The sequence below is a fragment of the Myripristis murdjan genome, chromosome 21, assembly GCF_902150065.1.
Source record: "Myripristis murdjan chromosome 21, fMyrMur1.1, whole genome shotgun sequence".
NCBI lineage: Eukaryota > Metazoa > Chordata > Actinopteri > Holocentriformes > Holocentridae > Myripristis > Myripristis murdjan.
Window position 1 is genome coordinate 29856573 of NC_044000.1, and position 60948 is coordinate 29917520.

The following is a 60948-nucleotide window of genomic DNA, read 5'->3' on the forward strand; positions in this document are numbered from 1 at the left end:
AATTGTGTTATTGTCTCTGAAAAAAGCTGATATATTGAGTTTTTTCTCATGCCAGATGCCTAGATTTTTATTGGTTTGACTTTCACAAAAGAATACCAATCCAACCGCACCGATGGACGGACGAGAAACCTCACCTCAACTATCTGGTTGCTTCAAGGGTCATTCTTCATAAGATTCGTTTTTTGTTCCCCTTTTCACAGACGCGGGCAGTCCTTGCTGACTCTTGCCCAAACTTTATGACTGTCATCCATCTTTTTTAGAAGTCACCAAGTGAACTTCATCTGCTGATAACCCAGATAAAGATTCCTCTCTTACACGCCAGCTGTCATGTCCAAGCAGGCGGTCCCATCCCCCGAGGATGGGTTCAAGGCATCTGAAGTGCAGCACAAGTCCACTTCATAGTTGTGTTCTTGACATCTTGGCCTCCGACTCATTGATCAGCTTGTTGGACAGCGTCCTCTCGTAAATAATGGAACATGACTCATTTCTCGCATTAGTTATGTGACTACTGTCCTGTATAAAATGTGTTTTTTTTTTTTTTGTTTGTTTGTTTTTTTGAAATATCTACATACTTTTATAGCTGTGTTTTTTGCAATAAATGAACCGTGCCCGTATACTTTTGACCCTAATAGTTTGCACTCAAACTGTTTTGCCTAAACCTGAAGAAATAAAGAAACTGGAGGAAACTGGAACATGTCACAAATGCCTTGAGTGGCTCGAAGATATCATGTAAAAACTGGCTTATGTACAGTTAATCTAAGACAGGTAATCAGAGATGATAAGCAGAGAAGGAACGGTACTTGTTATCCACTGAGTTCAGGCTTTTTATTTTGTGGCTTCCTGTGGCCAAACCAAAATTATAATCTTTTTTTTTTCCCTCGGACCGTCCTCTGGCTTTGAACTGCTTGAGAGGAGGTGATTAGCTTTAGTTCCACTTCCATTACCTGTCACTTCTCATTGAGGTCCTGTGACTTTGAGGTGGGAGCTTTTTCCCTCGCCGTTTCCTTCTCTTTTTGTGGGTGGGAGGGTTAAGAACAGGGCAAGATCCTTACAAAGGAATAGAGATCAGATAATAGTAGGTTCCTCTGGACCAGCTTACCTTTAATGGCAACACATTAGGGACACAGGAGCCGTCAGGTGAGCCATTCAAAGGTAATGGCTTTGAGGGCAGGCTGCCATTTTAATCAAATGTCTCCAGCCTGAAAGAGAGGAAACCAACACATCAATGGAGGAGTCTAAAGTGGCATCTTTGAAACAAATCCAATATTTAAAATGAAAATCTGTCTGATCTTCTTGTTTTTAAATTTTGTCTCCATCTTTGGTGCTGAAAGTGTTTTTTTTTTTTTTTTTTTTTTTGGCACCTCACTTCCCAGAGATCACAACAACGTCGACATCTTCCTCCTTGGATTTTTGCCTGATAAAGTTTGAGTTACTGTAAGTGTTGTGCTTTTATTTTGTCTGCTGAGCCATCACTGCCCATGCTGACTACTCACCTCTACTGTTCATTCCAAACAAATAAGAAACCTGACAACATGTCTATGAAAATGTCATGAATTCTTTCTTTGAGTGAAAATTCCTCCCTTAAACATTTACACCATTTAAAAACGGGGCTTGGTGATGTGCTTTGCATCTCTGCTGTTGTTTTTGTTGCACACAGAGAGCAGCTGCAGCTACAGTGGAGTTTAATGGGGAAAAAGACAGGTGCTCTCCTTCTTCTATGCAGGATTTTTCCCTGTATGTTTACTTATCACTGCTGCAAAATGGTGCATCTAAAAAGAAGCCCTTGCTCTTTTATTTGTAGGGGTTGACATTGCAATCTGACAGCTAACATTACTGTTTGAGACTTTTTCAATTTGTTTTGCTGTTAAATTAAACACCATTTCAGCCGTGCAACAATCTGTTGGCTGCAAAATAACCAAAATGTGGCATCAAACAATGACACAGCACCAGGAACACAGTGTAAATCATCAATCTCTAAACAGTAGCAATGTGTTTAATGCAGGTGGGCACTGTCCCGTCTACAGTCAAACTCTATGTGAGTGTTTGATAATGACGAAAGAAACCGATAAAGCTTTCTAGAAGGTTATTATTTCATTTTAAAATGGGCTCCTTGTCTTTGCAGAGGAAGACAAGGTCAGAGAAAGTGGTACGATTCCCTCAGAGAGACAGTCAGCTCCCATTTGAGGCTGAGGTGATGGACGGAGTGTGTGTGTGTGTGTGTGTGTGTGTGTGTGTGTGTGTGTGTGTGTGCATGCGCCTCTCTTTCTGGAGACTCCCCCCTGGCATGAATAAAACACACTGATCCTCAGCCAAGCCGTCAGACTGTCACAGCGACTCCGCTCCCTCAGCTCGCTGCCCTCCTGCCCAGTGAAACATGAACACCAAGTTTACTCTGTCCACGGGTCGCAACACGCTCGGCCTCCTAGTTTTTACTGGAAGAGAGTTGTGGTGAGGACAGATGGGGTGGAGGGGATGATGACTAACATTAAATGGTGGGAGGTGTGGGGGAGAGCATAACTATATTTCTTCATCAATAATTTTACCTTTGACTGCTTGTCAGCTCACAGTCTTGAGCAACAATACCTTTGCATCATGTGAGGGATGATGACACTTGACCCAGTTCATCAATTTGTGCAAAATTACACTTCATTTAGTCACTGATATGAATCAAATCATACCCAGATCAAGCTCCTCTTCTTCTGCTTTAAAATATGAACTTATTTACTGACTTTGTGTGATCAAATGAGGATGAGACAAACACCAGACAACAATGAACAGAGAGTGTTCTGTAACTCGTTAGATGGTGGGGGGAAAAAAAACCTCAAAGAAATGCAAAATTATTCTAAAGTCTACATACTGCACTTTGTGCTCTGGCTTACATCAGTCTGGGACATGCAATTACTTTTACATCTCAGCAACCTGAGACTTAAAGTGCCATGTTAGGAATAAAATAGCAGGCAATTGCTTTAATCCTGCCTCTTTTGACATTTTAATCATATATCACAGATATAGAACCCTGCAACTTGAGGAGTTGCAGACAACTTCCTCCTCCTCCGTGCCAGCTATGGTTACCAAGGCAGAAAGACCACACTTTTTTTGTTGTCTCAAGTGTGTACTTGATGCACTCGTTCAGCTTAGATATCACTGTTGGGTTAAGCAGCTGAATATGAGAGTGTGACTGCAGGAATGTCTGACATGCGGCTGTGTCATTTTATGATGACTGATAAAGAGAAGCGGTGTTGGCTCCCCAGGCCAAGGGTAAATCATGTTTTGACATACATCAGACCAACTGGGTTTCAGTGTTATGGTGTAATTAAAGTAAACTGAGTTTTAGACATGACCCTTGGGAGGACAGTTTCAAAAGGGGGCAAACATACCACCAAAGTAGTTGGGACTTTTTTTTTGTCTCTGGCAAAAAAAAAGAGTAGGGTTCCTCGATCCTGTTTGCCAATAATTTTGTCCTTTACATATATTAAAACATGACATTGGAAGGATCTCAGGGAGGATCCATTACATGTGTTACTGATGTCATATATTTTTAAACATATATTTTCTGTCAAATTAGAACTAGAAGCACATCACATGTCAACTAGTATAATGCTAAAGTAGCTACTGATGGCAATTTTTTTTCATGGCAACTTACAACTTGTTCCACATCATGTCAAAAAAAAGTGTCTATTCCTGATACCCCAATTCAGTTTGGGCAAATTGCATGAGTTCACCAAGACTTCACCAAATGATATTTTTCCTCTCACCCTTTGTCCATCCGTATAGTTTCTGTGTTATTTGTCGTGACTTTTACAGTCTGCTTCAGTCCTCCTCCCTGTGTACTGGCACTGCAAAATAATGGGGTCTGATGGGTATTTGAATGTGGAGCTCCAGCCGCCAAAAGTTTGGTTGTGAAAGAGTCGACAGTGACAGATCTTTTGTGTACCTGACATGAGCCCTCCATGACCTGTGGGAGTGAAGAATTTTGTTGGGAGCAGTTTTCTGTTAGAGAGCACAGGCAAACTGTATATATTCACCCCAAATTTGTACTTTTTGCGGATTGATGGATATAATTTGCCATTGTTCTTCAGCAGGAGGTAAAATAGTTGCCAGTTTATCTGTAGCTGTGTTATTGTTTATGGAAAAAGCTGATATGTTGATTTTTTTCTTGTTTAGGGTCTAGATTTTTATTGGTTTAATCTTCACCAAAGAATTATCTAAACTACCTGGTTTCTTTAAAGTTCATTCTTCACAAAGTTTGTTTTTGTACCCTTTTCACAGAAGCAGGCAGTCCTCGCCAAGACTTTGCATGAATCTGTGGAATCTCAGACGGCTGAAAAGTGCCCAGTGCAACTGTAAACTAAAGGTGCATTCACCAAAACTGAAATGTGGAGCCCATGGAACCAGCCGACACACAGCTTCACAAAGTGTGGAGGTAATGTCAAGGTTAAGTCTGCCAGACAGGCAATCACATTACAGATATTTCTACACATGCATTTCAGTGCTGGTGAACTTTCTGGAGATGCCAAGCTTCCGTCTAACAGCAGCCCTACAAAATATCACATTTTGTACTGTATACTTGTTTGGTCATCTGCACCACGACTCCCAGCCATCCCAACAGGACTCTCCCAGCAGATGTGTGTGAGAGCCGGACAGAAACAGCTCTGCTCTGCCTGCTGTGTCTTCTGCCCATTAAACAGAGCCGGAGGCGAAGAAGCTTCTTGCAATTACAGCGGCAGCAGGAGTCACACAGGCAGACGCAGGAATGTGCCGCAGCAGCTCCAGACATGTTGGCTCAAACAGCCACACAGGCTCGGGAGAGGTGTGAGCATGTGTGTGTGTGTGTGTGTGTGTGTGTGTGTGTGTGTGTGTGTGTGTGTGTGTGTGTGTGTATGAACCTCAGTGGGGGTTTTTTCTATGTTTGTGGTTATGACTAGTACAGTACATCAGAAATGACTAAATGCTGTAGCCCATACACACACAAGTGAAAAGTTGTCTATTTCAGGCTATTATTGACATTTGAAGATTTTTTCCTCCAACATACTATGTATCACAGGTGGTTTAATCCTGTATAACAGTGGGTCTCAAACTTTTTTTTTCAATAATGTATCCCCTTTGAAATATTTTTTTTAGTCAAGTAGCCCCTGACCAGTTAAAAAAATAATAACAACAGGTCCAACCCAACTTGTCTGAAACAACAACCTGATGCAGCCGATATTTTGTTGGCTCTGTTTTTGCTTCTTTTTCACATCTTTCTTTGATACAGTTCAATCAAAAACCCATTTTCATAATGTTTTTTTTTTTTGTTTGTTTGTTTGTTTGTTTGTTTGTTTGTTTTTTGTCTGGCTTCCCAGTCATAGTGAACAAACATCTTTGCTCAACAACCACGGCAGCAGATTTAAACCACAAACAGACATTTAACACCTTTGGGAAATCCAGAGGGAAGACTGAATATAACATCTCAGTTTATCAAACATACATTTGCATTTTTTTTTATTGAACTTATTAAAGCATAAACATTAAAAAAAAAAAAAAAAAAAAAAAAAAAGTACCACCTGCAGTACTCCAATGCTCCCCTAGGGGTACCTCCATATAACTGTTATGACACTGACACAAGAACATTTAATTAAAAAAAAAAAAAAAAAAAAAAAAAAAAGGAAAAGAAAGAAAGAAGCACACCAAACAAAATCAGTGATGATTCAAATTAAAAAAAAAAAAAAAAAAAAAATGCAAACTTTAATTCAGTCAAAATGTGGATACCAAACCAAAACCCTGGGTGCACTTTCTTCGGCACGGTATTTAAGTTCCCTCATAGACTGTAAATTATCAGTTAGAAAAGCTGGAGATGCTGCCTTCAGCTGGCTTGTTCAGACCTGAGGTAAGTGCAGTGTACGCTGGGGTGTGTTATTGTGGAGCATCACACACACACACACACACACACACACACACACTGAGAGTCACTGTGTTGGAGATGTGCTGCTTGAAAAAAGCCCCACGTAAACAAACACATGGCTGTCATGTCAGCATCATGTGACAGGTCCGTGCAGAGGGAAAGAGCGACCTCTAGTGGCGGAGAGGTTGGTGCTGAGGTTGGTTTTTAAGCCGCTGCTGCCATCCTGGGATTGTAAAAATACCTGCAGCCGCCGCTTACACAGTCTGTAATTTCCCTTTATGATTCAAACTTAATTGCATTTCTGAACAATGACTTTGCATGCATGCAGAAACAGGATGTTAGTAAGTCATACAGCATCTGCTCTTCATTACCTCTTGCTGCAAGTTGCCTGTCTCTCAGGACACTGTAATTATATGCTATCAAGACACCATATTTTCAGATTGGGGCATGTTTGTTCTTTGTAGCTACTTGGTAAGGCAGTTAGTTCACAATTTGGGAAAGAACACAACCAATGTATCTGATTCTAAATTTAATTCCTGAAGACTTCATTAAGAAGATTTACTAATCAGCTGAAGAAATTTAGCATATCCCTGTTCTCCAGCCAGTTACACTTAAGTTCTTGGGCTTAAAATCCCCCCAGGTCAACTTTCTGGACAGATCCATAATTTTTGTATGGTTAAACAACAAATAAAAAAAGAATATTGACCAAAGTCTTTCTTAGACTGATAACCATGTGCTGCTCCATAGATCTATCTTCAATCCTAGACACAAACTCAGTTTTACAGAGTTTGCTCTTATGAACAGAACTTACAATCATGGATAGTACTTAAACTCTGTGTTCTTGTAACCAAAACATAGACTAACTCCCAGAAATAAATCAAAGTACAGGTGAAAAAGTGTGTGCAGGAACCTCAGGGTACAAGAGACGATGCAAGTGGTGTGCGTGTTGCCTTCTACAGTCAGCCATAACAACAACACACTAAAGTTTTCCTCAGAAACACTGAAATTACGAGGCTAGCTACCCAGCCAAGGAGTGCTCCTGCTCAGCAGATGAGGTCACTCCCATTACTGAGCACTTTAGAAATTTCCAGGAAATGTCAGTTATATTATCATGTTTTTGCTGGGACACAGCCATTTCTACCTTGCAGAAAAACAAAAATCTGCTGGTGCTCGGCCAGTTCTCAAGATGTCAAGTTATGGCGTCTGACACGCAGCGGGAACACATCATGTACCAACCCACATGGTAAAAACCACTTGTCCTGTTGCAATTTGCTTGACACTGGACACTGCCAACATTGCCTGGTATATTGCAAGCAGGTTTTTTCGGATGCTTAATATAGCCAAGGTAAAACAGGCAGTAGTCTCCGTAGAGGCTCATTTGGAGCTGTGGGAACCTGAAAAGGGCAGAGGGATTGCGGATCAGGCGGTCACACTGGTTCCTATCCCGGCTGTATTGATGGAGTCGGGGGTCGACTCCCATCCGATGACTCAAATCGTGTCGAGGCAAAGTTGAGCCCATGATTGTTTCAGTTTGCAGACACCACACGCTGCAGCTTGTATCTCTAGCACAGCCCGAAGAGGAACAGGCATGATTTCACCCATTAGAAAGTTTGCAAAAGAACCTCAGTCTGATTTTTTAATTTGCTGCATTAAATCAGACTCATAAGTCCCGTTGTTGTTGGCTTAAAAGCTTAACAATAACTGAGCTTGAATGAGCTTGAATATATTAACATGTTCCATAAATGATTCTGGCTGAAAAACCTTGGATGAGTCGTAACAGGCTGCCTGCAAACATATAGCCTACATTAAAAGTAACCAATTAACACTTTAAACACTTTGTGTATTATTAAAAAACAATATTAAGGTTGTTTTCATGCAGAGAAGCAGCTCGGGGTGCTTTACAGAAAAGTCTTAGAACAGTAATAAAACAAAGTTTGAAAAAATGCTAATAAAAAAAAAAATCAAAAAGGCTGTCCATACTCCTCCATTTTCTATTTTGAGCAGTTCTATTTATTCATACACCCGCTCTATTTAAGGTGACGCAAAGTCACTGGGTTCTGGCATCAGGCCTGGCCCATTCAAGCATTAAATATAGATGCTACGCTGTCAACCAGCAACTCTCAACTGTGGAGATCAAGTTAGGATTCAACTCCAAAAATCCTGGAGTTTAATGCTACTATCTGACTGACAGTGTTAGACAGCAAGGAGCCGGCACTGCTCTGGACAGACCCCACTCATCTGGTGGTATTTACTCAAGTTCAAAACATTTTTATCACCCCACAGTAAATGAATATATAAAAATAAATATATAATAAACAGTATTTACCTCTGGCATGTCAAAAAATCCCAAATTTCAGTTTTCTGCAACTATAAATTAGTCTGAAGTTACTTAAACAAACCAAATTACCGACTCCAGTCATCCTGATCAGAAAGATTCTTATTCTGAATAAATGAGTATAAACTGTTTTTTTTAGGCGTTTATGGGAGGCCTGTTATGATTGGAGCTGTCATGATTACCCTGTCAGACTGTGACAGGGAGGGGAGACAGACACATAAGTTCAAGCAAAGTTGTAATATTTATTGTAACATAAAAGGAAATACATGGACACGAGAACTGGACCACAGCTCTTAATCAGTGAATTCAGGTGTTTCATTTAGTCCCGTTGCCACAGGTGTATAAAACCCAGCAGCAGCCATGCAGCCTGCCTTTACCAACATCAGTGACAGAGCGTCTGGTTCTAAAGAGCTCACTGAGTTCCAGGTGCTGCTGGAATAGTGATGGAACAGGAAGCCACCTGTTACGGAAACTAAAACTGAAAACACTATAGTCTACTCATCAATGAGACTGACCTGTGAGCAAATAATTAAGCATAAGTAAATAAGTGTAAGTAAATAAATAACCTACCTGTCAATGTAAGTATGTAAATAAGTAAGGCCATCTAAGTAAATAAATCAGTTTATAGATGTAAGTAGGCAAGTAAGTCTAAGTTAGTGAGAATGGGCTTTTAACTATAAGTAAATAATATAGGTAAGTAAATAACTCTCAAGTATAAATTGGTAAGTCCAGGTAACTTGTTAAGAGTAAATAAGATACAATGCTGAGAATTTGCATATTTTGTTAAGATTACATAGAAATGTCTGTGATTTATTTATATATTTATTTTTCAATAAAACTGAATGCTGCCTGTGCTAAAGACTAACATTTAAAATTGCTCTATTTTCTTTTGACTACAATGCTTTCCATAAGGGCATCACTCAAATCATAAAAACAACAACAACAAAAAAACAGTTTTTTAGATAGAACTAAGAAATTTTACTACTTCAATGTATGAAGCAAGTTATTCATTCATTCATTCATTCATTCATTCATTAGCATTGGGCAGAGTCAATTTTCAGTGTCTGGGTACAGTACCATTTACAGTCAGACATTCTGCAGACATTGATTAAATTGATTTGTGAAGGTACAAGGGTCCCATGTAGTGATTTTCATGTGATTTGTATAATAGTATAAGGGACTAATTAGACTTAATTACAAAATAACTTAATAGCAAAACAACAAAACAAAACAAAACAACTTTGTTTTGTTTTTGCACTAAAACAGCACTAAAACAGTGATGGCAGTACTGAGGGCCTCGGCTCTCAGTATTTGCAGCTGCCATACACCACCATGACATCAAGAGACATGGTGACCATCTGCAGGTCTCGGGCCAGTGCACTGGAACCAGTTTGTGGATACGCTTCCCCTCGTGGACCGGTGTGAGCAGTGTGTGTGCCTCTCAACCACATGGTGAGTCCAGTCAAAATGGCACAGTGATGGAAATCTTCAATGCAGGTGAGTCTTCCTTTGTAGGACAAACTAACTGCATTCATAGAAATCTTTTTTAATTCTGGCAGAAAACAAGCCTGTGGGTCTGTTTAACTTAAGATTTCATTTGCGCCACCAGACCTAGTGATGTTGCATACATTCTGGCAAGGATATCTGTTGAGACTGCTCTATTGTGCACTCTGATCCTGTGCTTTTTGTTGATGTTGCCACCTCCTTTCCCTGCTTCATGGAACAGCTAACCCCTCTCTCCCTTTACTGTTCCAGTTCCCAGCAAATCAATCAAATTTTGAACTGTGAGCTGCCTTACTGTTCACAACAAAGTGGCCCTAGTCTGTAGCCGAAACTCACCTGGAAAAGCAAAGTACTGACGTCACGGTTGGTCATCATATTTGACTTGATTATTTCTCTTACAGCTCCATAATTCAGCAGAAGGCCTCTACAGGTGCATGGAGCTGAATCCAACCTTGCCACATTCATCTGTAGAAAACGTGATGGCGTGGCTTCCTTGGCTTGGTTGCAAAATGTGGACCAATGGCCAACAAAGACAAGTCACTTTCCCTCTGATCTCCAAATACCTGCCAAATGACTATCCACAGATCTACCATCATCCGTAGAAAAGCGGTTGACGAGCAAGCCCAGTAACGTCAAAGTCAACCAAAGTATCTCCAGTAATATTACCATCGCGAGATAATAGGCTGTTTTATCACAGGAGCTTTAAACGTTTCAGAATCAGACTGACAAGTTTTGGGCCTTTTGCAGAGGGCATGGTAAGAGAGCTCACTTTCTGAAGATGAAACCTCCTCCAGAAACCACACCTGGCAAGTGGATTATATACTCACCATCATCGGGTTCATTTTTTTTTTTTTTTTTAAGGAGAGGACGAGCTGTTGAGACCCACACATAGTTGAAATGATCTTGTGTGTCCAGAAGCATGGCCAAAAGGGTCAAAACCACACACTCTAATGGGCACGAGAGCAAAGGAAGTCCCTGGGTCGAAACTGCAGCGTCAAAATAGACTTTAACTTTGACGTGTCACACACAGATCAACTTAGCTTTTTTTTTTCTTAGTCAGGAGGGCAAAGTAGATGAACAAATATACATAGCCACACAGGGTCAAGCCAGGCTGAGTATGGTCAAAAACACAGGACTGGATCGATCCCTGCTCGTGTGGACAGACATATGACAGTGCCTCATATGTCAGGGAAATGGTTTGCAAACTTGTAAGGCAGCCCCTGTGCAGCACATTCATTGAATTTGGTAGGTAGAAATACTGTAGAGAGACTTTTTTTTAACTCTTTGCAAGGACTGTGTGCATTGGAGTAAAGTATTCAAGAACAACAAAACTGAAGTCACTCTTAGTCTCCAGCACCAGATGGGCCTGACGTGCAGACTCGAGAGCCCTTAGAGAGAACTACAGTGACACAGGGAGGCTCCCCCTTGACAATTATTAGGCTGAACCACCACTAATTTCTTTCTTTTTTTTTTTTTTTTTTGCCTTTCCTGCTTTATTTGATAGTGACAGTAGGGAGAGAAAAGAGAGGCAAGGGAGCAAAAGGGTATGACATGCAGCAAAGAGCCTGGGTCCGGATTCAAACCCAGGCTGCTGTGGCAGAGACCCAGCCTTGGTACCTGCTCTGCCAGGTGAGCTACTGAAGCACCTCCTGTTCTTTGTAATTACTGACAACTTATTTTCAGGCCTAGGTCATAGGTTGGCTGTTTGACTGTTAGGACACGGTGGATATCCAAAGATGCACAGAGACATCCTCGTCTGCAGGATTTAGAACAGGACGTTTCAAAAAGGAGTATTTACACAAATCTATTACAATGTTTCTCAATATTTTTACGGCTCTGATTTTTTTTTTTTCTCACGTTGCCTGTTACTAATTATGAGGCAGAGAGGTAAATATAGGAAATGAAATGGATTAAGAATGAACTGAGGCCCAGTGTCTCTCTGAACGTCTTTGACAGCCATGATTTCAGAGCTCGTGAGGGAACTTGATTTTTGAAGACTAAATCCTGTAACTCGGTTTTCCATGACAAAATCAAGGAGAAGCAACTCCCAAAGGTAAGGAAAAGTGATTTCCATTGTCACTGTTTATTTTATTTAAATAATTTATACTATGTTGGATTTATGACATAAGACGATTTTCCCTAACTGTTTTTCTGGAGTGATAGTGTGTCGCTGATGGCATTATTTGGCTGTTTTCTTGCTGCTTGATGGCTGTTGAATCACTTGATTTTTCACCGAGAGCTGCCTGGAGAGGGTGGTGGTCAGTTTGTCCACTTTGTATCTGGCAGTGTGATTTTTCTTGTGTGATAGTGCTGCATTTCAGAGAAAGGCTGCCTTTGTGTATACTTGACAGTTAAGCACAGTGTGTATGTTTGTGTGTGTGGGGTTGTTTGTGTGTGTACTACAAACCCCAACATGCACTGCAGCATTCTGCACCATCAGCACCCCAACCTCCACCCCCCTCCACCCTCTCTCTTTGTCTGATGAAACCTGAAGGCCAAGACACATCCACTTTACCAGACACACAGTCAGATTCAGGCCAGTGTTGGAGGCAGGAGAGTGCCTCCAGCTGTGCTGTGCTATATTTTGACTGACAGGTCATATTGTATGAAACAAAGGGGAAGGCTTAAAATTCATATTTTACAACTGATCATAACTAAACCTTTTTAAATATTGGATAAATGTAATGACAGACCAGCCCCTCTCACTTCCCCTCACACCAGCGGACAACTACCCCTGTTTTTACTGTTTAATTATTATTTTTTTTCCACCAGACACAATGACAGGTTAAAATAGGTTGTAAACACACACAGCGTTCTTAAACTGCCACAACCGTTTTTACATAGAATCCTATGAAAAGCATCAGCGATTAACAGTCAGGGATGTCTGTGTTAACAACGGGAAACTCACAGCACAGTCAGACACATCCTAAGTGCAACAGACCTGAAAGTTTCAGCACACAGCATGATTTAGCAAAGTATGACATGATCCTGGATCACCATCCCAGCATCACGTTCCCGGACCAACACTGCAATCAACCAATCACAGAGCTCTGACGTCATCAATGGTCTGCTGCTGTGCCTCTTTCAAAATCCCTTTGTGCTTCTTCAGAGGATAACTAAGTTTTCCTAATTAGTACAATTGTACAAAATCCTCACTAAACCTGAACACAGTCCTTAACTGGATTTCTTTAAGTCATTCATTTTTAATCTTTGTAGTCCGTAGAGCTGTAGATATATAAGCCATTGCAGAGTGGGAGAGTTAGTTTGCAAACTAGGTAGGCCATGCCAACTAGAGTGTCAAACCGGGATAAGATCAAAATTTAGAAATTATCTTCGGGGTCGGGTACGGTCACGTCGGCATTATTTTAGTGAAAAATGATGGACCTAAAGTCTGTCCTGGGCAACTTCATGTATAGTGCTGGGGTTTACATGACGACACTGAAGGCAACATATAGGCTATTTTAGATGGTAAATGTAACCCAGTGATGGAGGAGAAGCAGAATCTCAGGCTCAGGTTGGGGTTAGACACTACAGAAGAATGCCTGTCAGGTTCGGGTCGGATTCAGACAAATATCTGCAGCCCGATCCGCACACTTATGCCAACAAGTAAGCTCGCCAATTAGCTAGAATATTGCTCACTAGCTTTAGGGTAAGGATGATAAAATAGCCCTAATTTTGCTTTGGTCACATAATTCATCATTAAAATGAGCAGCAGCCTTGCAGTTTCCCCCCGGAGGTTTAACTTATGATGTAAATTAATTTCGGTGGTGGCTAGCTGAACCATACATTTGCCCTTTTCATAGGCCATGCTGACAATAACAAATACACATAAAAAATAATATAAAAATACACCATACTTATCCTTTAATACTGAATTGTTTACCATTGTGAGTCACACAAAGACCTAGAATAATCACATTTTCCCATTTTTTTAATAACCTCTTTTTTTTCCTCAAGATTGCAGTGCTTGTGTTGATCCTGGATAATTTATTTATGTTGATCCAGGACCATCACTGCCATGTTGATCGTGGATAATAAGTTTACCCAAGGTGGCTACACAAAATTACCCTGTAGGCCTGTGTTTCATGTACTATCATACATACTATCTTTAAAAAAAAAGACTCCTTGATATGAAGAGTCTCACATCAACTTGGGGGTTTCTGATCGATGATTTGTCTCTTCCAAATTCAGGGGGCAACACTTGAAATGCCCTTATTTGCTTAAAGATATTATTTAACATCTGCATGTGTTGTTGAACCTTAATGAACACCTTAATGAGCCATCAAAGCATGAAGTTACTGCTACAAGGTAATAAAGTTAGAGGATTTCTGCTTGGATGAACCTTGACTCTGCTTGGTGAAAACAAGTCACAGTTTTGAATTCTTAACAGACTCTCAGAAGTCCAAAGTTATGAAGAAAAAAACTATCAAATTAATTCACCAGGCACTCTGTGTACTGTAACTGTTGGTCACGGTTGCATCATGTGGTCGCGGCGAGCAGGATGCCTCGTGTGTTTCATCATGTGTTTGATTTAAATTTGTGTGTTTTTCTTAACACCTCTGATTGGAGTAATGCCTCTGAGGTTGGAGTTGCCACAATCAGCTGAGGTGTGAACAGACTCTGCTGTAGACAGATACACAGTCATTAAGCCTACCTGGGTGTTTGTCTTGCTCAGTGTTTAGGAGAAAATCCTCTTGAGTCTGGGTGTGTGTGTGTGTGTGTGTGTAAAGCCATCAGATCTGTAAGGGGCAAATGTTTTTGTCCTGGAGCACAGACTTAAACCCAGTGAAAAAAAAAAAAACATTAAAATCTTAAAATATTGTTATTGCTGTCATCATTTGTCAACCCTAAAAAAGGTCAGCCTGAGCTCCACGCTGCATCCTGGCTTTGGTACAATATGAAAATCAAATATACCGGGTTCAGTAGAAACAGACAAAAACATAAGCAGGAATATACTGCAGTGCACATACACACACAGCCACACACACACACACACACATACACACACACACACACTGACAATTAATGCCTTTTCTCATAAAATGTGTTTTTATTACATCTGAATGTTTTTATGACATAAAATCGAATCTGTGTGTGTGTTTAGCAGGACTTCATGCAGCCAAGCAGCCAAAAGGGCATATCAACCTCAAACCATCTCTTTTACAAAGTCCTCTTGAGCAGCTCACTACCCCCACCCCTACATGCTTTTTTTTTAAATGATTCTCATGATTGGGCCACATTTTGGGGTCAGGAAAAGCAGGAATTGCTGATTAATCAGGAAGGAAAATATTTCTAGCCCTTGCACCTTATCCTGAATGCGGGTGCAAGCAGTGAGTTGCAACCTCTCACACTGTACAGTACAGCATATAGGAAATATATAACCATCCAGCTTTTTGAATAAGATTGCCACCAGTGTAGGCCGCAACGCCATCACCACACAAAGACTACATGATAAGCAATACATAAACAATTCTAAATGACCAAATGGGGAACATGAGCCAAACAACAATGAACTGGGCTAAGTAAATGTCCGTTGCCCAAAGGCATGCTGGGAAGCTCTGCCCACCTACCCCAGGGCAGGGCCTGGCCCATTGGCTCATCTGTTTGGGGCAAAGGCCTGGGCTGCACTCTGGACTGTAGACCCGTACCTGTGCCCTCGGGGCAAAGTTCTCCCCCCTGCAGAGTCCCAGGACGACGGCCAGCGGTTCGCGGCAGGTGACACTGTAGTTCCTCTCTGGTCAGCTGAGGGAGCAGCTGTAACAGGCGACAACCTGCTCACCATGCTCCCCCTCCTGGGACAGCCCTCCACTGAGGCCCAAAATTGCATGCATGCATGGTCGCTGGAGACTCAATAAGTGCTGACCAGAGCCATGCAAAGGTAGCAGGGCAGTTCTCACCCCGCTGAAATGCCTGGCCTCTCTGGGTAAGCCGGTTTACAGGACTGGCGATGGCGGAGTACAGTCCTAGACAAAAGGGCTGACAATAGGAGGCCAGGCCCAGGAAGCTCCATAGCTCTCCAGTGTTGTAGGGGGCAGGCCAGTGCTTCACTGCAGCCACCTTCACTGGCTCAGTGGACACCCCTGCTGAGCTGACAGTGTGACCCAAGAAGGACGTCTCCCACCGGAGCAGGTGGCACTTCTTGGGGTGAAGGTGTAGACCAGCCTGGCATACGGCATGGACCATGTCCTTTAGGTTGGCCAGGGCACCTTCAAAGTCTGCAGCATGGGCGAGGAGGTCATCCAAGTAGACAACACGGCGGCTCCAAGTCGATTTTGCTTGGGGCCCCCAAATTCCTTGAGACGGCCCTGTACCTGTTGTCAAAGGCAAAACTAAAAATTATAGACCCATTGCTTTGGCAAGTGTACTTTCAAAAGTGTTGGAGTAAATTCTTTTGGATAGACTCCAACAATACATAATCACCACTGACAACCAGTTCGGTTTTAAAAGTAAGCATGGCACAGATTTTTGTTTATATTTATGCACTGAAAGATGTCTATGGATATTCTCATTCATCCAGGTCATCGTTCTCTTTGGGCAAATTGAATCATAGGCAACTGGACTTGTATTTGTCTTAGGAAGACGTTTCGCCTCTTATCCAAGGGGCTTCATCAGTTGATGCGCATCGGTCTTTCTAGTCCGCACTAGTCTGACAAAAACAGTGGAGTAAGGTCCAGGTATTTAACCTCTGTGGGAGTGTTTACCAAAATGCCTGTGGGTGTGTTCAAGAAGGCACTGGTTTCACTTGACCATTGTTTTGGTCTGGTGAATGACAGTCGTCAGAGTCAAGTGTAACTCTGGTGAACGACGATTGTTGAGTCGTCTGAGGTTAATTTGTTGATCCTCCTGGGTATCGATGAAAGGGCAACATTATAATGCACTGAAAGAGATGGTTAGTTTGTGTAGAAGAAAAAAATAGTACAATGTTTTTATGTTTCTTGGATGCATCCAGAGCGTTTGACAGAGTCAGTCATGGAAAGCTATTTGTCAAACTTCAGGAGCGAGGGGTTCCACCTTATATGATAATAATTTTACAGTACTGGTATACACATCAAACAATGCATGTTTGATGGGGTACAAGTACCTGTACTTTTCAGAGTCTGTATATGGATGATCTGTCTAGACAGCTAAACCAGTGTAGAATTGGATGTATGGTGGGAGAGAGGCTTATCAATCACCTGGTATATGCTGACAATCTGGTCATTATGTCTCCCTCTAGTGTTGGTATGCAGCAATTGCTTAGAATCTGTTCCTGCTACGGTGTGCAGTATGATATTATGTTTAATTCGAGAAAGAGTGTTATTTTAATTGTGAAAACCAAGGAGGACAAGAAGTCAAACTTTCCCTCCTTTGTTCTAGCAGATCAAGTGCTTGGAGTTGTGAACAAATTTAGATATTAATCAGAGATGATTTGTGTGATGATGACGACATCCAGCATCAGTGCTGCAAACTCACAAGCCAACATGCTTGCACGAACATTTAGTAAGTGTATTGATGGTGTCAAGATAGCTTTGTTTAGGTCATATTGTACTTCATTGTATACTGCACACCTGTGGTGCAGGTACAGTGCTGCAAAAATGAAAAAAATCCAGGTGGCATATAATGATGCATTTAGGATTTTACTTAGGCATCCAAGATGGACAAGTGCAAGCCATATGTTTGTAAGCAGTGATGTGCCCACTTTTCATGCTGTCCTTAGAAAGTTTATTTACAGTTTTTTGTGTCGACTTAGCCAGTCAAAGAATGGAGTCATTATGGCCCAGCGGTGCCTGCACAAAGTGACACAAAATACCTGTCATACTTTTGGAAGCACTGGATAGATGCCTGTATGTGTTTTAAACCCACTTGTTGTGTTGTTTTTATCATATTGTCTGTGTTTTTGCATATATTTTATATGGAACTGAGTCAGGAATAAAGTGTATATATATGTAAGCTTGTTGCAAACCACAGCTCTCATTGAGACTTTATATAGGTCATCCTGTAGTGGAGAAATGAGAAACACCCATGCTTAGAATTCAAATTCTGCTAAAAAGAAATATTAGAAAGTGTGTGTAGAGCAAGAAAAACAAAACTGTTGGACCTAACACACTGTAAACACTACCTGCAAGGCACTGTGGGATGTTGCCTTGAAAGTGCTAGTCGAAAAAGTTAGGGTTAGGGTTAGGGTTAGTGCACATTTTCTATGAAAATATCTGGTGAGTAGAACTCTGATCAGATCAGAGCACAGCGGAGCTCAGAATCTGTGATGACAGACAGATGGACAGTGAGACAGGCAGGGCAGCGTTGTCTCTGTGCATCTTACATCACTACCAAAGTGAGAGGCGCCATGCAAGCTCCTATCTGTTCTTCCATAGCAATTCAATCTTACAGTCTAAATATTAATCATTACAGCCAATTAAACAACTAAATTAGGCTTTACAAATTTACAAATCAGGTTTAATGCACAATGTGAGATTAATGCACATTTTTACATACTGCACATACTTTTTTTTTCTTTCTTTTTCTCTCTTTCTTTAGAATTGCACCTGCAACTGACCAAATTTCCCCTTTATTTAATTCTGGATGTAAAACTCACACTGAACAGCAGAGGGTGATGCAAACTGTTTGATAGAGACTGATCTCCATAGCTTCAAGGCCGATATACACTGTATGTATGATATGTTTTCACAATATGACCCTGCCAGCTGCCTGCATCAGTTTCTTCCATGAGAATAAATTGATGACTGACTTTTTATACTTTTTATACGTTTATACTTTTTATATGTTACATGTTCTTTAATTTGTTTTGTTTTTTATTAGGTTTTGCTTGTAAATCTTTTAATTGTAATGTATTTTTTATTTGACCCCAGGAAGAATAGTCACTACTGAGGCAGTGACTAATGGGGATCAACAATAAACAATAAACAATAAACAATTGAGTGCTTTTTAGCTATTATAAATATGTTTTATATTTCTGTTTATACATGCATATGAAAAGACCAATATAAAACTTGCCTTGCCTGCATGTTAGCCTCACAGGAGTCAGGCTGCAGCATCTAAAGTGTAACAAGTTTAATAGATTTTCTAAACCAGGGGGAGAAAAGGACACAGATAATCAGATTTTAATAGGAATTACAATAAACCAGCCAGAGCACAAAGGTTAAATATTAGTATGACTTGAGGTATTCTGCCCTGCAAAATGCAGGAATACAACTGTGACAACACCAAGAGTCCTGGCTGCTTTCATCTCAGATATCTTTGCAGTTACAGTCCCTGAAGGCTGGTGTGTGACAGCCACAGTCTGAGATCACAAGCCTGAAACACAGCCACCACAAATACTTTCATATATGGAACTATGATGATAGTAATGGGAACAATAAAGGCCAAAACACAGTCAGCTGCTCCTTTGTTGTAGGTCAGGACAGAACTGTACCCGCCTGGTCGTCTCAGCTGATCCTTTAGAAGTAAAATGGTGTAGGAAGCAGAGCACGCCCAACACAGACAAATACAGATTTTGACTATTTTGAGTAATTTTGCAGTGGAAACATAGAGGACAGAGGCCAAGGTCAGAAGTGTGCTTGGTATCAGACTATCATCTGTTGCCTGTCATGTCGGCAACCTAAGAGCCCATAGGTGGAAACCATCTGTCAGACCGCCCAGCTCAAGTTGAGGAATCTCCCAACAAGGAGATTCACGGTTAGGGATTATACAGAGACCCCCTGTGGTCAGATGAGGGGGGAAAAAAAATTGTAAATCCATACTCTCAGTTTATAAATCTGTACACACTTTTTACAAACCATGCCCATGGATTTCTAAACCATGCTTGAAAATACAAATCGGTGCCCACAGATTTGTAAACTGTGTCCTTGTATTTTGAGGGCAGATGTGTGGGCATGGATTTGTAATCTAAGGACACAGTTTAAAAATCCGTGGACACAGATTCATAATCTGCGGGCATGGATTATAAATCTGAAAGCATGGTTTGTAAACTGCACAAACTGCTAAACTGAAAGTACAGATTTATGTTTTTTTCTCAGTTGACCCAGGGGGTCTGTGTGATCCCGATCACAAGTCTAATAAAGTTTCTGAGGATTTGTTCCACTTTTAATGTTATTCTTCTCCTTTTTGAATTTGGAGGAGGCCAAAAAGAGGAAGAGGTCTGTTGGAGACAGCGGTAAAATGTTACTGCAGGGGTTTTCCTGTGTAATTCCTTTTTTTTTTTTTTTTTTTTTTTTTTAACACATACAGTAAACTGGGCAGCCTAAGAGGACGAAAGCCATTTGCAACAGTGCAGAGGCTGCAGAGAAAGCCTCAGGATGGCTCTGGCTGGGGAGAGGAGAGGTTCCCTGGAGCTGCTGCTGCTGCTGACAGCTGTTTCCACTGGAGGCACGAACAAGTGCCTGCAGTGACTTGTTCAGGCAACAGTATGTGTTCTTGCAGGGTGTATTGTCCTGCTTTGAGAGAAAAAAGGAAGACCCAGTCAAGGCGTAATTTTAGCAGTACACTAACATTACCCAGCTGGGTAGCTGCTGCCTTTTGTCCATACTAGGCAAAAGTTTGTTGCTTTCCTTCATGTACTAGTTCCATCCATGGAGAAAACTGTTCAACTGAAAACTTCCTCCTGCTCTCTCAGTATTCTGCCTGCAAGCCTCTTCCCATGGCACACACAGCAGTGCCGCTGTGGGCAAATTTTGGTCATGTACTCATGTTTGGTGGCACGTAGTACATGTACATGCAGTAGGTCTGTGCAGTTTCATGCCTGTTAGGCAACTATACTGTTACAAATGCAACCTCAGGCCATTTGTTGCATGTCATCCCCTCTGTCTCCCCTGCCTTTCCTGTCTCTGTTTACTGTGACGGTCAGATAAAGCAGTTATGCCAAAAAAAAAAAAAAAAAAAAAAAATCTTAAAAAAAGTGAAGCAACACTTAATAGCCCTATTCTTGTGTGGGTATAGGAATATTAACATGTATATTAAAGTGTTGCAAGTTTTCACACTGTATTTATATTCAGTGCTTATGAGTTTGGTGTATATCAGTATATGTAAGTGTACATTAATAAGAATGTGAATAGTAATATGTTTCCAGGGCAGAACGTTGTTAGTTCTACTTTTTTGATTTTACTGATGGTCTGCATCAGCTAATGGGAATCCAAATAAAATCCTAAAAGCCCCCAAAACATGGACACAGGCCTTCCCAACCACAAGCACATCCTTGCAGCCATGCCCGCCTAGAGCTACAAGCCATCTAAGCTCCCTGCTAAAGGAAATTTCCTATTAACCTGCCTTATAGATATGCTCAAGTTCCCTGCTGTTGTAAAACTTTCGTTGGACTTGCTCAGGGTTTATTTTATTGTTTAAGGCCTGTTTAGCATATTTAATCTTGTCGTTTTATATTTATTGGGATTTTACGTAGAAATAAAACCTTGTTTTTCCCTATGAGGTCATGGTTCTGAGCCCTGGGACTCATACATTAAAGGGGAGATGTGTAGTATGTCGGTCAAGTGTGTGACACATCAAGTGACATTTTCTAGTGGACATTTTCTCTTTTTGCAGTGTAGGACTAATAAATGTAAGAAAGAGGGAAAAGGGATCAGAAACTCTTCTACTTCTCAGTAAGCCGTTGTTATGGCCCCGTAAAATGAACTGTTTTCTTAATTAGTTTAAACTGATCGGTGTTGTAATAACTGTTGGAGCTCTGTTCTTCAGAGAAAATGCACTTGTCTCTACTAAAGTGTCAGTCGGTGCTTTAACACTCATAGGACAGAACCAATCTTGTTCATCAGAAGATTTAAACATGCGCTTTGTTTTTATATTTTAGAAACCAATCCTATTACAATAATCTTGTTTGCCTAGTAATTATTGCAGTTTAAAGCATGTTGCAAATTACTCTTTTGCAATAACTAAAAAAATCAGATTAACACAATTGGTTAAAGAAGATCATCTGTTGATATATATAAATAATTGTTTTCCCTTAAAACATACAATAACAATGTAGGCGTATTAATCATATAAATATGGAACATAATTAGATATAATTTGTTTACTTTTAAGGAAATGTGTGTAATTGAACCTGCTGGAATTGTAAAACCCATCAATGAAACAACAGTAGGATGTCTTATAATCATTTATTCAGTCTTAGGATCTGTTGATTTCATTCACTCAGTATCAACAAGAACAAATACAATTTCCTTTTCACAGAAAAGGTCTCTTCTCAGTCATTCCACAGTCTCTCCCTACAGTATGTTGGCCTCCCGGGAGCCAGGCTGCAGTATCTGAAGTGTAACAATGAGTTTAATAGCTTTTCTGAACCACGGATAGAAAAAGGCATAGATAACAGGATTTAAACAGGAGTTAAGATAAGACAGAAAAGTGAAAAAGATTACAGATGAAGCACTGTCCAAGCTGTCCCCTCCTGCAAGACTGACACAGTAATATGGACAGACACATATTAAAAAAACACTTATGACAACCCCAAGAGTCCTGGCTGCTTTCATCTCAGATTTCTTAGCAGTTACAGTCCCTGGACGCTGGTGTGTGACAGCCACAGTCTGAGATCGCATGGCACGAGCCTGAGACACAGCCACCACAAATACTCTCATATACAAAACAACAATGACAGTAATGGGGACAATAAAGTTAAAAACAAGGTCAACAGTTCCTGCAATGTAGTTAAGGACAACCACACACTCTCCAACGCAGGAGTGAAACATGCCTGGTTGCTTCAGGTGGTCTTTTAGAATCAGACTACTGTAGAAAAGAGCACAGATCCAACACAGACAGACATAGATTCGAACTCTTGTCTGGGTCATTTTTATGGGATAATGCATAGGGTCACAGATAGCCACATAACGGTCGATTGATATGAGCACCATGTTTCCTACGGAGACAGAGACGACAGAAAACACAAGAAAGAATGACAATGTGCACACAAGATCGCCTGATAACCAACAGGCCTCTGCAAAGAGGAATTCAACCGGCAGCAGGAGGCCGGCAAGGAGGTCTGAGACAGCCAGGGAGAGGAGGAGGAGGTTGGTGGGGGTATGAAGCTGCCTGGAGAAACATCGTCATTATTAATATTAGTATATGTAATATAATCACTTGCTGTAGCAGAAATCATTATAAAAGCACAAAAGCATTATTTAATAAACTTGATTTTGTGTCCAGGATGTATCAACATGTAACAACATGTTACATGCTGGACATTATGTAACAATATGTTTTTCTATATCTACTGTTTTTAAAGATTTGCATATGATGATATCTTATGCTACCTGAAGTGAGAAATGGAGATGATGACCAGCACGTTGAGAGCTACAGTGATCAGAGAGATGGAAAACAGCAGAATGGAAATGATTATGGCCTCGGAGTGAGGACGCACCTTCTTCCTGCAGGAGGTGTTGAGGAGTTCTGGGAAGCAGAGCTCAGCTCCTTCCAGGGTCTCCATCACCAGAGAGAGGAGGAGAGGAGAAGCTGCTGAGGTCTGGCAACTTTCTGACCAAAGCTCTCCATCATACGGCTGATTTATTTTTGTCTACACTCAGTCCTATGTCCCTCCTCCCTCCTTTCATTTGCATCATTTGCATTTGTTCTTCATCTTCATCACTCTCTGCTGCCCCTGTTTCTCCTCTTCCTCATTTCCTCTTTCCCCATGTCTCTCTCTCTCTCCCCCCCCCCACCCCACCCCTCCAAGTGCATTCTTTGCTTTTGTTATTTTGCCCACTCCAAAAAAATATATGAACAATGTTGAAATACAATACAATAAAATATATATATATATATATATATATATATATATATATATATATATATAAATAAACACAAAACAAGGGTGGCACAGTGGTGCAGTGGTTAGCTCTGGTGCCACACAGCATGCAACATGCAAGACAGGTGAATTGGAAATATTAAATTGCCCCCATGTGTCAATGTGTGCGTGAATGTGCTCGTTTGTCTGTCTGCCCTGTGATGGACCGGTGACCTCTCCATGGTGTTTTGCCGTCTTCCGCCCAATGAGTGCTGGAATAGGCCCCCTTAACCCTTACAGATAAGCATGACTACGAAATAAGAATTTCTTTTTCCATAATTACTCTGGTGGTTGGGCGACTGGGCAGCTAGAAGCAGGTAAACCAGACAGCCAGAGGTAGCAGCCAGACAGGAACCACAAACAGACCAGGAACTCTGGGCTGACTGCTGACTGCTGGATGTTTATGGTTCATGTCACTTGTCCTGGTTTGTGATTGGCTGTGGGGCGGGAGCTGGCGGGAGCGAGTGGTCAAGCAAGAAGGAGTGAGGGGGCGGCGGGTGCCGGCGGCAGAGATGCCGGGAGCAAATGAGCGAAAAAAGGACTGAGAAATGTAGTAACAAGTAAGGTGCAAAGTGTGTTTGTGAGTTGTAGTGCCGTAGAACACTGTATAGCCTAACACGGCACACCAGTAAAGTCCAGTGTGAGAGTCGACGCGTGTGCTGTGATAAGTTTGGTAGCAACGCTGTAGCTGATATTGTGTATTAGCCTGCTAGTTAGCTAGCCTAGTTAACTGCCCACGATACGAGCCCAGATAGCGCTCCAGGTGACCAGGAGAAAGCCCGGTCGCTCAACGTGGGAGAAAGAACATTTCCCCGTGTCAGTCCGTCACACTGTTCTTCACCACACCATCGCCGTCTCCAGGCCGCATCACTCTTCGCTACGCCATCACCGTCTTCAGGCCAGGCTATGGTTAGCCTGCAGCCGTTAGCCTGTCGGATACCACTGTTTGGAGGTGGACTGGGACTCAGGACTTGAACTCTGCTGCTGTGAGTATGCTTACTTTTATTTTGCTTGCTCAGAGTGAAGCAGTTTCTACTGTTTATTGCCTCAGCGTGCCCCAACATCAACCAGACCTGCAATGGGGTTTCGTTAATTTTTTTATTTTCTGGTTGCTGGCTTGTATTAGTGTGTGTGGGCCCACTATAGGTTTTAAATTCACTTAAAGTTACCATATGACTTATACATGTTATGACTAACCCTAACCCTAACCCATAACCCTAACCCTAACCCTAACCAATAAATGTATCTTACCTTAATTTACTGTGACTTCACTGTGTATATTTTTACCTCTATAAATCACAAAACAACTACCTTCTCAGAATTGAGACAAATTTACTAACAATAAATTAATAAGATAGTAAAATATCAAATATCAGGTTCAACCCAAAATAAATTACAGTACACCCAAAAATCAGATGTCTGACCTTTTCCCACAAATCACCAAATTTACATCACCCAAATAAATTGTATTTAGGCTCCTTTAAGCTTTTTGTGTTACTCTATTTACCTGTACCTTTAATATACTTATTTATTTTACCTTTTTGTTTAACCAAGAAACAATATCAATAAAAACAATCCAATATATATATATATATATGTATATATATACAGTACAGGCCAAAAGTTTGGACACACCTTCTCATTCAATGCGTTTTCTTTATTTTCATGACTATTTACATTGTAGATTCTCACTGAAGGAATCAAAACTATGAATGAACACATGTGGAGTTATGTACTTAACAAAAAAAGGTGAAATAACTGAAAACATGTTTTATATTCTAGTTTCTTCAAAATTGCTACCCTTTGCTCTGATTACTGCTTTGCACACTCTTGGCATTCTCTCCATGAGCTTCAAGAGGTAGTCACCTGAAATGGTTTTCACTTCACAGGTGTGTCTTATCAGAGTTAATTAGTGGAATTTCTTGCTTTATCAATGGGGTTGGGACCATCAGTTGTGTTGTGCAGAAGTCAGGTTACTACACAGCCGACAGCCCTATTGGACAATGTTAAAATTCATATTATGGCAAGAACCAATCAGGTAACTAAAGAAAAACGAGTGGCCATCATTACTTTAAGAAATGAAGGTCAGTCAGTCCGGAAAATTGCAAAAACTTTAAATGTGTCCCCAAGTGGAGTCGCAAAAACCAACAAGTGCTACAACGAAATTGGCACACATGAGGACCGACCCAGGAAAGGAAGACCAAGAGTCACCTCTGCTTCTGAGGACAAGTTCATCCGAGTCACCAGCCTCAGAAATCGCAAGTTAACAGCAGCTCAGATCAGAGACCAGATAAATGCCACACAGAGTTCTAGCAGCAGACCCATCTCTAGAACAACTGTTAAGAGGAGACTGCGCCAATCAGGCCTTCATGGTCAAATAGCTGCTAGGAAACCACTGCTAAGGAGAGGCAACAAGCAGAAGAGATTTGTTTGGGCCAAGAAACACAAGGAATGGACATTAGACCAGTGGAAATCTGTGCTTTGGTCTGATGAGTCCAAATTTGAGATCTTTGGTTCCAACCGCCATGTCTTTGTGAGACGCAGAAAAGGTGAACGGATGGATTCCACATGCCTGGTTCCCACTGTGAAGCATGGAGGAGGAGGTGTGATGGTGTGGGGGTGTTTTGCTGGTGACACTGTTGGGGATTTATTCAAAATTGAAGGCACACTGAACCAGCATGGCTACCACAGCATCCTGCAGCGACATGTCATCCCATCCGGTTTGCGTTTAGTTGGACCATCATTTATTTTTCAACAGGACAATGACCCCACACACACCTCCAGGCTTTGTAAGGGCTATTTGACCAAGAAGGAGAGTGATGGGGTGCTGCAGCAGATGACCTGGCCTCCACAGTCACCGGACCTGAACCCAATCCAGATGGTTTGGGGTGAGCTGGACCGCAGAGTGAAGGCAAAGGGGCCAACAAGTGCTAAACACCTCTGGGAACTCCTTCAAGACTGTTGGAAAACCATTTCAGGTGACTACCTCTTGAAGCTCATGGAGAGAATGCCAAGAGTGTGCAAAGCAGTAATCAGAGCAAAGGGTAGCTATTTTGAAGAAACTAGAATATAAAACATGTTTTCAGTTATTTCACCTTTTTTTGTTAAGTACATAACTCAACATGTGTTCATTCATAGTTGTGATTCCTTCAGTGAGAATCTACAATGTAAATAGTCATGAAAATAAAGAAAACACATTGAATGAGAAGGTGTGTCCAAACTTTTGGCCTGTACTGTATATATATACATATATATATATATATATTGGCTTGTTTTTATTGATATTGTTTCTTGGTTAAACAAAAAGGTAAAATAAATAAGTATATTAAAGGTACAGGTAAATAGAGTAACACAAAAAGCTTAAAGGAGCCTAAGTACAATTTATTTGGGTGATGTAAATTTGGTGATTTGTGGGAAAAGGTCAGATATCTGATTTTTGGGTGTACTGTAATTTATTTTGGGTTGAACCTGATATTTGATATTTTACTATCTTATTAATTTATTGTTAGTAAATTTGTCTCAATTTTGAGAAGGAAGTTGTTTTGTGATTTATAGAGGTAAAAATATACACAGTGAAGTCACAGTAAATTAAGGTAAGATACATTTATTGGTCATTGATATAAACATACACTCTAAAAACAGTAAAAATTGTTAACTAAATCAAACTAGGGAATAAAGTAAATGAACTACCGATAGCTACCTATCAGTAAAGGTGACAGAAAACCCTACAATCTCTTGGAGAAAGAGCTTTCGTATGCTACCATGAAGGTGTATGCTGTAGGTATTTGTGTCACAAGGAGGTTTGGCAAACAAACCGATCTTTGCGCACCCCCTTGTGAAACAGTTTCTGCAAGATGCATCACCCAGCGACGTGTCTCCCCTCCACCCTCAGTAGAATCTGCCTGTTGTGCATTGAACAGCCACATGAGCCAAGGTCTCAGTCCTCGCTGAAAGCATTGTCCCTGAAGACAGTCTTTTCACTGGCCTTGTTGTTGGCGTACAGAGTAGAGGAATTGACAGCCCTGTCAGAACACCCCAGCTGTACGTTGCTTCATGGTGACCAGAATGGCATTATGTTTATGGCGAACCCTTTGCTCATTCTGAAAAAAAAAATGAGGAGTTCCTTCCTCTCGGAGACAATTTAACTGGATGCTTTCTATCCTCTCCCTCATGAGGAGAAAGTAAGTGCCCTTGAATTTTATGGTCAGTGTACTGCTCCCATCAGACGCACACAACAGCACTGTCTTAGAAGAGAGTGACACGATGGTTCTGTCAAGTTATTTCCCAAGCCTACATTTGAGCCAGTGAGGACCCTCAGGTGTCTATAGAGATAGATAGAGATAGATAGATAGATTTCATCCCGAAGGAAATTCACGGTTTTCAGCAGTATCCACAGAGTACAAGATTAAGTAAATCAAAAATAAAGAATAGTAAATCAAAAATAAAGAATAAAAGATGACCCTCGAGATCTAAAGATCTAAGTACCCAATGTGCAAAAAAACAATAAAACCAGTAAAACCAGTGTGCATCGATGTATGTGCTCCATCCACGTGCAGCATGGCTTTGTCCACAAGGCTGCTTAGTGGAACACCTGTGGAGGATATCTGTAAGGTGTCATCATGGTGGACGCTGTGGTCATCATCAGATTCAACTTGCTTGATATGAGAAGTGGGTGTATGACATATGACTGCCTTTTCACTTGGTATAGGTGTGTCCTTTACATACAAATTAAAAAAAAAAAAAAGCTATAGGAGAGCTATATTTCAGTAACTGAGATATATTTGAATTTGGTATATTTGAATTTGAATTTTATAACAAGTAATTCAAGTTAGAATTACTTAATTTAATTTCGTGAGGACTTGTCAATTTAAATGAATTAATCTTGTCAGTAGAGTAAAACAAGTTCTTGAATTTTAGGTTGACTGTAATGCAGTTTGAACAATAGATTAATCTGTAGCTGTCCTACACATTTGTTCTACCTGCAGGCCACATAGGGGTACAAACATATAAAAACATAGCCTACATCAAAACAGCCATTTCAAGTGATGTAGTATTAAGTGACATTCTGGACCAGAATTTGACAACAAAGAGAGAAAAGAGGTGAAAACAGCAAAATGCCTGGACCTTGTGACTTTGTTTATATAATTAGTTGCACAAAAGTCTCCATAAAGCACGGGTTCATTGTTCCCAGTATTTATTTAGCTGTGAGGTACCATCACAGAAAAGAACTCAAATCACAACAAATGTTGAAATGATTATATTATGATTAAAAATATCTTTAGCATTAGAAACACAATTTGAATCATAACTTAGGCCCAAACTGCAACAGATATGGGACAAATGAGGAAGCACCACAGCTGCACAAAAATCACAAAGGAAGCACTGACAGGTGAGTTTCAGGACTGTTAACAGGTCCTGAAATCGCTTATTACGAGTTGGCAGATAATTTCACTTGTTGTACACGAAACAAGATTTTAACTCTGAATATCAGACTAAATGAATACTTAATGTGGCTTTTATCAGTGTAGGATGATGAATGTAGGAACAAGGGAGAGATCAGAGGAACCAGTGATTTAGGAAGGTTCTGTTACTCAATAAACCGTTATTATGACCCTATTACCCAGTCATTTTTTTTTTATTTGTTCAAAAGTGATTCATCTTCTCATAATATTAGGTCTCAGTTCCCCGGATCATATCCACTTCTCCTTAGTAAAGACGGAACACATTAGTACTTTAGAACCAGTCTTGTTTTTGAGAAGTCTAAATTATGCTCTATTAGACAGAAACTACTTGTCACAGTGTTTGTTTTTGCCTACCAAATTTCTACGATTTCAAATTGCACTTTTGCATTGACAAAAGACATTGCATTTATAATAAAAAATATTGTCTCCTGAAATATAATTGGTATAATTGTATTATAATTGTAATATAATTGGTTTCCCATAATGTTTTAATAAGCACAATACCTATTTAGGCCTACAAATCTTACAAATTCTAGCAATTTTTATAAATAAATATGTTCTTCTCCTAAATGAATACATTCATAAGAGAGAAACCTTTGAGAAATATCTGTTAATCTTACAAATTCAGGCAATTATCAGACATAGTTCAAACTATGCTGGAAATTTGTGTGACTGACTTTGCTTGAATGAAAACCCCTGTAATAAAAGAACAATATATATATATATATCTATATCTATATCTATATATATATATGCTATTATTTATTCAGACTTATTCCCTTTTCACAGAAAAGGTTTAATCTCAGTCACTCCACAGCCTCTCTTTACTGTAAGTTGGCCCCACGGGAGCCAGGCTGCAGTATCTGAAGTGTAACAATGAGTTTAATAGATTTTCTAAACCAGGGATAGAAAAAGGCATAGATAACAGGATTTAAACAAGAGCTAAGATAGAAAAGAAAAGTAAGAAAATCTAGAGATGAAGCACTGACCAAGCTATTCTCTCCTGCAAGAGTGGCGCAGTAATATGGACAAAAACACATTAAAAAAACACTAATCACAACCCCAAGAGTCCTTGCTGCTTTCATCTCAGATTTCTTAGCAGTTACAGTCCCTGAACGCTGGTGTGTGACAGCCACAGTCTGAGATCGCATGGCACGAGCCTGAGACACAGCCACCACAAATACTCTCATATACAGAACAACAATGACTGTAATGGGGACAATAAAGTTGAAAACAAGGTCAACAGTTCCTGCAGTGTAGTTAAGGACAACCACACACTCTCCCACGCAGGAATGAAACATGCCTGGTTGCCTCAGTTGGTCTTTTAGAATCAAACTACTGTAGAAAAGAGCACAGATCCAACACAGACAGACATAGATTCGAACTCTTGTCTGGGTCATCTTGGTGGGATAATGCAGAGGGTAGCAAATAGCCACATAACGGTCAATTGATATGAGCACCATATTTCCTACGGAGACAGAGATGATAGAAAAGACAACAAAGAATGACAAAGTACATGCAAAGTCCCCATATAACCAACAAGCCTCTACAAAGAGGACTTCAACTGGCAGCAGGAGGCCGGCAAGGAGGTCTGAGACAGCCAGGGAGAGGAGGAGGAGGTTGGTGGGGGTGTGACGCTGCCTGCAGAATCAGGAACATTATTGTCACTGATATTAGTAGTCATGTATTTTATCACTTGATGTAGCAGGGATTAAGCAGTATAAAAACACAAAAGCATAATTTCTGAAAATTAGTTCCTCTCATCAATGGCCAGGATGTAACAACAAATGTGCAAAAAAATATATATATATGTATATGACAAAAATATTAGACCACCTGAAGTGAGAGATGGAGATAATGACCAGCACGTTGAGAGCCACAGTGAGCACAGAGACGCAGGACAGCAGAACGTAGAACAGCATGGCTTCAGAGTGAGGACGCACCTTCTTCCTGCAGGAGGTGTTGAGGAGTTCTGGGAAGCAGAGCTCAGCTCCTTCCAGGGTCTCCATCACCAGAGAGAGGAGGAGAGGAGAAGCTGCTGAGGTCTGGCAGCTTTCTGACCAAAGCTGTCCATCATACAGCTGATTTATCTGTCCTCCCTTTGCTTGTCTCTCCTCAGAGTTATGTCCCTCCTCCCCTCTCTCTCTAATGCTTGTTTCTCTTCCTCCTCACGTCTCTTACATCCCTCCTCTCGATCCTGTCCCTCCTCCCCTCTGGCTCATCCTTTGGCTCTCTTCACCCTCTCCTCCAATATGACCTGGAACTTTTTCTTTTTTCCTCTTCCTTACCTGCAGAGCATCTCCTCTCTGTAAAACAGGGCTTTGTCATGGCCTGGGTGACTCTAGTGATGTTTAAGAGTTTTCAGTATAGTGAGACCCACAGGTGGTCATTTGAGTGGGTCCTTGGGAAACTGAGCGAATCCCCACTAAAATTTGTGAAATTTGTAAATGTGTCTAAGAACAGTACTCACAAAACAATATCACATCATCTTGACATACTAGCTGTACCCAACTCACAATATCCAAAGGCAACATTTCAATATGACAAATCAACGAACCACTTACTCCACACATTTTATTGACAAACATTGGACATGAATGACATTGTAATGACCAAATAGGGCTGGAGTGCCAGTCACTTTAGACCCCATGAGCTGCAAGGGAAGGGCTGACAGTGCCTCCCCCAGCCCCATCTATTAGCCAGTGTCCCACCTCCACCCTGGAAGGGCAGGAGGAGCTGGTACACTCCATGTCCAATGCGTCAGACAAGGGTGACACTGATATCCTGGGGTGTGACGCAGACGGTGAAGACCCCCCATCGCCCTCTCCCTTTCAGGTGTTTGTGGAGCAAAAGGAAGAGGAGCAGGAGCAACCGCCTCCCCTCTATCACCAGCTCATTACATGGGCGGAGCAAAGCCATAGGACCTCCTGTTCTGTTGATTAAGGATAGAGGGACTGGTACTCAGACAGTTTAAAAAGCCATCTGAGCCCGTCACTGATCAGGATTATGTTGGTGCCTGGCCGGAAGAGAACTGGCTGTGGCCCACCACCTCCCTTGGATCAGGCAGTAGGGGCCTTGATACACGTCACCAAAATAGGTCTCGGGGAAGCCAAGCTACCCGAGCAGGAATACTAAGATGATGGATGCCATGCTCACCAGAATGCACTGGAGCTATTCCGGCCTTGTATTAGTGCCACCTGGTGAAACAATTGGACGAGAGACACTCTGACCTAGCTGCTGAGGTGCACCAGGTGCCCTCCCTCCTAGCTAAGCTGATGAAGGAGCAAGCAGTGGCAACTAGCAGGGGCATGGCCTCCCCATTGATGGTGAGGTTCCATCTCTGGCTGTCGCAGTCATGAATGCAGGGGGAAGACCGGGCCTGTTTGCTTAGGCTGCCTGTAGGGCCATCTGCCTTGTTTGGGCCAGATGCAAATAAAATGCTCCAGCAGGCCCAGGATGCCCGCCAGTGTGCTCGGGGGATGTCAGGGATGCTCTGGCATGGCTATGAAGATAAAAGTAGTTGGCCGTAGTGGGCAGGGCCAGAGCCAGGGCCCCCCCAAACCCTCCTCTCAGTCCTGACCATCCTGCCAACCCAGCCACCCCTTGTTGCCTCTTGGGATAGCGAATGTCCTGAGAGACCCTTGGGGTGGACCCCGGGGGTATTTTCCACCGTGATTCAGCGGTATCATGTACAGTTTCTCTGCTTGGGCTCCCCTCGCCTTCGCAGATTGGTTCAAATAATATGACCCAGAAGGCAATGTATGTGCCAAGTCTTGCAAACCTGGCAGCAGATCAACTCTCCAGCTCTCTTGGTGCAATGTGAGACAGGTGGACCCCCTCTCCTCCATCCTCCATCCTCCAGTTCCATCAGGAAATGTTGGAGGTTGGCAAGTCTCCCTCAGGAAGCCCATGCTGGGCCTTGGAAACTGGCAGAGGGCTGTTGTGACCTTATTGCTCAGTTTCTCAAATGGGCTTGTAAGGTTACTCCTTACCACAGAAGGCCAACTGTGTCCCCATGGGATTTGGAGGTTGTGCTGTTAGCCTTGCAGCATGAGCCATTTGAGTCCCTGGAAACGGCTGAGTTGAAATGGCCCTCTCTCAAAGGTGACTGCCATAAAATGGGTGGAGTAGATGGTTTGTTGATTTGTCATATTGAAATGTCGCCTTTGGATATTGTGAGTTGGGTACAGCCAGTATGTCAAGATGATGTGATATTGTTTTGTGAGTAACGTTTTTAGACACATTTATAACACATCTATGAATATAACCACAATTATAACCGTATACCATCAAACACAAGCTTTACACCACAATTTATAAAAAAAAACAAAAAAAAAAACAGTTTTTTGTGGAGACTCAGTAAATTTCCCAAGGACCCACTCAAATGACCACCTGTGGGTGTCACTATACTGAAAACTCTTAAACATCACTGGAGTCACCCAGTCCATGACAAAGCCCTGTTTAACAGAGAGGACATGCTCTGTGGGTGCGGATTAGGAAAAAAGAAAAAGTTCCAGGTCATATTGGAGGAGTGGGTGAAGAGAGCCAAAGGATGAGCTAGAGGGGAGGAGGGATTGGATCGAGAGGAGGAAGGAAAGAAGAGATGTGATGAAGAGGAGAAATGAGCATTACAGAGAGAGAGAGAGAGGGGAGGAGGGACATAACTCTGAGGAGAGACAAACAAAGGGAGGACAGATAAATCAGCTGTATGATGGAGAGCTTTGGTCAGAAAGCTGCCAGACCTCAGCAGCTTCTCCTCTCCTCCTCTCTCTGGTGATGGAGACCCTGGATGGAGCTGAGCTCTGCTTCCCAGAACTCCTCAACACCTCCTGCAGGAAGAAGGTGCGTCCTCACTCTGAAGCCATGCTGTTCTACATTCTGCTGTCCTGCGTCTCTGTGCTCACTGTGGCTCTCAACGTGCTGGTCATCATCTCCATTTCTCACTTCAGGTGATCTAATATTTTTGTCATATGCATATCATTTTAAGATGGGTAGATAAAGAAAAACATATGGCTTATGGGCTACAGCACAGATGAACATTTGTTATTACATCCTGGCCAATGATGAGAGGATCTAATTTTCAGAAATTATGCTTTTGTGTTTTTATACTGCTTAATCCCTGCTACATCAAGTGATGAAATATATGACTACTAATATCAATGACGATAATGTTTCTGATTCTGCAGGCAGCGTCACACCCCCACCAACCTCCTCCTCCTCTCCCTGGCTGTCTCAGACCTCCTTGCCGGCCTCCTGCTGCCAGTTGAAATCCTTTTTTCAGGGGCTTGTTGGTTATATGGGGACTTTGTATGTACTTTGTCATTCTTTGTTGTCCTTTCTGTCATCTCTGTCTCCGTAGGAAACATGGTGCTCATATCAGTCGACCGTTATGTGGCTATTTGTTATCCCCTGCATTATCCCACTAAAATGAACCAGACCAGAGTTCGAATCTATGCCTGTCTGTGTTGGATCTGTGCTCTTTTCTACAGTAGTCTGATTCTAAAAGATCAACTGAAGCAACCAGGCATGTTTCATTCCTGCGTGGGAGAGTGTGTGGTTGTCTTTAACTACATTGCAGGAACTGTTGACCTTGTTTTCAACTTTATTGTTCCCATTACTGTCATTGTTGTTTTGTATATGAGAGTATTTGTGGTGGCTGTGTCTCAGGCTCGTGCCATGCGATCTCAGACTGTGGCTGTCACACACCAGCGTCCAGGGACTGTAACTGCTAAGAAATCTGAGATGAAAGCAGCCAGGACTCTTGGGGTTGTCATATTTGTTTTTTTAATGTGTTACTGTCCATATTACTGCTTCATTCTCGCAGGAAACACCAGCTTGGTCAGTGCTTCATCTCTAGATTTTTTCACTCTTCTTGTCTATCTTAACTCCTGTTTAAATCCTGTTATCTATGCCTTTTTCTATCCGTGGTTTAGAAAATCTATTAAACTCATTGTTACACTTCAGATACTGCAGCCTGGCTCCCGTGGGGCCAACTTACAGTAAAGAGAGGCTGTGGAGTGACTGAGATTAAACCTTTTCTGTGAAAAGAGAATTGTATTTGTTCTTGTTGATACTGAGTCAATAAAATCAACAGCCATAAATCTGAATACATTGTTTTTTTTTAAATTGCATGGGTTTTGATGTATGTATTCATCATGTTCAGTTGGACAAACCTGTTTGTTCTTTTTGATACTGATATAGAGTCAATGAAATCAAAAGGCCATAAGTCTGAATAAACAGTGAAGAGAGGCTGTGGAGTGACTGAGAGGAGACATTTTCTGTGAAATTGGATTTGTATTTGTCGTTGTTGAATAAATATTATTACAATTATTTTTGAATTGCATGGGTTTTGATGTACGCTGTCAGCATGTTCAGTCGGACAAATGGCTGTTTGTCCTTGTTGATATTGATATTAACTCAATGGGCTCTAGTTTCGCAGACCTGGCGAGGCGGGGGCGTAGCGCAGATGTGCTTCGCCAACTGGGTGTGGCCAGGCGGATTTTCCAAGTTTGGCACGCCGTTCTCGGTGGCGCAAGTACTCCGCCGTCCCTCCTACCGGCAGAGGGGAGGAGAGAAGGTGTGGAGTGGGTTTGACACAGCCGATTCACATTTAACCAATCAAATGAGCCCCTGTCCTTGCCTTTAAAATGCGCTGCGTGAAGGCGTAATGACAGTTTACACAACTGACAAGGAGATCTATTGCCGCAGGCGGAGCGGAGCTCAGGAGACCCGCGCAGAGCGGAGACTGGCGATCAGTGCGGACACGTCACCAAAACCTCACAGGCAGGCTCCCAGAATGCCAGACACATGAACAATGCAATAAATACCGAAAAAAACACTATCCAATGCTACGATCACATACATATATCTCCATATCAACTGTCCCGTCACAGCTGATGTCAGATCAAAGGAGATTGGCACCGTTTATGCTGATTGTGAGGTTTTGGTGATGTGCGCCAGCCAGCCAAACTTCCACTGCGCCGGCTCCGCTCCGCCTTGCGCTGAAAGTAGACGTGGTTTCAGATGGCGAGCGTTTGGCGCACCTCGGCGAAGCCTTTTGGCACGAAACTGTCACTGCGCCAAGCCGAATCTGTCGGCACCTCCCCCCGCTGCGCCGCCACTCCCATCTCGGCGAACCTCCGCCTGCGAAACTTGGACACTGTCCGCCTCTGCCGTTTCGCCGGTCGAAACTAGCTCTGCGCGGGGTTCGCCTCATTGCGCCACCCCGCGCTGCGCCGGGAAACTAGAGCCCAATGAAATCAAAGGCCATCAGTCTGAATAAATCATATTAAAAAAAAAAATCATATTGTTCTTTCATTGCAGGGGTTTACATTCAAGCCAGACACAAAGTCAGACACACAAATTTCCAACATAGTCCAAACTATATCTAATAATTGCCTGAATTTGTAAGACTGACAAATGTTTCTCGAAGGTTTCTCTCCTGTGAGGATGAATGCATTCACTCATTTTTAAGTTGAAGTGTATATTTCCTGAGAACTGAGATCCAATATTTATGAGAACATAGATCCTTTAAAAAAAAAAAAAAAAGAACATGTTTTACAGGGTCATAATAACTGTTCCCTCCCTAAATACACTCCTGATCAAAATTTTAAGACCAGTTGAGAAATTGCAAGAATTTCCATTTTGCACTGTTGGATCTTAAGAAGGTTCTAAGTAGAGCTTCAACATGCAAAAAGAAGCAATGGGAGTGAGACAAAAAAAAAAAAAAAAAAAATGAGTAAGCAATTTATTGCAAACAACCATTAAACTGAAATAGGCTGTTCATCAGCTGATCAAAAGTTTAAGACCACTACCTTTAAAAGCCCAAATCTTGGCAAAAATGTGGATTTAGTGTCATTTTCTGTCAGGCCTTGAACGCGGTCGGATTGTTGAGCTGCATAAGCAAGGCCCAACAACAAGGCCCTCACAGTGTGCCATTGCTGCTGAGGTTGGACGCAGTAAGACAGTCATTTTTAACTTCTTAAAAGATCCTGGGGGGTATGGAACAAAAAAGTCAAGTGGTAGACCCAAAAAAATTTCACCGGCCCTGAGCCGGAGGATCCAATTGGCTGTCCGTCAAGTCACAGGACGATCCTTGGCCCAAATTAAGCTTGTCACTGGTGCCAACTGCAGTCCCATAACCATCAGACGGCATCTGTGAGAGAAGGGTTTTAAGAACAAAAAACGTCTTCAAAGGCCTCGTCTCCTTCAACGGCACAAAATTGCCCGTTTGGAGTTTGCACGAGAGCACCAAACATGGGACATTGAAAGGCGGAAGAAAGTTTTATTCTCTGATCAGAAAAAAATTTAACCTTGACAGTCCTGATGGCTTCCAACGTTACTGGCATGACAAGGACATCCCACCTGAGATGTTTTCTACACGGCACAGTGGAGGGGGCGCCATCATGATCTGGGGGGCTTTTTCCTTCAATGGAACAATGGAGCTTCAGGTTGTGCAGAGGCGTCAAACGGCAGCTGGCTATGTGGAGATGTTGCAGGGGGCATCCCTCATGACTGAAGGCCATCGTCTGTGTGGTAATGACTGGGTTTTTCAACAGGACAACGCTGCAGTTCACAATCCCGCCTGACAAAGGACTTCTTCCAGAGAAATAACATCACTCTTTTGAACCATCCTGCGTGTTCCCCTGATCTAAATCCAAATGAGAACATTTGTGGTTGGATGGCAAGGGAAGTTTACAGAAATGGACACCAGTTCCAGACAGTGGATGCACTCTGTGAAGCCATCTTCACCACTTGGAGCAACATTCCCACTAGCCTCCTGGAAATACTAGCATCAAGCATGCTGAAACGAATTTTTGAGGTGATTACCAAGAAAGCTTTTTTGCCTTTGCCATCAGGAGGTCATGACAGTGTGGATACCTGACAGAAAATGACACTGAATCCACATTTTTGCCAAGATTTGAGCTTTTAAAGGCAGTGGTCTTAAACTTTTGATCAGCTGATGACAAGCCTATCAGTTTAATGGTTGTTTGCAATAAATTGCTTACTCTTTTTTTTTTTTTTTTTGTCTCACTCCCATTTCTTCTTTTTGCATTTTGAAGCTCTACTTAGAACCTTCTTAAGATCCAACAGTTCAAAATGGAAATTCTTGCAATTTCTCAGCTGGTCTTGAGATTTTGATCAGGAGTGTATATGCTGCTGCAGCTATGCTGTCTGTTCACACCAGCTTGATATACCCCACCAAATCGGTCTTGGGGAAGCCAAGCTGCCCGAGCAGGAATACTAAGATGATGGATGCCATGCTCACCAGAATGCACTGGAGCTATTCTGGCCATTTATTAGTGCCACCTGGTGAAACAATTGGACGAGAGACACTCTGACCTAGCTGCTGAGGTGCACCAGGTGCCCTCCCTCCTAGCTAAGCTGATGAAGGAGCAAGCAGTGGCAACTAGCAGGGCCATGGCCTCCCCATTGATGGTGAGGTTCCATCTCTGGCTGTCGCAGTCATGAATGCAGGGGGAAGACCGGGCCTGTTTGCTTAGGCTGCCTGTGGTGCCATCTGCCTTGTTTGGGCCAGATGCAAATAAAATGCTCCAGCAGGCCCAGGATGCCCGCCAGTGTGCTCGGGAGATGTCAGGGATACTCTGGCATGGCCATGAACGACGTGACTTGACAACGCCACAGGCTGGGCCACATCAGCTGGCTTCAGGGGCTCCAGGTGGCCAAAGGGTCTGGTTGGAAGCCAACTGGTGGAGCCAAGATAAATGTAGTTGGCCGTAGTGGGCAGGGCCAGGGCCCCCCAAGCCCTCCCCTCAGTCCTGACCATCCTGCCAACCCAGCCATCCCTTGTTGCCTCTTGGGACAGCGAATGTCCTAAGAGACCCTTGGGGTGGACCCCGGGGTAGTTTCCACCGTGATTCAGAGGTATCGCTTACAGTTTCTCTGCCCACCCCCACTGAGGATCTGACATGTGCTGGTGAGAACAGACAGCACGGTGGCAGCAGCATACATAAACAGACTGGGGGGCTTGGGCTCCCCCAAGGCCAGTCAGTTTTGTACTCTGTCAGGGCCTTATCAGTGTATATTCAAAGGCCATGTGCCCATAGAGCAACAGACCAGCTCTTTGTCTGTTACAGATCCAACTGCCTGAGTGCAGCCAGTCTCCGAGACCAGGTTTTCCCTTTGGGTTGAACGTGCAATCCAGGAGGCATATAAGAAGGCAGCCAGGCCAGCCCCAGCAGGGGTGCAGGCAGATTTCATTTTAGGCGCAGGAGCAGCTGGAACTGCTTGGTTCCTTGTAGTGTGTCTTACAGAGTCCCCGTATAAATTTACTATGTAGGGTGGAGAGACATGGAGACATGTAGGGTGGAGAGACTTGAAACAATAGAGAATGGATGGATACATGTGTAACCCAGGTTTTCTGCTGGCAGATTTTTTTCACTTGTTTTACAAAAAAAGACTAACACTTAAGATCAGAGTAAATGACGTCTTAGATTTTTTATTTTGTATGAGTGTAAGACTAATACAATTAACCATCCTGCTATGTTCAAATTTACGAACATCTTTTATGTTTGGGGTCAATTTGACCGCAGCAGTTTAAACCTCCACAAAATTATTATAAATAAAATTGTTACCAAAGTTTATGTATCAAGTACTTTATGTTTCTTTGTTGACTATCTAAATAGCCTAGCCCATAACCGCCCCACTTATACATCCAGTATTCCTAATACGCGACTATGGAAAAATACACAAATTACCATAAAATCTCACTGACTGACCTAAAATTGAAAAGAAATATTATTTTTTGGTCTTTTAATATTATTTCTAAGTTCAGATTTTTGATATTTATAACTGATGTGTTACAAAGGGTGTACAGGACATTGAAAACATATCATCATGTGATTTTCATGTTTGCCCGGTAGTACCCATTACATTAGGAAAACTCATTAAATATGAAGCAAAAAAAAAAAAAAAAAAAATGATGTTAATCATTTATTTAGAGATGTTAAACATTGGCTAGGGTCAAACTGACCCCAAAAATAATAGGAGGGTTAAGGAAGACTGAAAACTCAGATGGAAACATATATTTAGGGAGGGTGTATTAATTCCTCAGTAAACAGTTGTTATGACCATGTAAAAAGGGTTCCTTTTTTAAAAAATGATCTATGTTCTCATAAATATTGGATCTCAGTTCTCAGGAAATATATACTTCTCCTTAATAATGAGTGAATGCATTCATCCTCATAGGAGAGAAACTTTCGAGAAACATTTGTCAATCTTACAAATTCAGGCAATTATTAGATATAGTTTGGACGATGTTGGATTATTTTATGTGACTGACTTTGCTTAAATGAAAACCCCTGCAATGAAAGAACAAGATTATTTTTTTTTTAAATATTATTTATTCAGACTTATGTCCTTTTAATTTCATTGACTCAATATCAATATCAACAAGAACAAACACAGATTTGTCCAATTGGACATGCATGAATGCATGAACATGAATCGTACATCACAACCCTGCATTTTAAAAATAATTATAATAATAATATTTATTCAGACTTATGGCCTGTTGATATGATGCGTGTGTGACTGTGTGTGTTTGTACCTTACTATCTGCTGCACAACAAATCGCCACATTGGGGACAATAAAGTAAGTTGAACTTGAATTTGAACTTGACTTATGGCCTGTTGATATTATTGATTCAGTATCAACAAGAACAAATACAATTCCCATTTCACAGAAAATGTCTCCTCTCAGTCACTCCACAGCCTCTCTTTACTGTAAGTTGGCCTCACAGGAGCCAGGCTGCAGTATCTGAAGTGTAACAATGAGTTTAATAGCTTTTCTAAACCAGGGATAGAAAAAGGCATAGATAACAGGATTTAAACAGGAGTTAAGATAGAACAGAAAAGTGAAAAAATCTAGAGATGAAGCACTGACCAAGTTGTTCTCTCCTGCGAGAATGAAGCAGTAATATGGACAGTAACACATTAAAAAAACAAGTATGACAACACCAAGAGTCCTGGCTGCTTTCATCTCAGATTTCTTAGCAGTTACAGTCCCTGGACGCTGGTGTGTGACAGCCACAGTCTGAGATCGCATGGCATGAGCCTGAGACACAGCCACCACAAATACTCTCATATACAAAACAACAATGACTGTAATGGGAACAATAAAGTTAAAAACAAGGTCAACAGTTCCTGCAATGTAGTTAAGGACAACCACACACTCTCCCACACAGGAATGATGTTTCAGTTGGTCTTTTAGAATCAGACTACTGTAGAAAAGAGCACAGATCCAACACAGACAGACATTGATCCGAACTCTTGTCTGGGTCATTTTAGTGGGATAATGCAGAGGGTAACAAATAGCCACATAACGGTCGATTGATATGAGCACCATGTTTCCTACGGAGACAGAGATGACGGAGAAGACAACAACGAATGATAAAGTACATGCCAAGTCCCCAAATAACCAACAAGCCTCTGTGAAGAGGACTTCAACTGGCAGCAGGAGGCCGGCAAGGAGGTCTGAGACAGCCAGGGAGAGGAGGAGGAGGTTGGTGGGGGTGTGACGCTGCCTGCAGAATCAGAAACATTATCGTCATTGATATTAGTAGTCATATATTTCATCACTTGATGTAGCAGGGATTAAGCAGTATAAAAACACAAAAGCATAATTTCTGAAAATTAGTTCCTCTCATCAGTTGCCAGGATGTAATAACAAATGTTCATCTGTGCTGTAGCCCATAAGCCATATGTTTTTCTTTATCTACCCGTCTTAAAATGATATCCATATGACAAAAATATTAGATCACCTGAAGTGAGAGATGGAGATGATGACCAGTACGTTGAGAGCCACAGTGAGCACAGAGACGCAGGACAGCAGAATGTAGAACAGCATGGCTTCAGAGTGAGGACGCACCTTCTTCCTGCAGGAGGTGTTGAGGAGTTCTGGGAAGCAGAGCTCAGCTCCTTCCAGGGTCTCCATCACCAGAGAGAGGAGGAGAGGAGAAACTGCTGAGGTCTGGCAGCTTTCTGACCAAAGCTCTCTATCATACAGCTGATTTATCTATCCTCCCTTTGTTTGTCTCTTCTCAGAGTTATGTCCCTCCTCCCCTCTCTCTCTCTCTAATGCTTGTTTCTCTTCCTCCTCACGTCTCTTTCCTCCCTCCTCTCGATCCAGTCCCTCCTCCCCTCTCACTCATCCTTTAGTTCTCTTCACCCACTCCTCCAATATGACCTGAAATCTTTTCTTTTCTATTCTTCACCTCATCCTCTTCCTCATCCACAGAGCATGTCCTCTCTGTAAAACCGGGCTCTGTTGTGGACTGGGTGACTCCAGTGATGTTTAAGGCTTTTCAGTATAGTGAGACTCACAGGTGGTCATTTGAGTGGGTCCTGGGGAAATTGAGTGAGTCCCCACAAAAAACTGTGTTTGATGGTATACGGTTATAATTGTGGTTATTAAGACAAGTGCGACAACGTGACGTTTCGAGCCAAAATGCTCTTCCTCAGACCATGATGATACACAAAACCAACAGACATACATAGGGTGTTCCTAGTCACATGACAGCTTGTGTTGTGGGTCCAGTCCAGTTTATTGTTCAGGTGAACACCCAGGTATTTATAAGATGTCACCATCTCAATATCCGTTCCCTGGATGTTTACCGGTGTCGGGGGACAGAGTGATCTTCTGCGGAAATCCACCACCAGTTCTTTGGTTTCCCCCGTGTTGATCTGGAGGCAGTTCCACTGGCACCAGTCCACAAAGTCCTGCGTCAGTTCTCTGTACTCTCCATCGTCCCCATCTGTGATGAGGCCGACGATTGCAGAGTCATCAGAGAACTTCTGCAGGTGACAGGTGGGTGTGTTGTATGAGAAGTCTGCAGCATGGAGGACTGGGCCGGGGGAGGGGCAGATGACTGATCAAATCTATTGAAGAATATGCTCAGATCATTAGCCCACTTTTGGTCCCCCATAGCTTGGGAGTCAGGTTTCTTGTGGCCAGAGATGGTTTTCAGGCCTTTCCAGACTCCACAGACATCTTTCTGCTGCAGCTGATCCTCCATCTTCCTCCTGTAGGTGTTTTTCCCCTCTCTGATCTTCCTTCTCAGCTCCTTCTGCACAGCCTTCAGCTCGTCCTTATTTCCAGACTTAAAAGCCCTCTTCTTCTCCTTAAGGAGAGCCTTTATGTCAGGGTTAATCCACGGTTTACTTTTGGAAAAACACCGTACAGTCCTGGTGGGTACAGTGTTTTCCACACAAAAGTTAATACAGTCCATTATGCAGTGTGTGAGACTATCAATGTCAAGTACAGGCACTCACCAGCTCGAATCCTGCAGAGACGCTCTTCAGCTGGGAGTTTGGCTTGGCCCAGCTGCATAGGCTCCTCCTCCGCAGGTCAAGCTGGTGGACGTTCAGATGTGCCTGACTGGGTAGCAACACCGGTCGGGGGCTGGCGAGATGGTCTGGGCAGATGCGGGGTGCCGGGACCGGGGAGACGAGTGACCCTCTCCTGACATCACTCATGGAGCCGGTTATCCATTCTAATAGCAAGGGAAACAAGAGAGGTTAAGTTTTTGGGCTCATCACGAGCCGCTAGCTCGTCTTTTAATTGTTCGTTAAGCCCTTTTAAGAACACCGCCTGCAGAGCCGCATTATTCCACGCTGCATCAACAGCCAGAGTCCAGAAATCCATGGTGTAGTCCGCTACGGAGCGGCTTCCTTGTCGGAGGCTGAGGAGACGAGTGGAAGCATTGCCACCATGGCTCGGGTGATCGAACACCGCCTTGAACTGGTGTTCAAAGTCCGTGAAGCCCAGGGAACTGAGGTCGATGCTGGAGCTGAATGCCTCCACCCACGAAAGCGTTCTGCCCCTCAACAGTCCAATTACATAATTAATTTTAGCTACGTCAGCGGCAAAAGACTGTGGCTGCTGACGGAAAATCAAACTACATTGCAATAGGAAGGTCACTTACATGATTGTCTCTGATTACCGGTGTAGCAGGAGCCTGGGGAGTAGCCACCGCTTTCACGGAGGTGGTGAGTTCCACGACCTGCTGAGTGAGCTGGGTGACGGTGGCCATCAGCGCCTGGTTGCACTCCGCTAATCCCCGAATAGCCTGTTCATGAGAACCCAGTAGAGCGCCCTGTCCAGTCAAAGCCTGGTGCACCGGATCCGTGGGGTTCATGATGATAGCCAGTTCGTTCTGTTAAGCCTGAGCTTCAAATGAACTGAACCAACAATGCAGATACAGTGAAGATAATAAAGTTCTTTGAATGAACAAAAAAAGTCCAAAATCAACACTGGGACAAGACGGAAGAATCCTGGAGTGGCTGGGTGCAGCAGGCAATGCACGGAGAGGCAGGCAGGGTTTAAAGGCGGAGAAAGAAGACAAAAGTCAGTTTGACAACAAGCAGAGCAAAAATCACTAGATGGAGCCTATAGGGAAAGACTGACAACACAAACACAGGGGAGGTGAAACAGAGGAAAATACACACAGAAAGAAACAGGACAGAGGCGTCTCCTAACAGATGGATCTTTACTGTGAATAGAGATTCTGGGCTCTAGTTTCGCAGACCAGGCGAGGCGGGGGCGTAGCGCAGATGCGCTTCGCCAACTGGGTGGGCCAGGCGGATTTTCCAAGTTTGGCACGCCGTTCTCGGTGGCGCAAGTACTCCGCCGTCCCTCCTACCGGCGGAGGGGAGGAGAGAAGGCATGGTGTGGGTTTGACACAGCCGATTCACATGTAACCAATCAAATGAGCCCCTGTCCTTGCCTTTAAAATGCGCTGCGTGAAGGCGTAATGAAAGTTTACACAGCTGACATGGAGGTCTATTGCCGCGGGCGGAGCGGAGCTCAGGAGACAGGCGCGGAGCGGAGACCGGCGAGCAGTGCGGACACGTCACCAAAACCTCACAGGCAGGCTTCCGGGATGTTAGACACATGAACGATGCAATAAATACCGAAAAAAACACTATTCAATGCTACGATCACAATCAGCACATACATATATCTCCATATCAACTGTCCCGTCACAGCTGATGTCAGATCAAAGGAGATTGGCACCGTTTGTGCTGATTGGGAGGTTTTGGTGATGTGCGCCAGCCAGCTAAACTTCCACTGCGCCAGCTCCGCTCCGCCTTGCGCTGAAAGTAGACGTGGTTTCAGACGGCGAGCTTTTGGCGCACCTCAGCGAAGCCTTTTGGCACGAAACTGTCACTGCGCCAAGCCGAATCTGTCGGCACCTCCCCCCACTGCGCCGCCACTCCCATCTCGGCGAACCTCCGCCTGCGAAACTTGGACACTGTCCGCCTCTCCCGCTTCGCCGGTCGAAACTAGCTCTGCGCGGGGTTCGCCTCACTGCGCCACCCCGCGCTGCGCCGGGAAACTAGAGCCCTCTATGTTCTGTGATTCTAGTTTTGAGCGCTCTAGTCGACTTTCCGATGTAAGCCATATTACATAATTCACAACAGAACACAGCTGATCTCAATGTGTCTAATTGTCATGCGACCGGGAACACCCTATGTATGCCTGTTGGTTTTGTGTATCGTCATGGTCTGAGGAAGAGCATTTTGGCTCGAAACATCACGTTGTTGCACTTGTCTTCATAAAATTTTTTCTGAATGGGACCTACAGTGTGCAGGATCTTTATCATCTCATCTTTTCTCAGAAGTATTAGAGCACACCTCTTAATCACTGAATTCAGGTGTTTCATTCAGTCCCGTTGCCACAGGTGTATAAAACCAAGCAGCTAGCCATGCAGTCTGCCTTTACAAACATTTGTGAAAGAATGACTCGTTCTAAGAAGCTCACTGAATTCCAATGTGGTGCTGTAATAGTAACGTAATAGGAAGCCACCGCTGCAACAAGTCAGCTGCTCAAGTTTCTTCCCTCCTAGATATTCCACCATCAGCTGGAAGTGGGATTATTGCAAAGTGGAAGCATTTAAGAACCACAGCAACTCGGCCACCAGGGGGCAGCACCACGCAAAGTTACAGAGCAGGGTCTCCGAGCGCTGAGGCTCATAGTGCGTAAAAGTGGGCAACACTCTGCTGACTCAATAACTGCAGAGCTCCAAACCTCCTCTGGCATTAACATCAGCACAAAAACTGTGCGCCAGGAGCCTCATGGTATGGGTTTCCATGACCAAGCTGCTGTATGCAAGCCTTACATCACCAAGCACAATGCCAAGCATCGGATGGAGCGGTGTAAAGCACGCCACCACTGGACTCTGGAGCGGGGGAAACGTGTTCTGTGGAGCAACCAATCACGCTTCTCTATCTGGAGGTCTGATGGACGAGTCTGGGTTTGATGAATGCCAGGAGAACGTTCCCTGCCTGACTGCACTTTGCCAACTGTACAGTTTGGTGGAGGACGGCTAATGCTATAGGAGTGGTTGGTTGTCCCCTGGGCACCCCAACTTTGACTGATGAGAGGCAAAACATCTTCAGGAACTCTAGCAAGTCCAGTTGCCTAAGGAAATATTCAACAGCAGTGGTCGATGTTAATAGTTACCAGCAGTTGGTCCAATAATCCTCAATCCCCCCTAACAGCAAAGCAGCAGAGACAATGCACAAGACACTTCTCCAAGCTTCATGCTGCACTGCTCGTTGGGTCGTTGCTGCAAAACATGTCAATTCAGAGAGTCAGCAATTTGCCACAAGTCAGTTTTTTATAGACGTTACATGGTACATTGGCCACAGGTCTTTGTAGTGCCAACGATGAACATAAAAAATGGCTGCTGCTTCGATCATGTTGGTATGTTGATTTGAATGGGAAAGTGTGTTTCTAGTTTTGTGCTCCAGTCTCTCAAGGCATGGGACTAAGGCATGGGAACAAATATCAGGCTGACCTCATGTCAAGGGTCAGTTCCCCAGAGGACAATTGGAGGTTACACCCAAACACTGCAAGTCAAATTTGGACGAGGCAAAATGCCCAGTGCCCATCATGGTTCTCCCGGATGTCTCAGGACAATACGCCACTGGGAGTAAACTCTAATGCCATGGCCAGAAAAACTGTTTTAAGGTAGTGCAGACTGTGCAAGAGCGAAGCATGGTTCGGGATTCAGTGGCACTGTGAGCAAAGAAATACAGACCATTTGACATGCTCAGTTGGTTTCATTCTCTCCTGTCTTCAATAACTGCAAGAGAAAGGACTGTCACATCAGATTCTGCAACAGCTTTATTCCCCTGGCCATAAGACTGCTGAACTCTCAATAAGAGAAATTCAAAAACTCACACAGGCAAATGGAAAAACACAAAACTGCTGCTAGAACTACTTATCTAATTTTAAATATAATACATATTTATTGCTGACTTTTTAAACCATATTCACTCAAAGCACTTTCCTGCTTGAAACAAAGAACTTTTATTGCACTTTAATGTTTGACAATTGTACTTTTTTACTTCTGTTTTGAGCAGTTGCAATGAAATTTCATTTCAGTGCACTGTTTGTTTACACGTGTCCTTGAAATGACAATAAAGTTATCTATCTATGTATCAGCAATCTTCTATGGCAGGAGGGGTTTGGGGAGTGGTTGGTTGTCACCCACCCCCCCTTGAAACAGTTCCTCTAAGTGGTGCTTGAGGCCATACTGAAGAAGTAGTTTGAGCCCATCCAGCAATCCTTTGTTAAGCTGTTGTAAGGTAAGACAGCCTTACTGTTTACATTGACTTCAGCTAATTGGGTGTGTGATCTGTGTGCCCTGGTGGTTCACCTCAGCTGTCTGCTGACACATCAGATCCAACCTATCCTTTGTCCTTTAGAACATAAGGACTTTGTTCTGTTCAGGAACAGTTCACCTGGATGCATTTTATCCCATCCCCCATGCAGGAGAAACAGAGGAAAACGTGCATGATCTGTGCCCGGTGTTATTACCATGCTAAGCGGGACGTAAAGCCCCTCCCTCAGATGCACTCAGCAGCTGCTTCTGTGGTATGATGAAGGCTTGCCAATTGGCTGTGTGAAAGCGTGTCACAATGTGCCTATGTGTCAGCAGGCAAGTTTGATGGCATCGACAGCCTTATTCAGTTGGACGTTTGCCAAGGATATACATACAGTGGTGTGGTGGTCAATGCCCCACTGGTTCATTTATTTTTACCTAATTGACATGCTTGGGTCTTTCTCCATTTCTGTGCAGAGCACTGCGATATGAGGTCTGTCAGCCCTGCCCTGCCATTGGACACGTGACTCTGCTTTATCATACTTGAATATTTGTTCCATCATTGTCCTGCTGATGATGGAACCATCGAGTGATATATCAGAAATGTATCAATGATTCATTTCTAGCACTGGGGTGAATAAAATATTGTCATATTACCAATGTTACCATAATTATTGTGCAACAGTTCAATCAGTGAATGAGTACACAAATGTTTCACCACAACCAAGTGTAGGCTACACCTAAATAGTGTAGTAGTAACTGGCTTGCTGTGGGGAACAGCATCATCTTAGGTTGTACTATTAAGGTATGTAAAATCGGGCCTTATCTATACGCATTGCATTATGCATACATTATATATTGCTTTGACATCACAAAGCCCATAATATTTTGAAGTGAGCTTTTGCACCCAAAACCACATGTGTACTCTTAACATTTTCATACATTTGAATGGGTGCTGATTAAGTTATGTCAGTTCAGTAATAAAATAGTAACATTTGGCTTCTTCTGAAGATAGGAAATAAGCCATTATACTATACGCTGCAAAACATGTCCATCTTAACAAGACATTTTGTCTCATATTCAGTGTTGAAAGCTTGTGTTTCGTGTCACTAGTGTCAAGAAAATCTGCCAGGGGGATGAAATAATCCCACTTGTTTCAAGAAATACTCCTCAAACAAGTGAAACTGTGTTTTAAATGAGGATAAAGATGCTGAAACAAGGCAGAATAAAGCAGATCAACTCACAAGAATCAATAAAATGACACTTGATAGAAGAACATTATAGAAACAAGTTGATTATAGCATTGGAAATGTTTGAAATTGGACCCCTACTGGCAGATTTTTTTCACTTGTTTTACATAAAAGACTAACACTGAGGGCTCTAGTTTCCCGGCGCAGCGCGGGGTGGCACAGTGAGGCGAACCCCGCGCAGAGCTAGTTTCGACCGGCGAAGCGGGAGAGGCGGACAGTGTCCAAGTTTCGCAGACGGACTTGCGCGGAGATGGGAGTGGCGGCGCAGCGGGGGGAGGTGTCAACAGATTCAACTTGGCGCAGTGACAGTTTCGTGCCAAAAGGCTTCGCCGAGGTGCGCCAAAAGCTCGCCGTCTGAAACCACGTCTACTTTCCGCGCAAGGCGGAGCGGAGCTGGCGCAGTGGAAGTTTGGCTGCCTGGCGCACATCACCAGAACCTCACAATCAGCATAAACGGTGCCAATTTCCTTTGATCTGACATCAGCTGTGAGGGGACAGTTGATATGGAGATATATGTATGTGCTGATTGTGATCGTAGCATTGAATAGTGTTTTTTTCGGTATTTATTGCATCGTTAATGTGCCTGACATTCCGGAAGACTGCCTGTGAGGTTTTGGTGACGTGTCTGCACTGCTCGCCGGTCTCCGCTCCGCGCCTGTCTCCTGAGCTCCGCTCCGCCTGTGGCAATAGACCTCCATGTCAGCTGTGTAAACTTTCATTACGCCTTCGCGCAGCGCATTTTAAAGGCGAGGACAGGGGCTCATTTGATTGGTTAAATGTGAATCGGCTGTGTCAAACCCACTCCACGCCTTCTCACCTCCCTTGCGCCGGTAGGAGGGACGGTGGAGTACTTGCGCCACCGAGCATGGCGTGCCAAACTTGGAAAATCCGCCTGGCCACACCCAGTTGGCGAAGCGCATCTGCGCTACGCCCCCGCCTCGCCAGGTCTGCGAAACTAGAGCCCTGAATATCAGACAAAATGACGTCTTAGATTTTTTTTAGTTTTTTAGTGAGTGTAAGACTAATACAATTAAGAAAGACTGAAAAGTCAGATGGAAACATATATTTAGGGAGGGTGTATTAAAGCCTCAGTAAACAGTTGTTATGCCCTGTAAAACACGTTCATTTTTTAAAAAATTATCTATGTTCTCATAAATATTGGATCTCAGGTCTCCAGGAAATATACACTTCTCCTTAATAATGAGTGAATGCATTCATCCTCATAGAAGAGAAACTTTCAAGAAACATTTGTCAATCTTACAGATTCAGACAATCATTAGATATAGTTTGGTCTATGTTGGAAATTTGTGTGTCTGACTGCTTGAATGAAAACCCCTGCAATGAAACTTATGGCCTTTAGATTTCATTGAGTCAATATCAATATCAACAAGAACAAAAGGAAATTTGTCCGACTGAACATGCTGAATGCGTACATCAAAATCCAGGCAATTAAAAAAAAAAAATGTATTCAGACTTACTGCTGTTGATTTTATTGACTCAGTATCAACAAGAACAAATACAATTCCCTTTTCACAGAAAATGTCTTCTCTCAGTCTCTCCACAGCCTCTCTTTACAGCAGCGGTTCCCAAACCAGTCCTCAAGGTCTCAGGGCTCCTACCCTGCAGGTTTTTGTTTCAGCTGTACTCTTCTGATCCATTTAAGAGCTTCATGCTGATTGGCTGAAACAGATCTACCTGAGCACAGCATGCATGAAGGTGCATGAGTCTTACTACAGTCAGGTATGCAAGAGTAGAGCTGGAACAAGCACCTGCAGGACAGGGGGGCCTGCAGGACTGGTTTTGTAACCACTGCTTTACTGTAAGTTGGCCTCACGGGAGCCAGGCTGCAGTATCTGAAGTGTAACAATGAGTTTAACAGATTTTCTAAACCAGGGATAGAAAAAGGCATAGATAACAGGATTTAAACAGGAGTTAAGATAGAACAGAAAAGTGAAAAAATCTACAGATGAATCACTGACCACGTTCTCTCCTGCGAGAATGAAACCGTAAAATGGACAGACACATAATAAAAAAACAAGTATGACAACCCCAAGAGTCCCGGCTGCTTTCATCTCAGATTTCTTAGCAGTTACAGTCCCTGGACGCTGGTGTGTGACAGCCACAGTCTGAGATCGCATGGCACGAGCCTGAGACACAGCCACCACAAATACTCTCATATACAGAACAACAATGACAGTAATGGGAACAATAAAGTTGAAAACAAGGTCAACAGTTCCTGCAATGTAGTTAAGGACAACCACACACTCTCCAACGCAGGAATGAAACATGCCTGGTTGCTTCAGGTGGTCTTTTAGAATCAGACTACTGTAAACAAGAGCACAGATCCAACACAGACAGACATAGATTCGAACTCTTGTCTGGGTCATTTTGGTGGGATAATGCAGAGGGTAACAAATAGCCACATAACGGTCGATTGATATGAGCACCATGTTTCCTACAGAGACAGAGATGACAGAAAAGACAACAAAGAATGACAAAGTACATACCAAGTCCCCAAATAACCAACAAGCCTCTGCAAAAAGGACTTCAACTGGCAGCAGGAGGCCGGCAAGGAGGTCTGAGACAGCCAGGGAGAGGAGGAGGAGGTTGGTGGGGGTATGACGCTGCCTGCAGAATCAGAAACAGTATTGTCACTGATATTAGTAGTCATGTATTTTATCACTTGATGTAGCAGGGATAAAGCAGTATAAAAACACAAAAGCATAATTTCTGAAAATTAGTTCCTCTCATCATTGGCCAGGATGTAATAACAAATGTTCATCTGTGCTGTAGCCCATAAGCCATATGTTTTTCTTTATCTACCCATCTTAAAATGATATGCATATGACAAAAATATTAGATCACCTGAAGTGAGAGATGGAGATGATGACCAGTACGTTGAGAGCCACAGTGAGCACAGAGACGCAGGACATCAAAATGTAGAACAGCATGGCTTCAGAGTGAGGACGCACCTTCTTCCTGCAGGAGGTGTTGAGGAGTTCTGGGAAGCAGAGCTCAGCTCCTTCCAGGGTCTCCATCACCAGAGAGAGGAGGAGAGGAGAAGCTGCTGAGGTCTGGCAGCTTTCTGACCAAAGCTCTCTATCATACAGCTGATTTATCTGTCCTCCCTTTGTTTGTCTCTCCTCAGAGTTATGTCCCTCCCCCTTTTCTCTCTCTCTCTGATGCTCTTCTTCATTACGTCTCTTCTTTCCTCCCTCCTCTCGATCCAGTCCCTCCTCCCCTCTAACTCATCTTTTAGTTCTCTTCACCCACTCCTCCAATATGACCTGGAACCTTTTCTCTTCTTCACCTCATCCTCATCCTCTTCCTCATCCACAGAGCATGTCCTCTCTGTAAAACCGGGCTCTGTTTGTGGACTGGGTGACTCCAGTGATGTTTAAGGCTTTTCAGTATAGTGAGACCCACAGGTAGTCATCTGAGTGGGTTCTGGGGAAATTGAGTGAGTCCCTCTAAATTTTGTGTTTTGTTTTTTTTTTTTTTTTTTGGACAAATTTTGGTGTTAAGTTTTGTTTGATGTTATATGGCTGTAATTATGGTAACATTCATGTACACTATATGGACAAAAGTATTAGACCATAGTAGATGATAAAGATCCTGCACACTGTAGCTCCCATTCAGAATTTTTTTCATTAAGACAAGTGCGACAACGTGACGTTTCAAGCCAAAATGCTCTTCCTCAGACCATGATGATACACAAAACCAACAGACATACACAGGGTGTTCCTGGTCACATGACAATTAGACACATTGAGATCAGCTGTGTTCAGGTGAACAGGGAGAGGTGGTCAGCTGACCATCACACTACCTGTATAGAGTGCACAATCACTATTTACAATATATTTACAGTGCAAAACCAGGAATAGTACACATAATCAGATCATGTCCATATCATTATCCAATACATTAAATATTAATCATCTAAGAGTGGAGCAAAAAGTCTCCAGCCATTAAGTGGTGGGGGAACAATACATCAAACATCCTAAAGAAACGGTCTAATACTGAAGTCTTCATTCATACCTTTGGGCGCAAGTGTGTTGAGGGTATAGATCCAGAACAGTTCTCTTCGCAATAGTAGAGTGTCAATATCCCCCCTTCTACAGGGACATTTGACAGCTTCAATGCCCATATAGCGAAAGGAGGAAGTATTATGTCGCGGTTTAGCGAAATGGACTTCAACAGGACTAGACGGTGTTAAGCCTGAGCTTCAAATGAACTGAACCAACAATGCAGATATGGTGAAGATAAAGTTCTTTTAATGAACAAAAAAAGTCCAAAATCAAGGACAGGACAGAGGCGGCTCCTAACAGTACCCCCAGATTGGGGGCCCCCCTGGGGCCTGAAACAATGTCCACAGGGATCCCATGGAGACGGACTACATGATCAAACAACAGTTCAGCAGTAGCGAAGGCAGAGGGCAACTTGGCAAGAGCCACAAAATGAGCAGCCTTGGAAAATCGATCCACAATAGTCAGAATCACAGTTTTACCTTGAGATGCCAGGAGGCCGGTAATGAAGTCCATAGTGATATGGGACAAGGGTGGCAGGCAAAGGGGGATGTGTGAGCCCACTGCAGAACCTGGGAACGAACAGGGTCAGGGACAAATAAACGATCTGCCGGGCCATTACCTGGATCAGGGTGCAGCTGCTGTGCATCCCTCACGACCTTCTTGATTCCCCACGATGGCTGCACAACCACAGTACAGGAGGGGAGGATGGGATCTGAGGTTGTGTTGGAGCCTTCCAGAGAATACAGGCGGGATAGGGCATCAGGTTTTACATTCCGGGAACCGGGGCGGTAAGTGAGGGTAAACCGGAAGCGGCCGAAAAACAGTGCCCACCGGGCCTGACGGGAGTTCAGCCTCTTGGCTGACTGAATGTAGGCCAGGTTCTTGTGGTCAGTCCAGACCAGAAATGGTATCTCTGCTCCCTCCAGCCAATGTCGCCATTCCTCCAGGGCCAACTTCACGGCTAGCAGCTCCCGGTTGCTGATGTCGTAGTTCTGCTCTGTGGGGGACAGACGATGGGAGAAGAAAGCACAGGGATGCAAGTGGTTATCAGGACCCACACACTGTGACAACACAGCTCCGACCCCAGCGTCAGAAGCATCAACCTCCATGATGAACTGTTTGCTGGGGTCTGGCTGGATGAGCACAGGTGCAGTAGTGAACAACTTTGAGTTTGACAAAGGCCTTGTCTGCCTCCGAGGACCAACAGAATACCACATTAGAGGAAGTGAGTCTGGTGAGAGGAGAGGCAACCTTACTGTAGTCCTGGATGAACTACCAATAGAAGTTAGCAAATCCCAGAAAGCGCTGCAGCTCCTTGCGGGTCCCAGGCACCGGCCACTCTTCCACTACCCTGATCTCACTTGGGTCCGCCTTGATCCTCCCACTCTGAATGATATATCCCAGGAAAGAGACAGAGTCAGACTGAAATTCGCAGTTCTCCGCCTTGACAAAAAGGCGTTTCTCCAACAGCCTGGAAAGAACTTGGGAGAGATGGGAGACATGTTCCTCAAGGGAGCTGGAAAAAATGAGAATGTCATCCAAGAAGACAATAACAAAACGGTTCAGGAAATCACGGAGTACATCACTGATTAATGCTTGGAAAACAGCAGGGGCATTAGTGAGCCCAAAAGGCATGACCAAATATTCAAAATGGCCCAGGGATGTGTTGAACGCCGTCTTCCATTCATCTCCTTCTTTGATTCTCACTAGGTGATAGGCGTTCCTGAGATCCAACTTAGTGAAGATTTTTGCCCCCTCTAGAGAGCAAAGAATAGAATTGATCAGTGGGAGCGGGTACTTGTTTTTAACAGTTATGTTATTTAGCCTACGAAAATCAATACATGGGCATAGGGTAGTGTCTTTCTTTTCCACAAAAAAGCAACCAGCACCGAGAAGGGAGGAAGAGGGGCGAATGATACCGGCTGCCAGTGACTCAGAGATGTATTTCTCCATCGCCTCTCTTTCGGGCCTGGACAGATTGTACAACCGGCTAGATGGGAAAGCAGCGCCAGGCAAGAGGTGAATAGAGCAATTATATGGACGGTGGGGTGGTAGAGACAAGGCACAGTCTTTGCTAAATACCTCCTGGTGGTCATGATACACGAGGGGAACTTTGGAGAGATCAGGGGGGCTGTGATCCTCCGGAGATGAAGTGCTGGCGCCACCTGGTGAGGGTAAAGCAGACCGTAGACACAGAGAATGACAGTGGGTGCTCCAACCCCGAATCTTTCCTGTTAACTAGTCAATGTGGGGATTATGTGTGTTCAGCCAACGAAAATCCAAAACTACAGGTGTATGCGGTGCTGAAATCAGGTGGAAGGTGACCTTGAATTAAAAGGTTACTACATAACAGTGAATTAAAAGGTTACTATATATATAGTAACCTTTTAATTCACTGTTTAAATGTCTGTTCTGGCATTTATTCCTGATATTCCTTATTAGCGCATATCAAATCAGATAATGTGTGATATGCATGTGTAAACAGAATAATTCAAAGAACTTGTAATTGACTTTTTTTCTTGTCTTTGTGTGTGTAATCAACTTGTGAATTTTTATAGTGATATCTGAAAGTAAAATTTTGAACCCCTTTCCCCTGTGTGTTAAAAACAGTGTTTTTTGGTCATTTGTGGTCATAAATAGGTGATTTTCAAAACTTTCCACCAATGGGATTTCCTGGGACTTTTTTCCCCTCACTCAGGACATACTGAGGATACGAAATCAGTTGAGTTTCCTTCTCTTGCAATTTGTCCTAGGTTGACCCCAATTTTGGCCTAAAATTACTGGACTAATAGGGAAAGACTGACAACACAAACACAGGGGAGGTGAAACAGAAAAAAATACACACAGAAAGAAACAGGACAGAGGCGGCTCCTAACAGACGGATCTTTACTGCGAATAGAGATTCTATGTTCTGTGATTCTAGTTTTGAGCGCTCTAGTCGACTTTCTGATGTAAGCCATATTACATAATTCACAACAGAACACAGCTGATCTCAATGTGTCTAATTGTCATGCGACCGGGAATACCCTATGTATGCCTGTTGGTTTTGTGTATCATCATGGTCTAAGGAAGAGCATTTTGGCTCAAAACGTCAAGTTGTTGCACTTGTCTTCATAAAATTTTTTCTTAATGGGACCTACAGTGTGCAGGATCTTTATCATCTCATCTTTTCTCAAAAGTATTAGACCACACCTCTTAATCACTGAATTCAGGTGTTTCATTCAGTCCCGTTTCCACAGGTGTATAAAACCAAGCAGCTAGCCATGCAGTCTGCCTTTACAAACATTTGTGAAAGAATGGCTCGTTCTAAGAAGCTCACTGAGTTCCAGCGTGCTGCTGGAATAGTGATGTAATAGGAAGCCACCGCTGCAACAAGTCAGCTGCTCAAGTTTCTTCCCTCCTAGATATTCCACCATCAGCTGGAAGTGGGATTATTGCAAAGTGGAAGCATTTAAGAACCACAGCGACTCAGCCACCAGGTGGCAGCACCACGCAAAGTTACAGAGCGGGGTCGCCGAGCACCGAGGCTCATAGTGCGTAAAAGTGGGCAACACTCTGCTGACTCAAGAACTGCAGAGCTCCAAACCTCCTCTGGCATTAACATCAGCACAAAAACTGTGTGCCAGGAGCCTCATGGTATGGGTTTCCATGACCAAGCTGCCATATGCAAGCCTTACATCACCAAGCACAATGCTAAGTGTTGGATGGAGTGGTGTAAAGCACGCCACCACTGGACTATCTGGAGGTCTGAGTCTGGGTTTGGTGAATGCCAGGAGAACATTCCCTGCCTGACTGCACTTTGCCAACTGTAAAGTTTGGTGGAGGAAGGATAATGCTATGGGAGTGGTTGGCTGTCCCCCACCCCCCCTTGAAACAGTTCCTCCCAGTGGTGCTTGAGGCCATACTGAAGAAGTAGTTTGAGCGCATCAAACCTATCTTTTGTCCTTAAGAACATAAGGACTTTGTTCTGGTCAGGAGAAACAGAGGAAAACGTGCATGAGCTGTGCCCAGTGTGTTTATTACCATGCTAAGCGGGACGTAAAGCCCCTCCCTCAGATGCACTCAGCAGCTGCTTGTGTGGTGTGATTAAGGCTTGCCAATTGGCTGTGTGAAAGCGTGTCACAATGTGCCTATGTGTCAGCAGGCAAATTTGACGGCATCGACAGCCTTATTCAGTTGGACGTTTGCCAAGGATATACATACAGTGGTATTGTTGTAAATGCCCCACTGGTTCATTTATTTTTACTTAATTGACATGCCTGGGTCTTTCTCCAGTTCTGTGCAGAGCACTGCGATATGAGGTTTGTCAGCCCTGCTCTGCCATTGGACACGTGACTCTGCTTTATCATACTTGAATATTTGTTCCATCATTGTCCTGCTGATGCTTGCTGCTTCATAGATATGAAGGGCTCTAGTTTCGCAGACCAGGCGAGGCGGGGGCGTAGCGCAGATGCGCTTCGCCAACTGGGTGTGGCCAGGCGGATTTTCCAAGTTTGGCACGCCGTTCTCGGTGGCGCAAGTACTCCGCCGTCCCTCCTACCGGCGGAGGGGAGGAGAGAAGGCATGGTGTGGGTTTGACACAGCCGATTCACATGTAACCAATCAAATGAGCCCCTGTCCTTGCCTTTAAAATGCGCTGCGTGAAGGCGTAATGAAAGTTTACACAGCTGACATGGAGGTCTATTGCCGCAGGCGGAGCGGAGCTCAGGAGACAGGCGCGGAGCGGAGACCGGCGAGCAGTGCGGACACGTCACCAAAACCTCACAGGCAGGCTTCCGGGATGTTAGACACATGAACAATGCAATAAATACCGAAAAAAACACTATTCAATGCTACGATCACAATCAGCACATACATATATCTCCATATCAACTGTCCCCTCACAGCTGATGTCAGATCAAAGGAGATTGGCACCGTTTGTGCTGATTGGGAGGTTTTGGTGATGTGCACCAGGCAGCCAAACTTCCACTGCGCCGGCTCCGCTCCGCCTTGCGCTGAAAGTAGACGTGGTTTCAGACGGCGAGCTTTTGGCGCACCTCGGCGAAGCCTTTTGGCACGAAACTGTCACTGCGCCAAGCCGAATCTGTCGGCACCTCCCCCCGCTGCGCCACCACTCCCATCTCGGCGAACCTCCGCCTGCGAAACTTGGACACTGTCCGCCTCTCCCGCTTCGCCGGTCGAAACTAGCTCTGCGCGGGGTTCGCCTCACTGCGCCACCCCGCGCTGCGCCGGGAAACTAGAGCCCTAAGTGTTGGTCTGTCCATTTCCTCTGTTGCCCCTTTGTCTAAAATTGTTCATGCAATAATGTTTCATCCCGCTGTTACACACAACCATCACACATGGCTGTGTATCCATATAATCCATATAATTAATTCAGCACATGGACCCAAACCATCGAGTGATACATCAGAAATGTATCAATGATTCATTTGTAGCACTGGGGTAAATAAAATATTGTCATATTATCAATGTTATCATAATAAATACGCAACAGTTCAATCAGTGAATGAGCACACAAATGTTTCACCATGACCAAGTGTAGGCTACACTTAAATAGTGTAGTAGTAACTGGCTTGCTGTGGGGAACAGCATCATCTTAGGTTGTACTATTAAGGTATGTAAAATGTGGGCCTTCCATACACATTAATTGTTGCTTTGACATCGCTGAGCACATAACACTTTCAAGTGAGCTTTTGCACCCAAAAGCGCGTGTATACTCTTAACATTTTCACACATTTTAATGGGTGCTGCACCTGTTCCTTGTAAATTAATATAATGTGTATGATTACAGTTCAGTCAAATTTAGATATCCTCCGCGGGCAAATTGCAGGTATTTAAACAAACATAGGGTTACACAAAAATACACGTGAAAACTGCTACAGCTGTTGCAGTGTAAAGCTGTGAGTGAGGTGCACTGACATGTAGAGTCAGATTCAGGAGGAGACAGGAGAAGAAAGGCTGAAAGGCTGGTGAACAGAGGTAGCCCGTCTAATAACAAGGGGAGGCGTCTGTAGCCACAAAGGCTATGAAGATGCTTTTTGTATTTAATGCTGAATGACTGGAACCAGGAGAACAGCCATGTTATTATACTCTCAAGGAAGTTAACATTCTCTCTATTATTATCTAAATATGTCAGCTTATTAATAAACAAATGTCAGCAAATTACGTCTTCTGAAGATAAGAAATAAGCCATTATACTATACGCTGCAAAAAATGTCAATCAAGCCATCCTCATAAGAGAGAACTCTTCAAGAAACATTTGTTAATCTTAAAGATTCAGGAAATTATTAGATATAGTTCAGACTATGATGGAAATTTGTGTGACTGACTTTGCTTAAATGAACATCCCTGCAATGAAAGAACAATATAATTTGTTTAATATTATTTATTCAAACTTATGACCTTTTGATTTCATTGACTCAATATCAGTATCAACAAGAACAAATGGAGATTTGTCCAACTGAACATGATGAAAGTGTACATCAAAACCCATGCAATATTTAAGAAATATTTATTCGGACTTCTAGCCTGTTGATTTTATTGACTCAGTATCAACAACAAATACAATTCCCTTTTCACAGAAAAGGTCTCGTCTCAGTCACTCCACAGCCTCTCTCTACAGTATGTTGGCCTCATGGGAGCCAGGCTGCAGTATCTGAAGTGTAACAATGAGTTTAATTGCTTTTCTAAACCATGGATAGAAAAAGGCATAGATAACAGGATTTAAACAAGAGCTAAGATAGAAAAGAAAGATAAAAAAGAACAGAGATGAAGCACTCACCAAGCTGTTCTCTCCTGCAAGAGTGACACAGTAATATGGACAGAAACACATTACAAAAACACTGATGACAACCCCAAGAGTCCTGGCTGCTTTCATCTCTGATTTCTTAACAGTCCCTGAACGCTGGTGTGTGACAGCCACAGTCTGAGATCGCATGGCACGAGCCTGAGACACAGCCACCACAAATACTCTCATGTATAGAACTATGATGATAGTAAAGGGAATAATAAATGATAAAACAAGGTCAACAGTTCCTGCGATGTAGTTAAGGACAACCACACACTCTCCAACGCAGGAATTATACCTGCCTGGTTGTATCAAGAGATCATTAATAGTCAGACTGCTGCAGAAGGCCGAAATGAGCCAACACAGACAAACACAGATTTGAACTCTTCTGTGTGTCATTTTGGTGGGATAACGCAGAGGGTAACAAATAGCCACATAACGGTCGACTGATATGAGCACCATGTTTCCTACAGACACAGAGATGACAGAAAAGACAAGAAAGAATGACAATGTACAGACAAGGTCCCCAAATAGCCAACAGGCCTCTGCGAAGAGGAATTCAACTGGCAGCAGGAGGCCACACAGGAGGTCTGAGACAGCCAGGGAGAGGAGGAGGAGGTTGGTGGGGGTGTGGAGCTGCCTGGAGAAAGAGGAACATTATTTTCAATATCAGTGGCAATATTTTTTATCACTTGCTGTAGCAAAGTATTATAAACACAACAGCATTATTTAACAAACTTAGCTCCTCTCATCATTGGCCAACATGCACAATATCTGTGCATCTATGTTGCACTTGAGCCGTATGAGCCAAATGTTTTTGTCATATATGTTTTATAAAAGAAGTGTTTGAAGAAGTATAAAGAAGTATTTGACAAAATATTAGACCACCTGAAGTGAGAAATGGAGATGATGACCAGCACGTTGAGAGCCACAGTGAGCAAAGAGATGCAGGACAGCAGAATGTAGAGCAGCGTGGCCTCGGAGTGAGGACGCACCTTCTTCCTGCAGGAGGTGTTGAGGAGTTCTGGGAAGCAGAGCTCAGCTCCTTCCAGGGTTTCCATCACCAGAGAGAGGAGGAGAGAGAAGCTGCTGAGGTCTGGCAGCTTTCTGACCAAAGCTCTCTATTGTAAAGATTTATCTCCATCCTCTCATTTTGTCCCTCCCTCTCGTCACTTCTGTCTGTCTTTCCTCTGAGAGTTATGTCCCTTCTCTCTCCTTTCCTTTGCATCATGCTCATTTGTTTCCCTAGTCGCAATAATACAGTCACACAATGCCAAACATTTACGTTGGAAC

At 43.1% G+C, this 60948-nt stretch overlaps 6 protein-coding genes across 6 annotated transcripts; 1 reads left to right on the forward strand and 5 right to left on the reverse strand.

Annotated features, from left to right (window-relative positions):
• Nucleotides 1-21928: 21928 nt before the first annotated feature.
• On the reverse strand, nucleotides 21929-23139 carry LOC115379977 (trace amine-associated receptor 13c-like). The gene is made up of 2 exons (XM_030080975.1): nucleotides 22967-23139; nucleotides 21929-22745 (listed from the first exon to the last, which is right to left on the reverse strand). The coding sequence occupies exons 1-2, from the start codon at nucleotides 23137-23139 to the stop codon at nucleotides 21929-21931; spliced, it is 990 nt and encodes a 329-aa protein (XP_029936835.1).
• A 6643-nt stretch (nucleotides 23140-29782) lies between these two features.
• On the reverse strand, nucleotides 29783-30967 carry LOC115379964 (trace amine-associated receptor 13c-like). Its single transcript, XM_030080960.1, has 2 exons — nucleotides 30795-30967; nucleotides 29783-30599 (listed from the first exon to the last, which is right to left on the reverse strand). Exons 1-2 carry the CDS (start codon nucleotides 30965-30967, stop codon nucleotides 29783-29785), a joined length of 990 nt encoding a protein of 329 aa, XP_029936820.1.
• Nucleotides 30968-33734: 2767 nt separating this feature from the next.
• LOC115379546 (trace amine-associated receptor 13c-like) lies at nucleotides 33735-34961 on the forward strand. The gene is made up of 2 exons (XM_030080252.1): nucleotides 33735-33907; nucleotides 34145-34961. The coding sequence occupies exons 1-2, from the start codon at nucleotides 33735-33737 to the stop codon at nucleotides 34959-34961; spliced, it is 990 nt and encodes a 329-aa protein (XP_029936112.1).
• Nucleotides 34962-40698: 5737 nt separating this feature from the next.
• LOC115379547 (trace amine-associated receptor 13c-like) lies at nucleotides 40699-41913 on the reverse strand. Its single transcript, XM_030080253.1, has 2 exons — nucleotides 41741-41913; nucleotides 40699-41503 (listed from the first exon to the last, which is right to left on the reverse strand). The coding sequence occupies exons 1-2, from the start codon at nucleotides 41911-41913 to the stop codon at nucleotides 40699-40701; spliced, it is 978 nt and encodes a 325-aa protein (XP_029936113.1).
• An 8741-nt stretch (nucleotides 41914-50654) lies between these two features.
• On the reverse strand, nucleotides 50655-51878 carry LOC115379548 (trace amine-associated receptor 13c-like). Its single transcript, XM_030080255.1, has 2 exons — nucleotides 51706-51878; nucleotides 50655-51468 (listed from the first exon to the last, which is right to left on the reverse strand). The coding sequence occupies exons 1-2, from the start codon at nucleotides 51876-51878 to the stop codon at nucleotides 50655-50657; spliced, it is 987 nt and encodes a 328-aa protein (XP_029936115.1).
• Nucleotides 51879-59484: 7606 nt separating this feature from the next.
• On the reverse strand, nucleotides 59485-60716 carry LOC115379989 (trace amine-associated receptor 13c-like). Its single transcript, XM_030080992.1, has 2 exons — nucleotides 60544-60716; nucleotides 59485-60295 (listed from the first exon to the last, which is right to left on the reverse strand). The coding sequence occupies exons 1-2, from the start codon at nucleotides 60714-60716 to the stop codon at nucleotides 59485-59487; spliced, it is 984 nt and encodes a 327-aa protein (XP_029936852.1).
• Nucleotides 60717-60948: the final 232 nt, after the last annotated feature.

Bases quoted from the DNA above. Each gene is read 5' to 3' on its own strand.
- LOC115379977 (XM_030080975.1), bottom strand. From the start codon at position 23,139: ATGGAGACCCTGGAAGGAGCTGAGCTCTGCTTCCCAGAACTCCTCAAC. The intron at 22,746-22,966 runs GTAGCATAAGAT...ATGTTTCTCCAG, and splicing joins ATCTCCATTTCTCACTTCAG to GCAGCTTCATACCCCCACCA.
- LOC115379964 (XM_030080960.1), bottom strand. From the start codon at position 30,967: ATGGAGACCCTGGAAGGAGCTGAGCTCTGCTTCCCAGAACTCCTCAAC. The intron at 30,600-30,794 runs GTGGTCTAATAT...CTGATTCTGCAG, and splicing joins ATCTCCATCTCTCACTTCAG to GCAGCGTCACACCCCCACCA.
- LOC115379546 (XM_030080252.1), top strand. From the start codon at position 33,735: ATGGAGACCCTGGATGGAGCTGAGCTCTGCTTCCCAGAACTCCTCAAC. The intron at 33,908-34,144 runs GTGATCTAATAT...CTGATTCTGCAG, and splicing joins ATCTCCATTTCTCACTTCAG to GCAGCGTCACACCCCCACCA.
- LOC115379547 (XM_030080253.1), bottom strand. From the start codon at position 41,913: ATGGAGACCCTGGAAGGAGCTGAGCTCTGCTTCCCAGAACTCCTCAAC. The intron at 41,504-41,740 runs GTGATCTAATAT...CTGATTCTGCAG, and splicing joins ATCTCCATCTCTCACTTCAG to GCAGCGTCACACCCCCACCA.
- LOC115379548 (XM_030080255.1), bottom strand. From the start codon at position 51,878: ATGGAGACCCTGGAAGGAGCTGAGCTCTGCTTCCCAGAACTCCTCAAC. The intron at 51,469-51,705 runs GTGATCTAATAT...CTGATTCTGCAG, and splicing joins ATCTCCATCTCTCACTTCAG to GCAGCGTCATACCCCCACCA.
- LOC115379989 (XM_030080992.1), bottom strand. From the start codon at position 60,716: ATGGAAACCCTGGAAGGAGCTGAGCTCTGCTTCCCAGAACTCCTCAAC. The intron at 60,296-60,543 runs GTGGTCTAATAT...CTCTTTCTCCAG, and splicing joins ATCTCCATTTCTCACTTCAG to GCAGCTCCACACCCCCACCA.